The sequence below is a fragment of the Sprattus sprattus genome (genome assembly GCF_963457725.1).
Source record: "Sprattus sprattus genome assembly, chromosome: 1".
Lineage (NCBI taxonomy): Eukaryota > Metazoa > Chordata > Actinopteri > Clupeiformes > Clupeidae > Sprattus > Sprattus sprattus.
Window position 1 is genome coordinate 67264798 of NC_137920.1, and position 62800 is coordinate 67327597.

Here is a 62800-nt window from a genome sequence, read left to right on the forward strand (position 1 = left end):
CACGACAGTGTCCCAGAGCATTTTTTCTCTGCCATATTAGAGGACAAAAGGTAATGGCTGTAAGGTTTATGTTCGCCCTTGGGCACCTGAAACGGTCCAACACAGAGGACCCTGATTTTCACACGGGACAAGGGCAAGCAACTCAGCAGATTTCTCCTTCAAGCGTGGGCCATGAGCATCGACCGAAGAAAGCAATTAGAGCTCAGCTGTTCTGGGGGTGAGGTCTGTCACAGGCCCACAGGACCGCCACCATGGAACAGGCAATATGGGTTAGAAAATTAGCAACAGAAGCCCGCCCTGCAAGATTCATGGTTCTGCTTTTGGAACATGACAGTCTCTTACACAGACAGTTGGAATGTCTTGGTAAAACAAATCTAAACTCCTGCTATGTTCTCATCCTACCATAACAAAACGTTACAATAAGATGACATTTAAATGTTCTGTCAGCATCACTTTGATGAACTAAATGTGGTTGTACCCATGTACATACCTCCCCATACACACACATGTGTATATGTATACATACATAACTACATACTTTGCTGAATACACAACAGGGCTATATGTGCTAACATTCAATACTATAGCCTTTCATCACAGATATCTATGTAACCTAAAAGTTTACACGGAAGTAAAATTGAAAATCAGAGAGGACCAAGTTGGGTAAAATTTCATTCAGCTGTGCTGACATTTCTCTTCGACACAAACGGTCTCTAATTTTATTTAATGGGACCTTCACTGACACAATAATGTACTTAGTGCTAAAATGAGTGCGGAACTCATTATTCCGACAGGAATTTCCCCTGAGTAATGCCTTAACCACTAAGGGTTGAGAGGATTAAGATAAGATAAGTACTGAGGATGGCTCAGGACTGTTTAAAATGCTCAGAGGCTCTCTTAGCAAAGGAAGGGGGTTGGAAGGAGCTGGAAAATGGAGTGGTGAAGATGCACATGGTCAAAAACCATGTTTTTTCTTTTTCTTTTTTGTGGACAGTTGCAGCCAGCAGCTGTTATTATGAGTAGGGCAGAGAGAGACAGAGAGACCAGTTGGCTCAGTGACTAACAAACATAGCTTTATGTCGCCACGCCATCTTTCATTTCCTTTTCTTCTTTGAAGGGGATGGAGTGTTTTTCTGATTTTTAAAAGATCTTTAAAAGGTACGGATAAATCATGTGCAGTACTCCTTGCTTTACTTTAGCCATCTGTCGTGATAACTTAGGGTTAAGACTGTAAAACGTTTGTAAATCAGTTATTTTATATGGAAACTTTGGACAAGTGATATTTCATACTGAATATACATATTCTCTCCAGTGTTGGCTTAGTCAATTTTTTCAGACCTGGTGCTTTGACCATTTGGGTTGGTGGAGAGTTCTGAAAAAGTACTCTCTCAGTAAAGAAATATCTCCTGATTGTTTTGCCGTGATGTTTCTTCAGCTATATATTGTTGCCTCTGTTCTTGTGTTGTTGTCCCTTTTCAGTGTTACAAGTACATAATGTTAATGTATCCCTGCTGAATTGGAAGGGATTGGCAGTGGTGATGCTAAAGTACAATTCAATTTCCAGGAGCACACATATAGTTAAAATCAATACTTTTATAATATATTACATTGTTTTATCGAGCAGATCGATGTTATGTTTAAATATCTTACACGCATGTGCATGAACACGTGTCCATGAACCAACAAACCTATAATCTTGTTTGAATGGAAAGCTAGCCATTTCACTATGAACATCATTAGCCACCCACAAAAAAAATGACATGGCACAAACATAAGCCCAAAAATAGATTATATTTAGAAAGAAAGAACATTTAGAAAAAAGAAATAGTTGTTTTGTGTCTGCTGATTGATGGACCTCTTGAGAAGAGAGAAGACATCACATACAGATGAAACAATGATAGGGAGAGAAGACATGCAGTGGGTGGAGTGTTATGTGAGGTCTAGTCTTAATAGCTACCCACAGGGCAAAACTGGCATATGAGAAGACGTCACAAATTACCAGCCCTGGGGCTCACATATGTATTGACATATGAGGAAACACAAGACAACCATTTGCGGATGAATGTCTTGTCTCATGCAAAGAAAACACAAAAAGCTTGTGCAAGGTTTGGGAATCAAATGGTTGTGACTGTGACTAAGGAAACTTCTTTATGGAGAATTGACACTCTGTGTTATTATGAGCAGAAGTTCTCTTTTGTTATTGTGATTAAGTGAACACTGGTAATAATTTGTTCCTTTTAATGTGTTTCCAACACATCATGATTTGCATGTGAATGCAGCATAAGGCTAAGGGAGTTTTGCCCTCGGGTGACTGGGGCAATAACAAAATAATAGGAACATTTAAAAGCAATTAGGCAAAAGTGAAATATTCACAAAAATTAAAAAAACAAACAATTAAGCCCACAGAGCTCATGTAAATGGTCTAATCCTTAAAAAATGTCTTTACTGAAAATCCTTTTTAACAAAGCAATTACAGGTTTTCTTCTCTCCGTGACATTTCCAAACTTGTTTTGCTCCATTCTTTATCCATCCATTCTCCACATGTGTAGCCTTAGGTAAATGAGAAGAACAATGGTATGCATCATATTACTGAACATGTATCATATAGTTTGAGCTTTGTTAAATTTAGACAGACTGAATGACAAGTCTCCAGAGTAGCATTCTTAAACGAGATTGATGTTTGACCAGACAGGCGTTTGTTTTCCAAAGAAAGTGAATGATATCACATGTCTAGAATTCCTGTGCTGATACAGTTGTTTCCTCGTTCATTTAAACTCTAAAAATGGCAACGCAATTATCACATCTCATGTTGCAGGGGAACAGGCTGGGTTTTTACATTATTTTAATTGTACTTGCAGGTCTATTATTCTTCAGACATTAAAGAAAGTTTTCTGTGTTTTTATGAAGTGTGCGATTTGACACAACTCAACTCACCCTGCTGTGCCAAATACTCCTCATGAATCCTTTGCTAAAAATCAAGTCATGTTACAGAGGCTGTTACAAGCACTGTGGTGCCCTGTTTAGGAAGGCTGGCTTCACACATTTGGGGCAAATTTGAGGGCTTTGAGACGATGGGGCAGTCTCTTCCGGTCACATTACAAGGTAAACAGTAAAAACCTCCTATATCATGACAGAGCCCACTGTAGATATGCTAGGTTGCACCGCATACACAATAACTACTCCATTGCTCCATTGCTAGTCCTCCACTTTGTTCACACCCTTGTCAGAATGTCATTGGCTGGCACTCAGAACTCCTTGGCTTCTCCTGCAGTTGTGAGGGGAGTTGCTTCCAGCCCTGTTACAGAAGGCACTCGAGTTGGCTCCCACTCTCTCCACTTTCCCTTACAGCTGTCGTGTGTGGGAGTGTCTGCCATCTTGTGAATGCCTTGCCAGCGTGGAATTTCCCTCAGTCACATCTTTAACACTGCGCCTTTGCTACATGTCCAAACTCTAAACTCTACACTACTACGTCATATTTTATTTTTTATATACATCGTTCTGCCTGAACGTTGGGTCCCCATGCTGATGAGTCGAGTGTCTGAGTCTACACTGAGCAAACTGTAGTACCTTTTAAACACACACTGTGTTTGAGTTCATCCAAGCCGTCCAAGCGAATCAGGTGTGGAAACAGTGGGTGAGGTTCAGCTCCGCAGGAGGATGAAACGGGTGAGAAGAAGAAGCACAGGTGTGTCGGCAGGCGGAGGTGAAGCAGAGAGATGAGGGGCTCTGGTGGTGAGCGCAGACGTAAGGATGACCTTGGGCCTTTCAAGAGTGATCTGACTTGGCCACATTTCCTCAGGACTGCAGCTCTACCACAGAGTGTTGAACGATGATAATCCCCAGTCCCTGCGTGACCCTTTTGTTTCACAGTCTCTCTCTGTGTGAGTTCATGTTAGGTTGAGACATTGTTCTCTGTCTCTGCACATGGAAGGGCTTCTGTTCAGCATGTGTTTCTATAACCACACCGTGTTGTCAGGGACTGTCATAACTGTCTTTGTAGGCATGTTGTACTCATGCACTGTGTCCAGTCAAGGTACCACCCGCATTCTGTTTTCGAAACATGCCAATATTGAATGAAATATGAGCCACTTACTGTTTGTTGAAGACAGAAAAACAGTCATAAATCCTCCAGTTCATATTCTTCATGTGACAGACCCTAAATCACCACTGACCACAGTATGGTTTCGTGGCAGATTTGAAATGTCATTCTTCTTCATTTAAGAGAGTACTTTCACTTAACATAATGGTTTACCTGAGCCTTATGTGAGGTCATAGCATTACTGTTAGTTTTTTCATAAATTCTGGAGATGAATGTATACTGGAGATTTGAGTTTTGAGGTATTTTGTAATATCTTGTTTTATTAGTGCTTGTCATGATTTATACATTTAAAATTAGTTTTAGTCCTCCATAATGCTAGCAAAATTGTCAAATAACAAAGACACAGATTTAGATCAAGATATATACACATACTGTATATGCATCATTAACAATCAAAACTGAATTAAAATGACAGTATGAACATTTTTTATTTTTTATTTAATAGTTTTGGTTTTATACCCTTTATATACCCCACTAGACAACAAAAGAAGGTAACGCATCACATTGTGCCCCACAGATGGTGTAAGCCTGGGGGCAAAGCACCTTGTTCTTAATTCATTGACATTAGTCAGAATGATTGATGTGCACTGAACTGTGACCCCAAACGCTATTTTCTCCTTATCATTCACCATGCTGATGTATGTGCGTGTGTGTGTGTGTGTGTGTGTGTGTGTGTGTGTGTGTGTGTGTGTGTGTGTGTGTGTGTGTGTGTGTGTGTGTGTGTGTGTGTGTGTGTGTGTGTGTCTGTGTGTGTGTGTGTGTGTGTGTGTGTGTGTGTGTGTGTGTGTGTGTATGTGTGTGTGTGGGTAAGGGTTGGGGGGGGGGGCACTTATTTTTTTACAAACCTCAGTCAACTCAATTACATTTAAGTAATACAACTGTTTTATGGTTTGTTAGGCTTGTTGAAAGGACATATGTTAATTTGCTTGGAAGACTGGAGTCTTCGTCGTGAAGATGATTGTAGACTCGAGACTGCCCCTCCAGGCTTTCGTGTGTAGTCCAGACATGTTTAGGGCTGTCCCAAACTCAGAGCCTGAAAATCAAAGGCTTTTATATGCCCTCAAACACCTCATTTGTTCAAGTCAGCAAGTTGCCTGCTTGAAAGCCAGATAGTACTCTTTCCCTTAGTAAGCCCATTAATAGCGCATAATGTATGGTAAAATTCTGTGGCAAAAAATGTGCTGACTTGCTTACAAGAAAAATTCCAAACTGCATTCCATTAAGTTACAAAAATGGAAATTCCTCTTCCCTTTATCCATCCAATTTTTAGTAGTGCATTTCAGCTTGGGGAAAAAAATGCATTCAAGCAATACCTCCTTCCCAACTGTCTTTCAGAGAGGATGTAAGCACCACTGAGCTGGCTTTGGCAATCTGTGGTCAGCAGTTCCAGACGTACGTGTGCAGCGTCCTAGTCACGTAGCGCTGTGTGCACTCCCAGTTGGAGCTGTGCCAATATGGTCATCACTGAAAGACCTCTGTGGGGTCTAAAAGGGAGGGGATAATTGGCCAGCGGGGGGTCCACTCCGGACCCTCCAGAATGAGTGACAGCTAAGAGAAAGAGTGGCATCTGCTCCATCCTGCTGTCTCGCAAAAAATTGTCTGCAAAGGAAGGGGTGTGACTGTAGCTGCTAATGAGGTGCACTAAGAGAGAGAGAGAAAGAGCGAGAAAGAAGGAGAGAGAGAGAGAGAAAGAGAGAGAGAGAGTGATGTATCCGCATTGTGACTTCTCCAAGCACTGTGATATACAGTAAGGGTGATGCAAAGATGAGCAAGGCTTTCACTTGCTGAGCTTCAGTGATGGATGTTTGGCTGTCTTGGTGCATTGGTAGATAATAAGTACCATTCTTTGGTTTTTCATCTATAAGCCCCGGAACAGACTGCACCCCTCCCCCCAACTCCCTTGGTTTATCCCAATGAGGATAGAAAAACTGAAAGAAACCTAGAAGACACGCTGAAAATAAAAAAACACAAAGGATTTTGTGAGATCAAATCAGTTAATTTATGGTCAATCCGTGATATTCTACCCCTTTGAGGAGAGTTTGAGTTCACCATGTTAGTTACGTAAAATATGACACTTTTACCTCAGCCCATTCCCCTAGCCTGCATGATATAGTGGGGATACAGTGGCCACTGCTAAACTCCATAATGTCCTATTAGCACTCACAGCTAATGTGGTGCTCAATTCCTATGGACATTAAGCTTCTTTGCTGGTACTGAAATTCACAGAAATGGACCCCCACTCATCTCATTTTCAATGAGTTATGACCACAGCCCTTTTACAAGGCTAAATCAATACCTAAATCATCTAAGAGTTACTTACTCAGTTTTTATCTATCTCTGCAAAATGATGAAAAATAATTTCTCATTTCATTTTTTCTCTCTAGATTGCCCTCATTAACTGTTACTTTGCTGAAAGAAAGCTCTTAGGGAAAATGTCAGAATGCTCTCCCTCAAAGAAACGTAGCAGGTACATGGCACATTAATAATTACACCTGAGTTCACTCTGTTAAAGCATTTATGAGATTTATTGATCTCCATATTTTTAGACACTAATGACATTTAAATGTCATTTCAGAGTGTATACAGAAGGTCAATGATGCTCTGCATAGGCACCATTACAAGATCTTCTCCTTGAAGCATGTTATGAAACAAGAATGTCTTTACTGCCTTGGTGCATTACATAACTGTACAAATGATTGTAAAAATCTATGCAATTTGATTGAAAACACTGGAAAGCTATGGCTGAATATCAAATGTAAAAAAAAATAAATAAAATCCCCACTGCATACAGGCTCCATTGGTGAAAATTGAGCCTTTAAACCATGCAACTGGTTAATATGTTGGTTAACCTCCCCACTATCACTTCAGTGAGGCCTGTATTCAGTGCCACACTGGTGAAGCCTCTGAGGTGGTTGGCGGAGTCAACGTGCCCCCTAACATGTCACGGTCTGCCGACTACGCTGGTGGCTAATCAGAGATTGGCAGGATTGACTGTGTCCTGAACGAGAGCAAAACTTACCCAGCTTTCCCCTCAGCTAAAGGGGTCATGCCAGTCCTTACAAAGAGTGAATCTTAGATAGAACAGATTCACAATAAATAATCATCCAAAGAATACATAAAATGTATAACAACATCTCAAATATTATTTCGGTTCAGTTTAGTAAAATAACAGTCTTTTTTTTTAAAGACAGAGGACTGTGAGACTATTTCAACAGAGAGCTTTGTGATTCTCTCATGCAAGCTGTAAGGGACCCTCTGAGGAGCAGCACAAACACCCAGGCCACGCTGGGGGGCCCTGGACTGTTGAGCTGGAGTACGAGCTGAGGATGAGTTGAGAGGAAGTGACCCCTCTCTGACTGCGATGGGCCTCCGTCCCATCCAAGAACACACAGCCTGTCGCCGGCTGTCCGCCAGCCTGTGCCAGGACCACTCCTCCTCCTACCACCCCATCCCCCCCTCCCCCCCCCCCCCCCCCCGCACTGGTGCCGTGTGCCCAGAAGGCTTATGGGTGGTTTAATCTGTTTTGATATCCCACTGAAACGTAACCTTCAGCTAAATGAAGAAATACTGCAGAACGCGCCCACAAGGATCTGGGCACTATCTCTGTGTTAGATCAGCTTGAGCACATCATTTTATTTTTTTGAAGATTTGCAGCATTTCATCCATTTGTGCCCCTTAATAAACAAAATGTTCTGGAGGAAAAATGTTATGGACTCCATTGTCCATTTAAATGGATTCACTTATCCTTTAACATTTTTAACATCATTTTTTAGGTGTCCTGATACACCAGGAAACTAAGACACTTTGGATAAATAATTATGAATAAGAACACCTTTTAAGTGTAAGCCTTAATCCTATGCTCAGTGTTGCCTAAATTGTGTCTGTTTCAACTCAAAGCACCGCATATTGAAGTAAAAGGGGATCCTGTGCATTGCTCAATATCAGTAGAATAAAAACCGCACTCTCAAGATTTTCTCTTTAAAAATAAGACCAGTTTATTTTCGTACAGACGCGTTTCGGCCTTACGCCATCGTCAGTGTGTGACAGTGTGTGACACACTGACGATGGCGTAAGGCCGAAACGCGTCTGTACGAAAATAAACTGGTCTTATTTTTAAAGAGAAAAGCTTGAGAGTGCGGTTTTTATTCTACTAATAGTTAACATTCTTTTACTCGCACCCGAAAACGCATTTATATATATTTTTTGAAGTAGAGCGCGCCTATCCCTACTAATACATTGCTCAATATCCTCACCTTGTCCTTGTCTACCCTAGTAGTCTGAGGATCGATGTCTTCTGAGGACTCTGGAAAGCATCCCAAGGCCATCACTAAAACTAAATTTTACAGTTTGATCTGGAGTGGGGGGCTTGTTGAACTTCCCACCGGAATCTCACTGGGATAGTGTGGGAAAGCATCCCTGACTGATTATATTTAGACAAAAAATATTTTAAAGGTCCTGCAATGCTTTCAGTAATACAAAGAAACCCTGAAGAGGCGGTTTAGTGTACAAAGCCGCCCTGTGATTGTCTTGAAGAATTTTGCATACCTCTTGATTTTGCAGATCCTAGCAAAGACTTCAGCCTCACCTATTGATCAGCCACATATGGGGACATCCACATCGATCGCTCTCACACTCCTCTCTTGAATGAAATTGATTTAGTATTCATAAGATTCGTTATCTTTCAAGATCAGGCAGGTCTATGCTGAAGGTCTATACTGCCTTTACCAAATGAGGCCATTTACTTCTCTCCAACAACATTTATTTCTTGCAATGCTATGGTATTCATCTGTTAAGCAAATAATAGACCTCTGGTAATCATCCTTGCACAAATAGGGGTAAATTGAGGGAATTCAATGTGTACATTTAAATGTTTGATTCAATGAAATGTTAACATAACATAACTAACCTCCACACAAAGAAAAAGCATTCAGTTAAAAAATTGGACACAATTTACATTAGTAAAATAAAGCCTCACATGTGAACCTCTCTTAATCACTCTGCTCCAGCTTTCGCTTAATACTATTAGTATGCATTCATTTCAGCTTCTCCTGATTTTTGGCCCTATCAGGACTTTCACATGCAATGGATGTGTGAGTGGGTAGGCATGTGCAGATAAGACGCTTGTACTGGGGGTTGAGGTTGGTGGGGGAAAGCCCTTGTGCCCGAACTGTGATTCCTCTCGCCAGGCCAGCGTCCTCCAGTTCACTAGGATGGCCCCCACTGCTGGGCCTGTGCCTTTAATGAGACAGATGAAAGAGACAGACACAGGGCTGGGGCTGAAAACTGGTCCCCCTCCTCCTCCTCCTCCTCCTCCTCACTCATCCGACCCCTCACTGTGCCCACCTCGTCCCTTCATCTCTTGCTGCGCCTCTTTTTTAGGTGGAAGCCCTCCAGCACCTCCCTCCAATTGTACAATGTGTAGCCTTGATATGTACAGCAGAATTTAATTTTCTTTTTGCTGTAATGGTGACACACATTGCTCTAGGGTTTCAGTGCAGGGCAGAACATAGTAATCAAATACACTGTACCAACCTACAGTCACATTTTAGACCCTGGCTTCCATAATGTGTTTGAGCCTCACCATGATTTGAGTGAAAAACAATAGCATGTGTAGAGCATTTCAAACACTCAATTTCTGTCCTGCCTTTAATGAAGGAAATCTATGCAAGGAGGGTAATGTATTCCCTGTGCTGTTTCATCCACCAGGAATCCTATGTTAATCGCATTTGACAACATAAAATGTGATCAAAGGGAATTAGTGTGATTCTTTTTGAAGTCTCCGTCATCAGAGGATTTTTCCTTCTGTATAGTATATTTGGGGTGGACATTTACGGCAGTCGGAAACTGCTTCCCTCCTGTGGCAACCACCTCAAACTACATTATTGACTATGTATACACATTTGTATGAGTTGATCTTTACCAGTCCAAAACACAGTTTGCTTTTACGCAACAGTATAGACAGTAGAATTGAGCACTGGTAGTTGCCTCAGAGATGAATCATTATATATATTGGAATCTGACACCACATTTAGTTTACTGCAAAGCATTGGTGTTTGTTACCAGTGTTCGCGCCCCTTAAAACCTAATCTCATGACCTTGGCAGAGCTAGTCCCATGCTCTATCAGTTGAGCCACAGGTGCAGTTGTTGGAGCTGAAAGGACTGGTTGCCTGGCTTGTAACATATTATTACATATGTGGTATTTGTGTCTGAATTTGTGTCCGGATGCCAAAGTGATACAGATTCCTAAATCACAGCCAAGAGAAGTTTTCCCCTCAACACTCTCAAAGGATAAAACTCTTAAGGAATGATGATGAAGTGTAAATCTACCAATGATGTGTATTGTACTGTGCGGTGACAAAGGAAGACAAATCAGCATGATATTATTGTTTTAATATATATATTTTTTTATAGTGTAACATAAGTTCAATAAAAAGCTATAAAACATAACCTATTCTCTATTCACCTATTCTTGCTATTTTCAAACGTAAAAGGTGGGCTATTTCAGTGATTTGACGCTACTTCCCTCTTGTGGTGGTCATCTGAAACTACATTGTTGTCCCTACACATGATCCATAATACATAGTTTGTAATATGAAAGTTGTAATATGAAAAATATTGTTAAGAGTGCAGTTCATTAGAGAGGTAGTTAGTTCCTTGCGTATTCATAAAAATGGTCTCACATTTTGATAAAACACCAGTGCTGTGACACTCTCACCTGTCAATGGTCAGCTCTGCAGACATATGTGTGTTATCTCAACTGAAATTGTATTATTCATCATTCATTTCGGCTTTTATTTTCAACTTAAAACAATGTCAAAACATACTGTGTATGACAGGACAGGATGCAAACCATGATGCAAACCAAGTCGGGGGTGGCAATCGTGTCCAGCGTCCCACAAGACACGTTCATTTCAAAAACCAATGGAAAACTGCCATATCTTCATGTTGCCGGCCTACAGGTGACTGACATGTTTGTACTCTAATAGCAAAACGTACTCGTCAAATAGTACACGAATGAGGAAGCTTAAAAATCTAATGCCCCTCCTCTTTTTCCACTGAATATTGTGACGTGTCAAGTAAGTGCCGGAAGCCCGTGTGTGGTGGGTCCAAAGAAGATGGCTTACCAGACATTCCAGCAGGAATATTTACAGATTCCTGTGGTAACCAGGGCATATACCACTGCCTGTGTACTTACAACAGCTGCCGTGGTAAGAAATATATTTTATGAAAGGAGTTATATTAGGAACTTTTGCAATGTTACCGATAAAGCCCCATGAATGAAGTCGTCATTCCCTGTGTAGAATAGGTGTGCTAGCCTAGCTTGTTTAGGTTGTTATCAAAATGTGTAACAGCTATGATTAGCTATCCAACTAGTTGTCAGATAACTGTTACGTTAGTGTGAGGTTATTTGGAGGGAACTACGTTTGTCTGTTTCAGCAAACTGACTTTACAGGGCACCACATTAGCTAGACAGGAAGCTAACATAACGTAGGTATTGTCGACGCCTTTAGCTGTGATACACAACTTAGGCTAGCTAGCAACCGTTCCGTCTCACTGTAGTCTGTGACCTATGGCTTTGTGTTTGTTCAACTACGCCTTGTTATCTTATCTCTCCCGGCCAATGTAAACAAGAATTCTTATTCTTTAGAGCGACAAAGTATATTTTTATTGTGTGTGGGGTGGTAGCTAGTTAGCATGTTTTAAAATAGTATAGTCAGGATAGATTTCACTGGCTAAGTCCATCGTTGTCTTCTTCAGGATGTGCATTTATGTTCTAAAGGAATCCAATGTTTTGAATTAATGAGTGATTTACTTTTATAATTATGAATGCCTTTATGAGATGTCCTAGTGATAGTGTGAGTTTTGATAGGTCGTTTTCATTGCTCACACAAATTAGTGGAAACTAAACGATGGTATTATGTTTTGGTTTTCAGAATAGGTCAACTGTAATTTTGAGCTGACTGTGCTTGCCTATTTTTTTTTTTCTCTACCAGCAACTAGAACTCATCACACCTTTCCAACTCTATTTCAATCCTGATTTGATTTTAAGGAGTTATCAAGTAAGTGCCCCCGGTGCAATTTCAGGTTAGTGACATTGGAATTAGGGTTTTCATGGACTTCAGTTTTGTTTTCTATTTTGCAGGTATGGCGACTTATAACCAACTTTCTGTTTTTTGGTCCGGTCGGATTCAACTTCTTATTCAACATGATATTCTTGTATCCTTTGTCAGGTGATCCACTTTAACTGCTGGAGCATATGAATGCCATCCTTTTTTCATAAATGTGTCAGTTAGATTGCATGAAATGCCTGATACTGTTTACTTACTGCTATGTTACCTGGCTAAATTGTGCTCCTGCACTTCACCTAATTGTTCAGGGCCTTCGTGATCTCATTATGTTTCATTGCTATGTTTAAGATGTCTTTAACTCAAGAGTTGCAGATACCGGTATTGTCGTATGCTGGAGGAGGGCTCTTTCAGAGGCAGAACATCTGATTTTGTCTTCATGTTCCTCTTTGGCGGCCTTCTTATGACTGTATCCTTTTTTACTGTAAATTATTGGATATCATATTGATTCATGACATTGTTTCTGTATTTTACAATCTTGTTACAAGAGCACAACTCAGGCTGGAGACCATAATTGCAGACTGTGGCATGATGTGGCTTACAGAATAGGTCAGAAGTTTCCATACACCATGGCTAAATACATTCAAACTTAGTTCTTCTCAATTCCAAACATATCATTTCAATATAGGTCCCCTCTGGTAGCTCAGTAAGTCAAACAACATAATTTGATGATGCTAAATTCCAGAGAAATAGTAGGGAGGATTTTGCTTTCAGCTTTTTTCATTTATTTTATAACATTGTCAGAGGGTTACAACTTGACAAAGACTTTGTTAATATTATGTATATTATTGTGTAATTTCAATGTAACGCTTGTGGAAGCCTGTACATTTTCCCCCTAAGGCCTTGGCTGATTTCTTTACATTTTTGCAAAAGGACATCAGGGCCCAATCCCAATGTTCGTGAACCCTTAGGCGCTACGAACTGTGGGTAATTTCCATAGATAAAGTTTGCAGGCATAGAGACTTGCAGAAAGTAAGGGCCCTGAAGGGTATTAAGGGCTCAAACCTTCTGCAAGAGAGCCGTCATGCGATTGATGGTGTGACATTGGGACAGCCCTTAAACTGCACGGATTTAGTGGGAGAACCGCAAAGTTTGTGAGTGTGGGATTGGGCCTGGTTCTGGAGGGAGGCCCCCAATAATGACAGTTCGCCAGTCTGAAGCTTCTAAAGTCATGAAATCAGTGTCCGGAAGCTTCTGGGCTGTTTAAAAAGACATTGAACGTGGTATATGTAAACATTTGACCCACTGTCATTCTGATATTGTAAAGCAAAAGGGAAATAACTGATCAACAGTGGGAAGAATAGTTTTGTTTGGACAAAGTAGGTAGTAGAGGTCTCTGAATATTTTGTATAAGTATATGTATACTTCTGACCTCAACTGTATATGATCGGCTTATTTATTTACAGCTGTTGCAGTTTAATTATAAGTAAAATGATTAAATGAAGGGAGGAGGGATTCTATGATCTGTCAGAGATTTTAAAGCCATGCCACCTACATGCTGAGTAATCTTTATTGTCATTGTTGTAAATTAATTTGTAGAGAAGTTAAGATTTATGGACACGTTTATGTGCGTTGACAGATAGAGGCGTGATTTACCTTTTGTTTGTGGAACTTAATTTCTGGACAGATATTTGGCACCTTTGTGAGTTTGGTGTTTTTAGGCCAAGCCTTCACCATCATGCTGGTGTACGTGTGGAGTAGGCGCAACCCCAACGTGCGCATGAACTTCTTTGGTCTGCTAAACTTTCAGGCCCCTTTCCTACCATGGGTGCTAATGGGCTTCTCTCTGCTGCTTGGCAACTCGATCATTGTGGATCTCTTAGGTAGAAACACACCTGGCACACACACACACACACCTACACTATAATATTACGTGTGCCACGTCATGGTGGATTTTTGTATATGAGCGTATGGTGAAGCTCTGTTCCCTCTACTCATGTAGGTATTGCCGTGGGACATGTCTATTTCTTCCTGGAGGATGTGTTCCCCAATCAACCAGGTGGCAGCAGATGGTTAAAGACTCCTACCCTTCTGTAAGTGGGGCTCCTTGTGCAAACTCAAATGTTTCCATTAGCACGCATAATATGATATCTATCAGTTTAGTCAAGCACCAGCATGTACAACTTATTGAATTTAGTTAATGTGAGAGAGAGGTTAAGTAGCACACTGTATGTAACAGACAGCATGTCTGTTAAGTAACACACATTGTTCAGTTGTTTGTGTATGAGGGTTAATGTTGAAAGGTCAGTTTGAACATATATTTCTCATTTCTCGTATTTTGTTATATAATAGAAGAAGTGGTTAAGCAATAAAAGTGGTTGTTGTGGTTATGGTACTGATGTTCGCCATTCTTTCCCACAGCAAGATGATATTCGACACTCCTGAAGAGGATGCCAACTACAACCCACTTCCAGAGGAGCGTCCAGGAGGTTTTGCCTGGGGCGAGGGCCAGCGTCTGGGAGGCTAAGCCGAGCCCCTTTGCCACTTCTTTTGCCTCTGGACATTGATGCTGAGTGCAGTGAGAGAACAAAAAAAAACGTGTTCCTTTTTTTTTTTTTTTTTTAAACAAACCAACAACAAAAACTTGTTTCTCATGCATTGTATGATGAACAGAAACTTACTGAGGCCAACGGAGACTCGGTTTCTACGAGTGTGCAGCCTTCTTCTCACTGAAACTGTCTGAGCTCGACTGACGCTCAAATCAGGAGAGTGGCCACAGCGACAGGATGTTGCTTCCTAAAGTAACCCAGCGCTGGTCACAGGTTGTATATTTTTTTTTTTTGTGCAACGATAGTCAGTTGACATTCGACTGACAAAAGGAAAAATCTGGAACAGTTCATATCAGAACATTGTCATTTTACTTAAAAAAAAATAATAAATGTATATAAAGTGTGTATTTAGCTTTGCATCCTCTCTTACCTTTTTAAATGTTCTTTTACAAGATCACACTTTTTCACTCATCACTGAGAAAAGGAGAGTGTTCATTTTGGATATACTACCCTTTATTGCTGTTTTGTTTTTGGATATGCTTGCTGTATTTGCAGACATGTGTTGAACCTTTGCCTTTGCAGTTGTTTTGGGGAAGTGTGTTGCTTGAGTTTCTGGTTTGTTTCAACTGTTGCCTTTGTTGAAGTGAACAAGTCGGTATCACAAGTAAAGGGAGTCCGCCAAATGTTTTACTTTATTTTATGTGTTTTCAGCTATTGGCTCTCTTGATAGCATGTTGTTCATCATATCCTTTGACCTTTAATACTTGTAATCCACAGTGCCTTAGGTAGTAAAGTAAGAAAGGTGTCCACATGTTCTGTGTACAAAACAACTAAATATGCATTTACATAATGTGATTCAATCTTTTACAAATCAGTGATAAAATAACTCTTTATTAATATTCAGGCAAGGTACGTAAAAGGCGCAGGCTTGAACATATATTTTTATTTCACCAGAATTTTCCCCTTTCCAGTGACACTCAATTCATCTCTGGCTTTAAAGTATAATAAAAGCACATCAGCTTGATTTGAGTTTGTTGTAGCTGGCAAGCATCATTTGAAATCCCTCATTCCTCTGTCCTCAGCTTTAAGCAGACAGAAATATGATTTCTTGATCGATTTAAAAGCTGTTAGAAATGTAGTCGCTTTGTGCCTCCAACACAAACAATTTATTGGACCTCTATTTCCAACCTGAGAGTTTCAGCAAAACCTAAAACACTGTACTAGAACAAAGAATGCCTCAGCTTATGGCGGTTTTCAGAGGCAAGACCGCTTTCTTTTTGTATAGGGGGTTGGCCTATAATAAACCCCTGTCCTAAATAATACATGTTATATATTTAGGCCTCAATCACATCGCATAACTTAATACTCAATTCCAAATTAGTTTCTCACTAATACATGAATGTTGGCTTGACTGCCAACGTTATTAGCTGTACTGTAAATGCCTTGAAAAGATCTTTAAAAATATGCACACAGCGTCTTGGCATGCATCAACTGCATTTATTTTTCTATGAACTGAAGGGTCCTGCCAAGTTGTGCCTGAGTAGCTACGTTACCCTAATATGAAGTACTTAAGATATTCCACTATCTCTACCAGCTGGCCTCAATGGTGCCCTCTTTGTTTAAGGAAGCTACTGCTGATTTGGAGGGAGCCACATATCTAAAGCGGACAACATCTGACCTCAGTAGAAAATAATGGAATGTGATGCAGTTGAAGGCAGAATTTCACTGTCCAAAACTAAAAAGAATTTTCTTATACATGCCACAGTGGATAATGTCATTGTCTGTATTTTTCAGCACTTTTAGGTTTATGTCAAATTTCTTTTGGCTGGGGTGTTCAAGAAGCAATAACTCAATTGATGTTTGAACTTGCAGAAGGGAGAACCACATTACATGTGAACAGTTAGTAATATTTGCTGAAGAGGCAAAATATAATAAATTGCAAATATAAATAGTTAATAGTATAATAGTGTAATAATAGTTCTATTTTACACAGGAAGAAAGCTTAATTATCTCAGTGATGTGAAAGGTAAAGTATCAACATTTTGACAACAAACGAAGTATCAACAATTGAACATTTTGACAACAAACAAAGTATCAACAATTGAACATCTTGACAACAAATGAAGCGCACTAAGAAGGTCTCTGCTCTGTGCTGGTGGTCTGTGAGTCTGTGTACCGGTAGACTTTTAACCTACATCGTCGTAATCATCGCTATCATATCCTGGAGGTGCCATGACATCATCATATGCCTCAGTGGAGACAGTATCTTGGTCTTGCGCTTCTTTACTTTTGGGTGTGTGTGGTTGCTCATGCGTGGCCTGTGGGCTCTCATCTTCCTCCATTTTCAGGTAGTCTGGAAGGATGTCGACCTGCTCGTATTGGTTTACTGGCAAAACGAAGAGAACAGAGATGTGGGGTTTTTTTTGGGAACCAGTTGTCAAGGAAGTCCTCCCTCAGGGTCACTACACTACGGAACCTTCATACGTAGCTGACGCTGGTTTAACATTTGAAACTGACCTGAATGTAAACACAATGCTCTCTCGTTTGCTTTGTTCTGCTTAAAAAATGTCGCAGAGTTCTTCCCATACACAACCTTACTCTTGCTTCAGATGTCGCAGAATATGACTAAAACATCATTTTATATAGTAGTATACCATATTAAAATAGTAAAGAATAAGCATTTACTATGATGGACAAGTTCGCTTTATGAAACGAACCTCAAAAGGGCCCTAAGCTCAACATCAGAGTTACTGTGTAGTGACTCCTAGACCTTGAGGTTAACGCTTGATCACATTGCATTTCCTCAAAGTTATAAACTTGTTCAGCTTAAACAGGTCTGTGATTTGAAACATGTCAGATTCTGAAGCATTTGAAACATACCAGATTCTGAAGAGTCACACATATCTCTGGGTGGCAAAGGAGGAACGGCTTGCTCAATATCTGGTTGTCTACAATTTGAGAGAGAGAGAAAAGCAGTTGTTTGATTGATATGAAAGAGTGCTGCAAATATGTGACGATGGTATGCTCTGTATACTGTCCAAGCCTAAAACATTGGAACTCTAAACAGAAGAAATAGTGTGTTTAAATAATTAAGGAATTAACTTTTCTGTTTTTTGTTTTATTTGAGAAAACTTACTGTGCAAAGGGATTGTTCGCTTGGTGGCCCAGGTTTGTTTGATATATTCCTTCTGTGCAAAATAAGGGATAAAATATGAACCAATTACAGGGTAATGTGATGATACTATGTCACCCTTAATGACAACACAATATTACAGTATACTTATTGGTCAACACACCTTAGCCATGTTGGCTTCTTATGCGTTATGATAACATACACTGTTTACTGAGACAGTTCAGAGTGAGGAGAGAAATGTAAATGGTTAGATGAGACAGTAACTCTGTAACTGTAAATGTAACAAACAAAAAAAGGTATTTGAGTTTTACCAAGGCTAAATTGATTCCACTATGTGTGGGAATAAATACCTTTCCGTCTTATGCACTTGTTAATAAGGATGAATACAAGTGCTATAACTAAGGAGGACAAGACCATTCCGACCACAATCAACAACCAGTAGAGTTCTCGCAGAAACGCCATCTGTTTTGTGTCACCAAAAAAAGACAAAATGAAAAATGCAAAGAGAATGTTGTGTCATCACTGTGGTCAAGGCTACAAAAAAGGTGTCAAAAATACAATTCTATTAATTGAACCAAAAGATGTTGCACTTCCTCTTCCAAGAAAAACCTCCAACTCAGTACGATTTTTATACTGAGAGCTTTATACGAGCCATTTCAATGAGGAAAGTGACTTTTTTGTCTGTAAGTTTTTTTTGTTTGTTTACCAAAAAAATTACACAAATTAAATTAACGTATGCTATGACATACATTTGTAACAAAAGACCAGTTACTGAGTTACCTTAAAAGTCCTACCACGATTCTGCCTTCCTTTTGCATTTCAATTAACTAAGTATTAAATGAGATCATTAAAACATCACAGGGGTATTAAGACATTCTCAAACTTTAAACATCTAGATGCAAGACAATGTGCATGTTAACTCTCTCTGCAACAACAATCTACATACATCTGCAGTCACAGTTAATACAACTTTTTCCAATGGTGTCTCAGTTTATCAGTGAGCAGACACATCCTCTTGTCTTCAGAGGGTTTTTTTAAGACTGAGATGTATACTTCCTCTTGCACTTTTCCTCTGAAGTGCATGACCATTCTGACTACTTTGCCAGTCATCTATCTGTCATGGCTGTTATCTGGCATTTCCCATAATCACTTAGGTTTCAAAACGGGATTAACAATCTTCACATAATTGATTATGTTTCATATTACTTTGAAAGACATTTTAGTCCATGTCTATGAAACATGACTTCTAACCATCCAATAACCGTGATCAAGACATTTGGTATCCTTTCAGTTTGTGTGATTTTCAAACTTTTAAACTGTTAAAACTGATAAATAAACTGTCAAGTTGCTACATGAAAAATATTTAAATTAAAATATCATCTTACTTTTCATTGTGTTCGGAAAAGCTCCAAACATTGATATCCTACTTGAAGCCTTCAAGTTCACGTCCTTGATACAGATAGATAGTAAGGATATTCCATGTATCTCTAGGTTCCTAAGACATCTAGCCTCTTGAGATTGTGATCAACATGCTGACAATAATAGCCTGTTACTAACCTCAGCAAGTGTGACTCTACAAGCAACGCTGGACAACGTGAAGGGAAGTTTTGTCTTATAAGCTATGATGTGTGGGTGGGTCTCTCTTTCTCTCTCTCTTACACACACACACACACACACACACACACACACACACACACACACACTCACAGACTGACACACACACACACACACACATACACACACACACACAGGGAGGGAGGGAGGGAGGGAAGGAGGGACAGAGATAGAGAGAGAAAAAGTAATACATTTAATTGATTTATAATCCCTAGACAGGCATTTCTTTAAGGTTTTATTCTGCACTCAGAACATTTCTTTTCTGCCCTGTTAATGTGTTGTATTTTTTAAATTAATGGCCCTGTAATTTATCAGGAGATAATCTTACATAAAAGCACAAACATGCCAATCAAGATGCACAGAAAAGCCTAATTGTCAACAAGAAACACATTAATTGTACGTGTTGAAGTATTTAACTTTTGTACCTAAACTGACACGCAGTTTATGCGAGTGACTCTTATGTAAAATACATCATTTTTGTCACATGCACAGGATTATAACACCAAATAATACATTCTGAAAAATTGCAATGAAGTAAAGACATTTTTCGACTCCGCCCTTTTGTTGTTCACACATGCGTGATGAGTATTGTTGCTTCAATGACGTTGTCCAGTCGGTAGTAGTCTGTGCACTGGGGCACTCCTAGCTGTCTACGCTCAAGCCCGGTAATTGCAATCAGCTCCGGGAAACCATGGCCGAACAGGCCCCGGGATCGTCCGGGTCGTCTCAGGAGGACGGTAAGAATGTTTAATAAAAAAAAACATCCTTGCCAGTTACCTAGATGTATGGTTTAAAGGCCAGCGGCCTAGACATCCACGGGCTCGCCCACTATCAACACCGGGTAACATTACCGTGCTGCTAATCCTTACCCATCACGTCCACTGTTTTCAAAGTATATTGACATTCATATGTTTAAGAGCTGCCTGGTGGGAGACATATGTATATTTTGTATAAATACTTTTTGCCAACGCATGTTATACGCAACTATTGATGGACGAGTGATAATTTGACTTTTTACACGTGATTATCCACCCATCATCCATCGTTAGTTAGCTGGGTAGCTTGTTATAGCTCTTTTTGCTAGCTAACTCTACTGAGCGATAAGTAACACAACTAGAAAATGTATAGCTGTCCTTGTGCTTTGTACATTGACAACAACAAAAATATCATGCAATCCACTCAGGTCTCCGGTTGTGCATTTGATTTAACATTAGAAATGAAGACACAATATCTTATTTATTGAAATGACAACTGCGTGTGCGGTTGCAATTATGGCTGCATCCACAGCTGCGTTGGTTAGCTAACATTAGCTGGTTAACAGTCTAAAAACTGTCTTACCATGCTAAAGGTAAACATGACACTATGACTAACGTTATAGTATAACCTAGCTAATGTGCACGCGTTATGGCACGCGATTACGGCGCATAAATTCCAAACCATATCATATAATGCTATTTTCTCCTGGCTATTTAGCGATCAAAGGTGAGTTGCCCTGGAATTGTTCTGGTTTTCATGCAAGTGGTCCACGAAGCGTGCCTAGACAACAAGCTGTATAAAACAACATTGAGTTTTAGTAAGAGTTTTACGTGGCCAATTTTATTTACGATATTATGTGTCCAGGATGCATCTCTGTGGCTGTACTCCAGATCAACCTAGTTTTTTCCCTCTCAGTCGTGTTAGACAGTTATTACAATAGGATCAGATTAATACGGTATTTATTTTTTATATCAAGTGTAAGAGAAAACTGGGGCCAATATTACCTCACTAGGTGGGTATGACCAACTTTGGTCCGACATATGTGCACCTAAATAATTGGCACAGTAAAAGTTTAAAGCTGAACACGTAAAGGAAGACTACAGGTACATGCTTGCTAAAGGTTTAAAGGTAAAGTGCTGTTGCAAACATCTCGGATACAGGCAGGTTTTATTTATTGATTAGCTCTTCTTGAAATCAGATGCCAATAAATGGTTGGCACCGTTTTTAGGCAACTTCCTTGAGATGAACCCAAATGTATGGTTAAACTCAATGGTTAAACAGACTTACTTTTTGTTGTGAATGTTTGTTGAGGACATTATTTTTATTTTATTATTTATTGTTGGAAGTATTGATGCCACTTCCTGGCCTTTATTGTTTGCCCTGTATCACCTCAGGTCATCAATTATTCAGACTTTCTGTTCCTTGTCAGCTAGCAATCTAGTTGCTTACTGGGCTACAACTAGTCTATCTCATAGGCTTTGTGCAGTGAAGTACTTTCATTTGGTGACTTTCTTCTCATTATTCAAGACACTGCACCTGGTCATTCTAAGTATTCAGGTGTTCAGTTTCTTACTCAGGAACATCTGAACTTGAAACCACTGAACTATTGGATGTTGAACAATCTCCCTGTACTGAGACTAGACCTCCTGGGCCACTGATAAACCAATTAGTATTTACTCTGCTCTTTCTTTGTGTTTGTAATGCTGTTGTGTGTCCTCACAGGGGTTCTTCAGCAGCGAGTGGCTGATCTGGAGCAAGAGCGGGCTGGCATCCTCAAGCTTAAGCAGCAGCTAGAGATGGAGTTCAACCAGAAGCGGGCCAAGTTTAAGGAGCTCTATCTGTCCAAAGAAGGTAAAGGCCCACACCTGGCTGCTTGGACAGCCAAGAGCACTGTTACTTCCGTGGCTCATAAATCTGTTGTACTCTCCCAGCATATTTTGATTGCGACTCTACACAGTTCATGGTTTGTCATTGTTGTGTTTCCACTGAGCTACTTTATTGTGGCCATCTTTGCAGCCTCCTCTGCGAAGGCAAGAATAAAGCTGATGCGTCCATGTGTGCATCTTCCGCTGGTCTTTTGTGTTTCACTTGTGTCTGCTCCACTCCACAGAGGAGCTCAAGAGGCAGGCGTCCTGTCTGGAGGCAGCCCAGGCAGATCTGCTGCAGGTCCAGGCCCAGCTGACCGTGGCGCAGGCAGATATGGAGAACATCAAGGAGGTGGCCACGGTCTCCGAGAGCACCAAGCAGGAGGCCATCGACCAAGTGAAGCAGCAGTGGCAGGAGGAGGTGATATCGCTGCAGGCCATTATGAAAGGTAACATTTAGAAATGGTGACATACGCTGCACTGTGTTCATGCTTTTGATGTTTACACCTTGATCAACTGTTTGCTTGAGTTGTACCTCACTTGGAAGTTACTAAAAGCATCTGTGGAATGACTAAATGCAAGGGTAGTGCCCACACCCACTTAGACGGTCTGGAGGAAAAAACAATGTGAAGTGCGGACAATGTGATGTGTCCAGTAATTAACCTTGTGTGTGTGTTGCGTTCACCCTTGTAGATACGGTGCGGGAGTATGAGGTGCAGTTCCACCAGCGCCTGGAGCAGGAGCGTGCTCAGTGGGCGCAGTACCGCGAGACGGCGGAGCGGGAGATGGCCGAGCTGCGCCGGCGGCTCTCCGAGGGCCAGGAGGAGGAGAACCTGGAGAACGACATGAAGAAGGTAGATAGAGGCGCTCGTCATGTTCATTCTGCTGTCTTGTGAGCCGCAGCTCTGAGTGACTCGTGCTAGCTGTATCAATCTGTCAGCTAAGGTGTTAGTAAGAGCTGTGTGTGGGATTTTTTAAATGTTCCTGTTTTCTTGTTTGCATCGCCTAGATACTTTGATAAAGGGAACTGGAAAATGCCCTGTTGAGTGTTTCAGCACCCAGTTGTCCAATTAAGCGCTTCTTTTTTGTCACTTTTTTTTATCACTGTTGCTTTTAATATTGCCATGTTATTTTTAGGTTGCTGGCACTGACGCCGGTCATTGTGTATTTTGACAATATTTCGTAGTATAACATGGTGTTGACATGTTATGCCAAGTTGACGTACTTGCACGATGCCTGATAGAAGCAGGTTAATGGTTTCAAAATTGAAGATGATGTCATATTGACGCTGGAGTTGGATGTATACCATGCGCTGTGCATTTCTGTCAGTCTTCTGGTTTCATGTTTAGAAATGTGTGGTAATGACTGTGGGTTCTCTCTAATCACACTTTCAGTGTTTGGTGTAACTTCACCACATGCCTGTCAATTTGTTGTGTTTTTAAAAAAAAAAATGGGTAAATTCAAGGTGTTTCATGGTTTAATGTGGGCCCAGCATTATCATCATGGAATAATCCCAGCTTGACCTGTTTGAGAGCATTAACCTTTTCTTTAGGAGTAGTTTAGATGTTCGAACATAGGGAATCTTTAGTTTTGCCCCAAAATGCTAGAGTGCTTGGACTGCCCTTTAGTGTTCTCTCGGTTTTGGGCCTGTCGTTCTGATTGGCTAAATGGTTTGGCTAAATTGGCTAAACGCATTGTCTACATACTCTTCCTCCCTCTCAATATTCACCCGTGATATTCTATAACCAGACAAGACAAGAGGCATGCAACTGAGCCTACTTCTCCACAATTTCACCTTTTGTCATAACAGACTTATTCAAACGGCTTTTTGAAACATTTCTCTGTGGGCTTTATGACTAACCTGCTGCTACAGGCCCCTGTGATTAGTGCTTGCTGCAGCTGTATGTTTCCATGTACGTAAGCAGACTGAGTGAGTGTGTGCTGGTGATGGCAGTGTGCAGTGAATGGAGCAGTACTGACTGTGACCGTCCTGTATGTCCCCCCCCCCCCCCCCCCCCCGAAGGCCCAGGAGGATGCTGAGAAGCTGCGTTCTGTCGTCATGCCAATGGAGCATGAAATCGGTGCTTTGAAGGCCAAGCTGACGACCTCAGAGGACCGCGTGAAGGAACTGGAGGCCTCCAAGGTACACGCCAACGAGTTGTTCAAAGGCGGCTGGAAAAATTCACCTCAGGTTTTTACAGCAGGTTTCACACGCATCATAAGTGACACACTCTGGATGTGCGTACGCCCAGGCATCCTGTTCTGTCAGCACCTCTGCCACGCAGTTGAAAGGGGATTGTCAGTTACCATCTGTTTGTGTCTGTCATTTTAGGTGAAGGAACTGAATCATGTTCTGGAGGCAGAAAAGTCTTGCCGCACTGACTTGGAGATGTACGTGGCAGTCCTCAACACTCAGAAGACAGTCCTCCAAGAGGACGCAGAGAAAATGCGGAAAGAACTCCATGAAGGTATCAACTCATCGACACATGGCTGTATCAAGAAACAAATGACAAACAGATTAGTTTCATAGTTTCACAGACATCACAAATTATTCGGGGGAACAATGGGGACAATGGGATACCCTGGTGAACAAGCACTGGAACAGTCTCTTATAATGAATTGTGAAGTGTGACGGCTGTTGTAGTGCATCGCTCATAGTTTGGCAATTGAGCAAGTGACAGTTGCCCGCTGTGAACCTGATGAGTAGCGAGTTTCTCACTGCTGGCGTCTGCTCCCAGTGTGTCACCTGCTGGAGATGGAGAGACAGCAACACAATCAGCTGAAGCACACCTGGCAGCGGGCCAACGACCAGTTCCTGGAGTCCCAGCGGATGGTGATGCGGGACATGCAGAGGATCGAGAGCGTGCTGACCTCCGAGCAGCTCCGGCAGGTGGAGGAGGTGAAGAGGAGGGATCAGGTACTGACTTCAGATCAGAGGTTTTCCCAAATCCCTAAAGTTTGCATGCATTCAAATAAGCAGGAATGTCTCCAGAAAATGTTATAGCCATACATTTTAATATTTTGCTAACTCCTGTATATCCCAATCAGCATGGAACTATTTAAATTTGCATGAGCTTTCGGTCCCACCCTGTCTTCTCCTTGATATCACCATAGATGGTTAAAATGTTAAGTATTCATGATCCTATAGATGGACATCTATGGACATCTTCTTGATGCACTTGATTGTAGGAACATGTACTCTAAATGTGGCAGACAATGTTACAAACTGAGCTAGCTCTTCACAGAGCTAGAATTAAATTTAAATAAAAATGTTTTTATCTCTAGCCATAAAAGGCAATAATAGAACAGTGTAAAAGGCTAGGCATGGTAATGATTTAATCAGTAATCAGGGTATAGTGAAGATGGGCAATTTTCAGGCAAACTAATAATCTAGTCCTTCTAATTAACTCCTAATTATTATAATTAAACCTATTTTGATTAATTTAGTAATGTTTCAAAAAAGCCTATATGCACTCCAGGCTACAATTTTAATTATTTATTGATTACTATCGATGGCCTGTCCAGGGGCCACAGAGAGAGTGCATCTCTGGCTTTCTGAGTGCCTTTTGCCTGCAGTGTTTCAGCACTAACACAAAGCAGAGACTATCTTAATAGCATCTGTCATGCTGAGACAACAGCCTCACTAAAAGAGCTTGCTAGAGTAAAGAAAGCCTTTCCACAGTGTGCAAGCGTCTCTATGCATGCTTTATAATGTATGACTGTATGTCTTCTTAAGGGGAGATTGTTTTTAATGGGATGTGGCATGCCCACATGTATGGTATCTGTGTGTACTTAACACAGTGGTAGTAGTCAATAAACAATTCTGACCGTAGGCTTGAGTGTGTGTATACAATATTTTTATAAACTTGACCAAATTAGGCATGGTTAGTCTGGCATGACAACTAGATGGCATATTTGCCAGAGGCCTCAGAACTGTAGAAAACCACTGACTGTGTGTGCTTGTGATGTTTATGTTTGATATTTGTTATTTAGGAAGAAGATGAGCAGGAAGCACTGAGCCAGGCGAATGAAGTGAATGAGGACGAGGGAGCAGAGCATGCAGAGGCTGCAGAAGATTCCCTCATGGGCCTGTCTATAGATGAGGTGTGGTGGGGACTAGAATAATGCCAAATGGTTCATCATTACATACAATGTTTGGACTTCATGATGATGATGATGATGGTGGTGGTGGTGGTGACCATTAAATAATTGTTTTGCATTGACGTTTTGCTGTCTCTGCCTCAGGGACACACGAACAACAGCATTCACAGCTCTTTGCACTCCTTGGACACGGACACCGCCGGGCGCCCAGACGGCACGGACCCGTACAAGGACGGCCTGCGGCGGGTGCAGTCCACCGACAGCCTGGGCTCCTCGGGCGGGCCGCTGCACTCGCACGGCCTCGGCGGCCACAACCACAAGGCCAAGTCGGCCAGCCAGCTGGACGAGTCAGACTTCGGGCCGCTGGTGGGCGCCGACTCCGGGGGCTTCGAGGCCTTCGAGACGGCGTCGGTCTGCTCGCTCCAGCCGTCCGCCGGCCACTTCCTCCTCACCAAGGACCAGGAGAAGGCCATCAAAGCCATGACGCCAGAGCAGGAGGAGACCGCCTCAATCCTCTCCAGCATCTCCCACGCCCCCGAGAACGCCTACCTGCCACCGTCCGGCTACAGGCTGGTCAGTGAGAGCGAGTGGAACCTTCTGCACCAGGAGGTAGAGCTTCTTTTGAGGACATTTTATGTTCTTAATGTTAGGTCTAAAAAACGAAATTACTTCGAAAGAAACAAGTGTAGTTAGAAAAGAGCAGCTTATATCTGCACAATAAACATTTAAAATGACAGTCATGAAAGAAGTCACTAATAATTTGCAGATTTTAACTACTTTTGTATAATGGATGACTTTACTTGTCTCAACATATGGCAGTATGGCTTTATTTCAGCTTTGAATAATTTGACACTTGTGGTGTCTTTGGGTCCAATGCCAATAGGGAACAATAGAAGTTGTGTCATGTAGGAATGCACCACATTCTGGGTGGTCTTGGGAATGTGATTCTGATTTTCCCAGAACTGTTAAGCATCAGCAGAGACTCAGATTTGCTCCGAAGCGCCAGTAGTGTTCTCTAAAACTGCCTGTTGCTTTTTGACTGGCAGCTTAAAAATGCCGGGAGGAAGTTGGGTCGTCGGTGTGACATGTGCTCCAACTACGAGAAACAGCTGCAGGTCATCCAGGGTCAAGAGGCTGAAACTCGCGATCAGGTCTGTGCAGTCACCTCACCACGCAGCACCTATTTAAGACTCACCCCGAATTACCTTACATGATGGTGGTGGCCATTGTTTGTAGTTGATTGTGTGCTGTATCTCATTGGATTGATGTTACTGTCTGGTGCCTGCAGGTGAAAAAGCTGCAGAGTATGCTCCGGCAGGCCAACGACCACCTGGAGAGGACTATCAATGAGAAACAGGAACTGGTGGACTCGATGAAGCAGGGCAACGAGGAAACGGCTGCCAAGGTGTGTCACCGTTTCGGAGGCTTTTCTAGAGGGTTGACTGTGCTCTGTCACCGTGACGGATGTAGTAGCACGCTCATAAAAAATGCAAAATCCTGTAGTATAGTTGAGACGATGCCCGTCGCCTGATCTCCAGATGGCACTAAACCCTGCACCTTTAGCTGCCTAAGTAAACACTAAGTCTTAACTTCTCCCCTGCTGCTCTCTCTCTCTCTCTCTCTCTCTCTCTCTCTCTCTCTCTCTCTCAGATAGCTGCTCTGAATCAGCAGGTGCAGGAGACTGAGGTGCTGCTGAGCACCCTGCAGCAGGCCTTCAGTCAAGCCAAGAGGAACACCCAGGACCAGATGGTGAGTCCCTAGACTGTGACCCCCCTCTATCGGTGTTTGGCTTCCGTCTGTGGGTGGCCCAGGTGTTGGTTCAGAGATTAGTTTTCTACAACGTTCAAACTGCAGCGTCACAGTGTGGTCACATTTTGCATGTGCCTGTGAGTCTTGTGGTGTATCCTCAAGTGACAAGTGTAGACGACATCTGTCACAGAGTGAAAGCTGATTTCATAGTACACCGGATGAGAGGCCTGCCAGCCTTGTTTAAAAAAAATAATATATATAAATATATTTTAATTCCAAATGACATATAACTCTTGGCTCAGTACAATGTCAGGCTTGTCAGTCTGCTACGGCTTACCATGCCTCAGTGACACCGATCATGTCAAATTTCTAAATTTAAGATGGGTCCTAGATGATTTTTCCTTCCCAGAAAAAAAAGGCATGCTCTTTTTTTGCCTTTTTCCTTGTTGGCTTAAGTCGATGTCAGTAAAAGGTGCTCTGGGCTTTGATTTCAGTGTGAGTGTGAGTGTGAGTGTGAGTGTGAGTGTGAGTGTGAGTGTGAGTGTGAGTGTGAGTGTGAGTGTGAGTGTGAGTGTGAGTGTGTGTGTGTGTGTGTGAGAGAGAGAGAGATGAGCCTCTAACGCTGGTCTGGCTCTGCAGGCGGTACTGATGCAGTCCAGGTCGCAGGTCGCGGACGAGCTGAGCCGACTGCAGAGGGACAACGACAGCCTGCAGGGCAAACATCGGCTGCACCTGGCCCTGCAGCAGCAGGAGGCATTCCAGCTGCCCACCACCACTGAGGTCTGAGCCCACCACCTACGCCTGCTGGATTTGTTTACATTTTTGTTTTCATGATAAATGTTTATGATAAATGTTTGCATACATTTGTTGTATTATACTTTCAGTAGAGTAGTGAAATTGATCCAGTACATCTATCTTAAAATGGCAAGAATGAAAGAAAGATCAGATGAGATTGTAGTCTTTTGAGAAATCAGATTTGGTTTTCAGTGCTGCAGGTTAGGTGAGTCACTGAATCAGCAGTCCAAGTGGCAGTGAGTCAGTGAGTGTGGAACAGAACAGTACAGAATCATGCCATCCCATAAGGTTTTGATGTAATTTTCTTTGTGTTGTTCCACTGATGATGAATGATGCCACCTACCCAACAACCTAGTTTTGTCACTTGTGTGGGGATTTTGGAGTTCTCTTGAAAAAGGAACTGGAAATGAGAATTTTTTTAAACTTTGAACCAAGGTTGAGCAAGAATAGCACTGAATTGAATATTCAAAGATGTCTCTGAGGCATGAGAAGAAAGAGAAACGGCTGTGTGAGGGGCCGAGGCGTTCACCCCTCGTTTTTGGGATGTGGGTGACTGGACTTGGTGGTGAAGATGTTGTGATCTGTGGTTTAGGGTCAGTATTGTGTGGTGTCCCTTACACTCTGTGTCCCTGTTTGTGCCCTCCCCCCCAGGAGCTCCAGGCACTAGTGCTGCAGTACCGGGAGCACATCATTTCTGTGCGCACGTCGGCGGAGCACCTGGAGGAGAAGCTGAAGGCGGAGATACTCTTCCTGAAGGAGCAGATCCAGGCAGAGCAGTGCCTCAAGGAGAACCTGGAGGACACCCTGCAGCTAGAGATCGAGGGCTGCAAAGAGGAGATCGGTGAGGCTTCCTACAGGGCGTCCTCTGGCTCTCTGTTTGATTAGAGCCCAAGGCTTCTCCACATACACTCAACAGCAGCTGAGCAATGGCCAGAGTTGAATTAATTGGGTGGCCATACATACTTTAAGCATTCTTAAGTATCTCTTTGATAATGGGGGGAGGTTTCTCTTTCTATACGTGCCTGCACTAAGCTTTCAGCATATATGGGTGGGGTGTGCAATTTATACACACAGGACATCCTTTAATGTGGTAGCATAGCTGTGTAAACTGGAAAGATCAATAAGAGTAGTGTGCGGAGTGTGGGCTCTTTGTTTTCTGAGGGTGGAGAAAGCCTTCATCGCTTAGCGCTGCTGGATCAGCTGGGGGAGTTTGCCAGGTGCATGGGGAAAATCTGAATACAATCCTGAGTGATTCCGCGACTCTGCCAGCTCAAAGCCTTTTTCTGTTGCATCCTCTCAAAAACCTTTCTTTTTTTCCTTTCCTTTCCTCCCCTTCTCTTCTTTTTTTTCCGCTGTTGGTGACTTGTGTTCAGACATCTTGGAAGGTATGAAACATCCTGACGAATTTAGGATGTGTTTTTGTGTGTGTGTGTGTGTGTCTGTCTGTCTGCAGAGTAGCCCAAGCTCATGCTCTTGCTAGTCACTGTTTTGGCTACACGTTGGATACCACATCATTTATGAACACCAGCAGTCTGCTCGTGTGGCCATTCGTCTTCATTATGCCATCCCAATGGAAGCATTGTGAAACATGGCATTTTTGTCATAGCTCTTGACTTGCCATGTTGCATCAGCTACTGGCAAATTAGAGATCGTATCGATGTCTTTGTCTCTCCCTCACATTTGCAATGTTGCCTTTGTGTTTGCCACATGTTCCACTTGAGTCACACTAATGGTTTGTATCACTCCAGTGCTGCGAGTAGTAACCTCTTATTAATTACTCATTCGCTTCACATTAGTGGTTGCTACGCATCAGAACACTAACTTTGACGATGACTCACACGGGTAGTCATACTACTAAATGCAGACCTCTGTCTGGATGAATAGAGTATGAGCTTCCTTATAACCAAAATGACTGCCGAGGATGAATTATTGACCAACGTGTGGCAGATGATGCTATTTTTTCTGCTCCATATTACAGCTGAATATGACAATGAATGGCATGGCAACAACCATGTGTTTGTGCTTTCCTTCCTAGCGTCATTCTCCAGTCTGAAAACGGAGCTGGAGCGTGTGAAGACTGAGAAGGAACAGGTACAGTTGGCAGACTCTTCTGAAGTGCATTGTAGAGGGGGATTTTGTGTGCTTTGCAAGCAGCATTTTAAAATACCTTAAGATGTCTGAACGAATTAGGTAACGTAGCTTATTGGTGGTGAGATAATCTGCAGTGAACGTAATGCTTTGCATTGAAGTGGCTGTTTTTCCATAGTGGTGCTTAATGCTAATCTGTGTGAAAATATTAATGCAAATGTCTGTTCATGATGTTTTCACTGATTTGGATTCAGCTTTGAATGAAAGGGCTGTGCTCAGGTGTGCTCACAGCAGTGTCTTATTAAGCTGATCTGAGATCTGTTCTGTACAGCTGGAGAGAAGCCTCGCGGAGAGAACGCAGGTGCTGGAGAGTGTGCAGGGCCTAAAGAGAGGTCTGGCGGAGCAGCTCAGGGAGGCCCTAACTAGCAAGGTCAGCTGGGATCCCATGACCGGAGTCAATAACCTCATTTTACACGCTTTCAGAAATATCTTAGCGGACTTTGGAGTCTCTCAGCATGCCTGTAGATGTAAAAATGCAACCCCATCACATGATGTTTTCCCTCTCACAATGCTTCATCCTGAGTGTTTTTTGTTGTGTGTGCGTTCTTGTGTGTGCCTGTGCGTGTGCCTGTGCGTAGACTGCGCTTGAGAGCCAGGTGCTGGACGAGCGAGATAAGGCCCAGCGGCTGCAGACGGAGCTGGATGTCAGTGAGCAGGTGCAGAGGGACTTTGTGAAGCTGTCACAAACTTTGCAGGTAGATGGGCTGGGCAAAATTACCATTTTTTTTGTTTACAATATAACACAATTAAACAAAACAAGGCAATTTTTTGTTGTCGTCATTGATAATGATATCGACAATATAAAGGCTACTGTTATTTAATCTGACGGAAATAAGTCTACTAAAGTTTAACTGCTCTTTCCCAGGTGCAGTTAGAGCGTATCCGTCAGGCCGACTCTTTGGACCGCATCAATGTCATCCTCAACGACACCAACCTGACAGACATCCGCCACCTACCGGACACATGATGCCCCTCCCCAGTCCTTCCTGCTGTGTCTCCCCACCCTGCTCCCACCCCCCTCTCTGACAGGCCTCTGTACCCCCATCTGCACCAGAAGGCCTCTCTGGCAGGGGGCATGAGGTTGCCCCTCACCCTTTCTTTTTTTAAACAAAATAATAGTAAAAAAAAAGATGAAAAAAAGTCACTACCCTCTGTGAACAACCTATTGGGAGAGAAATGAAAGGACAACAATACAAGAAGACAAAGCCTTCAGGGGAATGGGACAAAAAAAAAAGGAGAACATGAGATGTCGGATGAAGGAGGAGAAGAACTCCTGTTGAACACTACTGTTGGACGGTGGATGTAAATAGACCGTCATGAGAGGGGTGGACCTGGCCCTGGTCTTGCCGCTGTGGGACATGAGGGTTGTGGTTCTGTTGTTTTTGTTTTTTAAATCATTGCACTTCTGAATGATGGAGACTTCTCATTCAGCTAATAGTAACACATGGGGCCATAACATTCCCCCCACTTTGTTGCACCTCCTGAAAGCAAGCAAGCAAATGAAACCTGTTCGATAAATTCGCTCCCTCTGTCTGTTCCCCCTCACCCTGTTTTTCTTTTGCTTCTATCGGCACTCACATTGTGGGCTTAGGCCCGGTTTGCTCAAGCTCGCTCCACTCGCCAGGCAGAGTGTTGGCCTGCATGAAGGAGATACTGGAGTGTTTGTACATACAGTGTATACAGAATATATATTGCATCAATTAAGTTAATGAAAGAATGAGTGAATGAATGTGAATTGCTGAAATATGTGGTTCTCTGCGCGCCGTCCTTGGAGTCCTATGATGGATCAGTCTATCGAGTCACCGACCGTCACGCTGCCCTGTAGCAGTAGCCTCGCCTGCTCTTTGGCTTTCAGCCCACATGGCCTCAATAGACCGTCACATTTTCTTAACAGTGCCACTTCAGGCTATTCATAAACCACGCAACCACAGAGGAAGTGAGCTAACATGTTATGTTTTCTTTTCTTAAAACCTGTTTACAGTATTTCTTATGTTGGGTTGCTAAAACCTTGAGGTTGCAGATGAGTTCTCCCTAGGATGTCTTAGATTTATTTTGCAGTTTCCCTTTCGGTGAAAGTATATTTTATTCTTAAATTTAAATCCGGCAAGGCAGTTGCCTGGACTATACCACTAATGGCAAAGCATGTCACTTGCCATGAACAGTCCTTTGACGTTAAACAGGCAGGTATCAAAGGCCTACTGACGTACAGCATGTGAAAAATCAAAAGTACACTATCTTCTGAGTTTGCTTCCTGTAGATAATGTCAGCGCCCCCCCGTATCAGGTTAAAAAGCACTAAAAGGAACGTGTGTTAGTGTAAATATGTATATGCCCCTACGCATATGTATTTACATTTGATTGTTTTGTATGTGTGCGTTTGGAATTGATTCCTTGTGCTCCTCCATGCAGTGCTCAGTTTGAGTGTTTTGTGGAAGTTAAACCACAGACAGCATACAGTTTTGGCACAGGATCTGGCGTCTGAAACACAATGAGTGTCTGTATGGTGTTCAAAATACATAGGCTCATATTTAGAGTGTGACCGTATTGGATTTTTAAAGGGCTAGGTAAAAATGCTTCATAAGATTTTGATATAGCTGCTGATCTTGACAGACACTACTTTAAGCCTGAGCACAGTGTGTGTGTGTGTGTGTGTGTGTGTGTGTGTGCGTGTGTGTGTGTAGGAAAGGTCTCGCTACTCAACTCTGCAGGAGGGTGTTGAGATTTCAATGTTTGCCTCAGTGTGAGTTTGGAGAACTGCTCTTGAGATGTCTGATTGGGGTGTCTACTGTTTTTTTTCCCCTCGTTTCCCGTAGAGGAAACTTGTCAGATGTGACTGCGTGATTCATGTTTTTTTTTCCAAGACTATTTGGGAAATCAGTTTATTGTTGTGCTGCTTATTCTCACCCAAATATACAGCCACACACTTTACATTTTGGTTCATATTAATATAAAAGATTTAATGAATTCCCCTTTGTATCATTCAGAACAGGAAGTTGTATTGTGGCCCAGGGTATAACAACTGTTGCCACAGTTTCTGTTTCTCATTTTAACATGGAAAGTACCCAGTTTGACATGTGACCATGGTTTACAGTGATTTTACTAATTTCAGGTGTCAACATTGACCTGAATCAACTGCTTGGTAGCCCTTTAATTGGTCTGTGAAATCAAGTAATCCAGATGTAAATTGAAATTAACCGTAAAGGAGAGAACATGTTGGAGCTGTAAAACAAAGCTCTCTTTTGAAGGTGAAAAAAGTGACCGCTGCTGCTGAAATTGGGCAAAAAGATCGCTTTTATCGCTTGCGCTCGGGCAAAACGTCTCCGTGCTGTGAAACATGTTGTGATGTCTCTCAGGTCGTGTTCGTCTTTATTTTGGCTTCTGCGGACTGCTCGCTGCCTCTGTGCATACAGTTCGGGTTTCCTCAAAGGTCTTTGTGCTTGCCTTTGGTTTTGGTTGTGCTGCCTATTTCTTAGAAATGATGCCCATTCTTGTCTTAGTCTTCATTTCATCCTACATTTCTATGAATATTAGACCTCCACACACAAAGCCTTGTACAAGAACCCTCTGCTAAGGACTTTAAGACGAGTTCCCCGTGGCTAGATTGCTGGGTGTAGGTTTCAAAAGAAAATCCATAATTGGAAATTGGATACCAAGATGTCAGTTCTCACTTGGGGCAAACAAGCTTTTTTTGTACCCATCAGCAGTGTTAACCAGTAACCCGCTGACATTTCACTGTAGTGTGTGATATATCCAGCATAGTCATATAAAGTGTTAGCTTTACAACCTGACAAAATAACATGTTTCTATTCGCATGCTTAATTGAAACTGCTGGATCCCTTGCAGATTTATATACTGTACTGTGTACATATGTCTGTATATATCTAATAAACCAAATTGTACTTAAAAGCACAGTACATTGTGATTTGTGATGGTAGATATGGTCTGTCATAATCTTTCATAGATTTAGGTGAAATAAAACATTGAGAATATGACCTAAGTCTGACCTTTGCAGGAACAGAAGTCTTTGAAATCAAAAAGGGACACAATTCCGAATAAAGAGGCTTAAAAAGAGGATGTGGGCTTAAGACTTCCCTTCTGCAAAAGCCTTAAAAAAACAGTCTGACAACTGACCATCACACGCAAGAGGAGGATGCGGAGGAACTGCGATGTATGAATGTCTGGGATCTGCTGACTACCAGTGCTGCACTCATTAACTGATATGACTTACTTCACAGACTATCCTGTGAAATCCTATCAAGGGAAGCAAAGCTGCTTCGTCCAACAGAATACCAATGCAACGTGACCGTGAACATGCTTCATTATGAAAACATAATACTAATGATCTAAGTACTGTCTCCAAAGTATAGATAACAAATGGTTAACATTTACTCTCACAGGTACCTTGCCTATCAGGTTCTGAATATTAAATGCTTTCAACTGGCTTTTTTCCACACATTGAAAATGGCCGTAAGAGACATAATAATGACACAACTCATCACACATTAACATGAAACGTATGTATTCATACTTCATGTAACTGAAAGACAAATAACAGTTTGAAAAAGTTGAATGACGGAGAGACTATTGTTTAGAACACTCTCTCTCGTGCTTACCACAGGGATTGCTCAATGTACCACACATATCCTGATGCTGAAGTAGGTCTATAGGCACTGTTTGCCTACAAAGCCTACCCACTACACCTTTAAGTGACAGACAAGACATTGAGCCCTGTCTCAATCTGATTAGGCTTAAGGGATTCTATTACGTCAAATACTGTGCCAGCCAGGAAGAGACATATGAGACTACACCCCAGTTGGGCAGTGCCATCTTCCACTGTGAACGTTGTGAACATTAATAGTTTTCAGCAGGCAGGGCAGGAATGAATGATGGGAATTTTAAACGGCCAAAATTGTTAACAGACCTTGGACTGAAAACATTTGACGACAGAGAAGGACGTTTGTCTCTTCAGGGCATCGGATCTGAAGCACATTGTGAGAGTGAAAAACATATTCCTTACTGACTCTGACCAGACTAAAACATCTGCAAGGCTTCCAAGAAATGGATTGCAAACTATTCATTGTAAACTGCCCATTGTTGTCTTTCAAGTAATCTTATCCTGAGCAATTTTGCAAAGAGATATGCAAAAGTAATAGATGCAAAGTGGCTGTTCGAAAGATTATTGACTCAAGGATTCATGACGTCTAAGCCAGGCTGTGGTCCTTTCAATGCACTCCTTATGCCATTCAAGCGAGGCGAGATTACTGGAGAGGCCATTTCCAGTCATTTAGAAACTGAAATTGTTCTTGAGATCCTTTGTGTGCTTCGTCATATCTGTGATTTGCCCTCCCCTGGTGGAAAAAAGCTTCTTCCGGTATTTCATTTTCCATTGAACCGAAAAGGGTAGACAACTGTGTTTTAAAGCACCACACCTTTGTTGAATTATACTTTAAGGACAATATGGCGGAGTTTACAACTTCAACAATTACAAATACAGTCTCTTGTTCAGGGTCAGCTTGTACAGAAGTTGTGTATTTTCAGTTTTCAGAGTTCACTTATTAAAAGCAACCTACGGGGGCAAATCAACACAAGTCTGCTGATACCTCTGGAAAACCCTGGTTACCTCTGTGATGCCGTTGCTAAGGTGATGAAGCTGGTTGTTGACATTCTACAACTCCATCATCTTGTCCCTCTCACTGTTGGACAGCACAGGGAGCTGACTGTCCAAGATGCACTTCACTCTGGAGAAAACAAGTGATGTCGGAGTCATATAAGTATGTCTGTGTGATGCGTTTGTGACTTGTGAACTAGAAATGAATCCTTTACATGATCTTGCCAGTGGAACCCCCATCCCCCCCAAAAAACATCAAGGCTGCATTTAAAAGATTCCCATTCACTATATGCCCTAAAACCAAAGGCATTAATTCCATAGGAGGGATCTAACTGGAAATCACTTTACAAATGATATGCATGAAATGGGGCGCTTTGCCTTATGACAGACCTGTTCACAAGGACCTCTTGTCAGTACATGGCATCTTCATATTTTTTAGCCAGTCGCTCTGCAGTCTCCCGAAGGCTTCTCCTATAATAAGCATGATGAGGGGTCAATATGCTGATTTGTTTGACATTGTTTCACTTGTGCAGAAAACTTCCCTAATGGATGTATACGCTACATGACCCTTAATGAACGTGACGAGCATTTACAGCACCGTGCAAACATCGCATCAGATCATTAAGGGGTTGTCTTATGCACAGCTTATTTTTAGTAGCAGTTAGATTTAATCACTTTTAATATATGACCACATTCGATTAACAGATTCGAGCCACCCAGGAGAATGGCCTCTACTGACACACATTGCTGATCAGGGCGTGGAAGCAGTTAGGTGCAGTCAGGAGCTTATTCCCAAGAACCACACAAGAAATTACACATCACAATAAAAAACCCACAGGCAAAGTGAGCAAGAACTACAAATAAAGTTGATGTGGAAAAACCTGACCACTAAGGGAGATCATAAAAATATATACTTTATATGATTACATTTTTAATTAACATTATTACATTTAAAATAAATGTGAAAGCACCTAAGGTCATTCACAATTGGTGTAAATGGATGTTTTTTTGGTGACCTCCTCTATTCACTCAACCAAATAAAAACATAACACAAAGATAAACTGACATTAGAAACCGCTCTGATGGAGAATTTGCAACTGTTTGAGTATGAGTGTGGTTATCTGTGAAGTGAGTGAACGTGCTCAGATGCTGTACCTTCTCTGCATCTCCTCTCAAGCCATGTCCTGCTTGAGGATGTACTCCTCCTGAACCACCTAAGAGGCACTGCTCAGAAGCTGCAGGAAGTCCTAGCATGACACACCCCAAAGAACGGACATAGTACTCATGCATCACAAAGAACAGATCTTGTGCCAAATTGGAAGAATGATGGAGATATTTTGGTTATCATATTTTACCTCTTGGGAATATTATTCACTTTAAAGGGCTGTCCACATTGCCAACAATAACTCCAACGTTATGAGCGTTCAATTGCTCTGAAAGTAATGCCAGATTATATCTTTCTTCATGTCGTTGTCGTTATAGCACGCAGTGTGGATGTTGTTACAGGTACTGATAGTTATCATTATAGTTAACTTTGGCAGTATGAATGCGCCCTTAGCCATTTTTCAGTGTTTTATTGCTTTAGATCAGTGGTTCTCAACCGGGGGTCCGCGTACCCCTGGGGGTACGTGAAGGCAGTCCAGGGGGTACGTGAGATTTTTAAAAGATATATTTAAAATTAGCCTCCATTCAAAAATAATTTATAAACAGTTATTATACGGCTCTTCAGAATGTTCCAAAATGAACGTTGATTTGTATGGGCCATATGTGGGTTAAATGTCTGCGTTCGCAGGTTTGTAATTCCTTGATATTCACTGCTGCGGAAAGTTTATCACCGCTGTCATTGGCAACGGGTTTTTTGCTTTTAATTCACATCTTTCATATCATTCCGCAAGTATTTCGGTTAGTTAACGTAACGGAAGGTCATTGAAACTTGAAGTCAGAAGGTGGATTGCTAAGCATTGGCGTGCAGAACTATTTTTTTCTTAGCGGAAATCACAAAATGGCAACAAACTCATTTAAAAGAGGTATTCTGGAGGAATGTCTTCTATCGTTTTGGCAAGTAACTGTATAATAAGCGTGATTTTTTTTTCGCGAAAACATGAGAGCTGAACACACACAACTGCTGCTGCACACAGAAGTGCGTTGGCTCTCTCGAGGGAGAATACTCAAACGGCTGTTGGAATTACGATCTGAAGTACAGACCCTTCTGTTTGAGCACAGATCCCCCAATGCCACACAGACTGGCTTGCAAATATGTGCTATCTGGCAGATATTCAGCAAACTGAACAAACTGAATATGTCTGCAGGGAAAGGACACCAGCATTTTAAACCTGCATGACAAGGTGGTAGGCTTCCCGAAGAAAGCAGTGCTGTGGAGAAGAGCCTCTGCACAGGGGGATTTCACCTGATTTCCTCAGATGGATGATTTTCTCTCTAGTGAGGATGTGGACAGAGCTCCAGTCCAGTTGGTCATCGTGGGACATTAGACCAATTTGATTCAACATTTCAATTTTCAATTTCCTACTTTCCTGACATGGAGGAGAAATCTACACAGCTGGATTGGGTGAAAAACCCATTTCTCTTGTCCGAAGCATGTGGAAGCTCTGTCACTAATCAGGAAACACTCATGGAAGTGTCATCTGACCGTGGGCTCCAGATGAAGTTTGCCTCATCCACACTCACACAGTTTTGGATTTGTGTGAAGCAGGAGCACCCTGACCTGGGAGAGAAAGCTTTGGAGCAGCTACTACCCTATGCCTCCACATATTTATGTGAGGCCTCCTTCTCTGCAATGACTGTAATCAAAACAAAGCAGAGAAACAGACTGTGCCTGGAGAAGAGCTTGATCACAGCAGTTGCCTACTTGCCACCAAGACTGACAAAGATTTTCAGTGAAGCACAAGTTTCTTACTAAAATGTAATTGCAAACGCACTCAGTTCAATGCAACAATGTTCAATGTTCAATCTTCAGTGCTGACAGTTTAATAAATCAGACAATGATGGCATAGCGCTGTGTATAACATATTTTTTTCAATCAAAAATGCTTTGCGCTGGTTAGGGGGTACTTGGCTGAAAAAATATTTCACAGGGGGTACAATACTGAAAAAAGGTTGAGAACCACTGCTTTAGATCATGATATTTAGAGTCATGGTTCAAACCGAAGCTCTTTCACAAGTCCATGCCATGGGAAATACTACATGTTCTAACCTGAGAGCAAGTGGATTGGCTGCTCTCTGCGCCAAGATGCTGCTCAAATTAATCATCGGCCAATCCGTGCGGAGGAGAGCCCCAGGGCCTGCTCTCTGAGCCTGAGCACAGTAGGGCAGGAGAGGCCGGCCAAATGGCACTCCTGAGACAAAAAACACAAACAAACAAACAAACAAACAACTGTGAAAGGCCTGACATGACCCAGAACCCCCTTACTGGTGCAGGCAGGCTGGGCCACACACAGGGCAAACCCAATGTCTAGAAACAAAGGACAATTCATCACCGAGTCACAGTCATTGTTTTGGTATATACTGGATAGGAGAGTGTTCCTCTACTTGCCACTGGACTGATCTCAGCTGGTTCAACCGTAAATCCTAAGAGCTTCAGGGCACTTACCTGCTGCTGAGGGGGCTGGTGCACAGGATGTGCTCCACAATGCCTCTCTAGCTCGGCAGCCAGCTCTTAAATAATAATAATAATTCATTTTATTTTTAACGCACTTTTCATTCCAAAGAATCTCAGAGTGCCTACATATTATAAACTAACTATAATAATACAATAAAATTAAAATTAAAAAATTAAAATTGTTAACATAAGCATAACAGAAAAGATTTAACACAAGGCCATAAATGCCTTCCTGAATAAAAAAGTTTAACTTTAAAGGAGTCCAGCGTCTGCGTTGCCCTTAGGTGGTCAGGGAGGCTGTTCCATAAGTGTGGCGCTGCCGAGCAAAAGGCCCGGTCGCCCATGGTGCGGAGCTTGGTTTTGGGGACGTGGAGGAGCGAGCTGAAGGCTGTCCTTATCCTTATCCCCTTCACAGAGAATACAGGAGCAACGGCGGATTTCATGCAGAAGGGGAAAAAAAGGATCAGGCACTTGCACTGACTAGTACCTTCAGATGGTCCCCTTTAAGACGTTGGTGAGGATTTCATTTCTGACACTGCAATTTTCCATTCCTGCGCTTTAGGCGAGCACACCTCTAAATGACTCCGATCTGCACAAAAGACACCTGAGCTTAAGGGCTGACACATTATACTCACCAGGCTCAAGGAACTTGTGCAGTTTGTTTATCCACGTGAGGCCCACGCTGTGTACGCCGGCCTCATGTGTACAGTGCTATCCGTGCTGGCAAAGAGGGTCTGCATGAAACAGCAGGGGCAATGTGTTCCAATGACAGGGCTGATTGAACACCTCCACAAACGTTACACTAGTGTCCAAGTGCATACACAGCGTGTGCATCATTGGTTCTGTATTTTAAGTCAGAGAGAGAGAAAAAAACTATCCATCCATCCATCCATCTCACCTCTGTGTTATTTGATGGGTCAAGCGAAGTGTGACTCCACACGCTCCTCATCCTCCCCTGTGGGAGCACCAGGTTGAGCTCCAGCTCTATGCACGCAAACACACAGAGTGACAGCACAGTCTCCGCTCCCCTCTACTACTTTGCTACAACCTGGAGCCGGTCATATTAAGTCACGTTAAAAGCAGCACACTCCTCTTTACCAGCATCACAGCCTCTTCTGGTATTTCATGAATATTCAGTGAGGGGTTCTGTTGTAATATTCTTAGGTTTCGGGGCAGTCACTTAGCCTCTATCTTCCTCATGCTCTGCTTCCAGGACAACGCATTGGTAGAGAATGCCTGTTTCCGTGGCGATGACAAGAATGCTGGGAGAGCAGGGTAGGCAGAGCAATGCACATGCGTCATACCCATAGTTATCTTCAGCTGCAGGATACATGGGCCGTAGAGCCTTCAAAGATTACCTCCACTAAAAAAGGAGAAAAAATGGCAACCCCTTAACATCACTTCTAATTATTACAGGGCAAATAGAAGGTGGATAATATGGTTGGTTGCGGATATTTTTAGTCAAAGAAATAGAAAAGGCAGATATTCCTGATCTCGCAATACAAATATGGAGGGACTACAGAGAAGGGGGTGGGCAATAGGTAACATAAAGTACACCGAATTTTGTGAATGTATGAATGGGTTAAAATATATCATTGGGATGCTTTTACATGTGACTACAATGGGGAGCCTGGAGTAGATATTATACCTGTAGGTTAAATGTTAAAGACATGTAGTTCAGATAGGTCTCTCCATTCTCATATAGAATGTACAAAGGATAGACGATCGCCTCACTTCTGAGATGCTGGCTGGATAGTTAAGTGCTGTCTGTCAGCGGCCCAAAGTCAAACACCACAGCAATCTCACCCAGCGTGGCTGCATATAACCAGTTGAGGGGGAAAACAGGTCATCTAACAGGGTTTAAATGGGATAGTAAGAGTGTGAATGCCAATGTATATTGAGTGCTGGAAAAAAGAAATATGTAACTACTGATTAACGCCTGACTTGACCATCTGATAAAACAATGTAAACAAGGTACAAGTACTGAGTTGGAGCTTCAACTGAACCTCATGTGTGTGTCCAGATGTAATCTTCTGTCTGACATACGGAGAGAACTTTAGCTGCGCTCTCAGGCTCTTTAAGACTTATATCTGTGGCAAAAAGACAGTCATCAGCCAACAATCAGTCAAAAATGTGCATCTTTCTCCAACCTTAGGTTTATGTGTTCTCCATGTAAGTTTATCTTGGAGTGAAGCAAAATGCTTAAATATCTGATACATGCATATGTATCAGAAGAGACACGGCACTGCATTTTCGTCCAAACAGTGAAAGGCACACAAATTCCAATTTAAAAACTATTTCTGCTACTTTTCACAATAACAGTGGATGAGGTTATCGACATTCAATCCCCTCGCCTGTAGACTGGTATTCACCTGATTGTGTTGTCTGAAGCTAGGAACACCAAGTGGGGCTCCTCTGGTTCACCCAGCCTGGCTGAGAGTAGTTGGAGCTTGCAAACCACGGGGACGGAGCTAACAGACAGAAAACAGAAGTTACAAACCTTTAACTGAGAGTCCTGGGTTCAGTTTCTGATCACTTTAAATACATGTTTACTAGCATACTGGGGGGGGGGGGGGGGGGGGGCAAACCTGATAGAATTGCCAATAAAAAAAACACAGCTTTCTTGCAGTGAATCTGAAGAAGTCCTCCTTCAAAACTTCAAAACGAGTTATTGCACCAATGCTGGTAGAGTTCAAGTAGGCTACAGTAGCGCCCCGCTGACCAATGAGGGCGACATACGACAGAGAAGCAACCGGTAGACTTCAAAAAGTTGAGGACTGATGAACATCAAAGTTTGAGTAGGCTAATGAAGATGAATGTTGCTAAAAGTTTTTTTTTTTTAAACTGTTAAACGCAGGTACATCCACTTTACAATATGTCAGTAAAAGGGACAACCGTGACATTCCAGAAATATAAATACATTCAACAGGGAGCAAGGTAGGCCTACTACTGTCGTTACAATAACATTTAGATTACATTTAGCAACATCAAAGAACCAAGTAGCAAACCGACAGTGCATTCATTAAAACTATTTGTAGCTTTGTAGTGAGACATAGTAACTTGCCTTAAAAGCGACGTGCAGTATCGCTCATGTCTTCAGATAGTGAGTAAAAACGCTAAAAACTTTGAACTATTGGGTAACCTGGTATTTTGCACTGTTCAGTGCCTCTTCAATTAAGTTCTGAAGTTTGTTGTAGAAGACACTGTCTACATCATTCCAAATTAAGACATTTATATCTAGACAGCACTTGAGATCTTTTGGAAAATCTATTTGAAGTTGCTTGGTACTTTAAATTAACTTTTTTTTCGTGTTTTATTGAAGTTATGGTGGTCTGGGAGCGCACGTTTCCACAGCACACCAGAGTTTACCGCCATGTTTGACATGATTATCCTACAATGATGACGGATAAAATCCAGGGCCTATCAGATTTTGTAAATATGTTAAGAGCTGTTAATGTTCTTCAAGTTGTAATGTTACTGTAATTCACTGCAGAGATAACATGAGTAAAACCAAGGCAGTTAAAAAAAGTTCGAGAGCTCACACTGGAAAAAAACCTCCCAATATGTGAGAAAAAAATTATCAATACAAACCCAGAGTAGTAAACGAAACTGGTATTTTAAATGACTGGGGTGTTTGGAGTCTACACGCCACTTAATTTAGAGGCTGGCTGGAATGTTTTGAATGCCAACTGCATCACGCTGTCTACCGTAGTGAGCGCCTTGCCACCGTGTGGTTACAAAAGGCATTGCAAGCAAATATACACGTATGTCACAGCCTCTTGCATTGTCTCCGCCAACAGCGGTGTGGCTTCCCACCAACGCGGTCTGCTTCAATACAGCAATCGCGTGTGAGCGGTAGCCTTACTCAACATAGAAGACGACGAAATGGAACTAAACTGGCGTTGGTACGGGGTAGTTTGAACAGTGCTTCGTTGAGGACCACAATGTCCCAAAATAGGGATACGAACTCTTGCCCAGATGGGTATTACAGGGTTCTAAACACCTCTGAACTGAGCGAGCTTCTTCAAGATGAGGGAAAAATGGATCAGATCGTTCGACTCAATGAAAAGGTAGACTTCGCCATAAACGCCTTGATCTTCTTACACATCATGTTTTCTCAGAGCATTATTTTATATACTTTACTAAGGTCGCCACTGGGTAAAGATTGTAATGTGGAGTGATATGCGCTTTCGGACATCTTTGCGGAGTGCATGTGTATGCTGCCTGTCGGTTGCTTCTCCATACATACGCTATACACTATAGCATGACTGAATGCATGAGTCAGTGTGAAACGGGAGAGTCGAAATGGCTGTGTTAATCCTTCGTTAAGACTCGTTTCTTTTGACAATGTGTTTTCTTGTGTCTTTTATGTGTAATATGACCTATGCAGATAAGTTTACAACATTCCACTCCAGTGCTGTTTGGTTACAAAAGCCTTCGCTACAGAGTGTATGTCCACAGTTGAATTATTTAGAAGCCTCTTGTCTGCTACGTAATTACAATAAAATATATTCTGCCCACATAACCATACATTTTACTTTTTCTCGTTGCTAGTAAATTATCCAGCAACACATTGTTTAGTGTAAACAAACTGGTGGCACCTCATTTAATCATTGGGTCAGCGCAGTAGTCTATATTCAAGTTACTGCACAATAAATAATGTAGGAGTGTAAAAAGACCAAAATGAATATCTTTGAAAGTTAAACGCAATAAACGTTCACGCACTTTCCTTCTTAAGCTATTACTACCATGAATGTTGTGTTGTGCTGAGCAGATTCTCTGCAGTTGAGGATCAAATTCTGTAGCTCTCGCTTTTATGTTTGCACAGAAGCAATTAGCCCCCAAATCTTTGAAACATTGTTGTGCAAAACAGAGGTTGGTGACCAAACTCATGACATACTCAGTTCATTCTTTAGCATCAAGACATTCGTTACACATTTGGGAACCCTGTTGTGAACCGTCAAATTTGAGTTGTGACACTAGATTGTAATTTTACCGGGAATGAATGAGGAGCATCTGCCAGATGATTGGCAGTGTTAGAACCTTCACCATTCCATCCTCTGGAATTGTCTAAATTACTATGAGGCTTTTTGGAATCTCTCTGATGGCCATGGGGGTCGAAGCTGCAAGAAGCCACATCTTAATTCATAAGTAGGCTATAAATATGACATCGCTTAAAAGTTGTAGTTAATCATCAGGCACTGATACAAGAACTTTTTGTGTCCGGTCACTGTAAGATAAACAGGTCCCTTACGTATTCACTAGGCATAATACGACTGCATAATTTATTATTGTGTGTTTGCCACTCCTTTTCTCCTTTGCATGCCAATGGCATTTTGTCCATCATTGCTGTTTGGTCGTCATATGATCCTGTTGTGGATGATGTCATCATGAATAAGCTCTGAAAGGCATGGCTGCATGGAAGCCAGTGCAGTGCATCAATTCATTAACACACTAAGGTCTCTGAGGTTAGCCCCACTGAAAGGGTCATTGTGGCCCAGTAGGATACACGCAAACACGACCCTCCCACCCTACCCCCCAAGTGAGAGGCATTTGCGCCTAAAGCCCCGGTTCCAGGAAGTGTGATCTACAAAGTCTTCTCACCACAAATACAATGTAAGCATCCATTTGATGCCGTCTTTGATGTACAAAATACTCGGTTTAATAGCAGATGCTTGCCAGAGAGGATGTACGTCCTGTCCTGATTGCACAACTTGGTTTGTTTGTGATGGGTAAACCCACTGAACTGGCTTCAGAAGACTCAAAGATACGGGGATAAGTAGGGCAACATTTGTATAATGTTAAACAGTTAATCAGGTGTCTTCTTCACAAGCAGGTTCTGTCTTTGAGGTGTCTCTGTGCCAAAGGTCACCAGCAAACAAAGCCCATGTAATGTGATCGCATCCTTTTCTGTGTGCTCAGTAATTTGTTAGCATTAAATCTCTGAAACAGCATGGGTGTAAAAATGGATGTCTAACCACAAGAGCATTGTTCTTTTCTAAGTGGGGTTTGTTAGCGCCTGTAAACAGTGTCAGCTATGGTTTAGAGCCAGTGTGTCATCACAAATGCACTGTATAGACCCCCGGGATTTAGAACTGTAGAATGTATAAACACAGGCCCAAGCAGCTGCAGCAGGAAATGAATTGTGTATGTGGATTCCTGTTTGGGGAAACCAGTTCCAGTTAGCTGTTGTGGGTGGCTTTATGTGCTGGGGATTTGAGGTACTGTAGAGCCCAATCACAGTGCTTCTTTTGACTGCTGGCCAAATGTTCAAGATTCCAAAGAATGCTCTCTGCTGATTGGCTTGAGAAGGTTAAATATCTCACCACGGGTGTGAGATAATTTCACTGGTCAATGGGATACCTCAGCAGACACACACTAGATCTCAGAGAAAGGATTAGAGCATCTGGTTGTAAGATAGCCCATTCTTGCGTGAGCACGCTGGGAGTGGTGTGATGCGTTTCAACCACACAGACGTGAGATATTTGACTTCCTGACACTACTGAGCGTCTGGATAGAAAAATGAGTCTCAGCCTTGCAAAAATGGTATTGGGCATTGGCTATGCAAGACTTTTCTTGGAAAACTAGAACCTGAATATAATGGCACTGGATGGCTGCAATGTTATGCAGTCAGTGGCTTAGATTATTTGCTGTTCTAAAATGCAGCAAGGAAGAAAACATTACTGGAAGCATGCAAGTCTAGAGCAACCAGAAAGGAATTACCCCTTGAACAAAGCAAACTGACTGCTGAGGACGGATGTGAACAAAAGTTCCAACCTTGCACTGGCAACGCTGTGGGAAACCTTTCCTACTAAGATGTGAACATTTAAACCACAGGAGTATGTCCGAGTAGCAGGAGCAAGGCCAGGGAGCTGTCTGAGACCAGATCATATATGCAGCTGTGATGTTGAGAGACACAGACACAGACAATGTTCCCCCTGGATCATGAAGAACATCAGCGGAAAACATAATTCATTCATCACATTATCCATTCATCATCTGGTTTCCTATGTCCCAGAAACGTTTTTTTTTTCTTCTTCTTCTCCTCCTTTCATGAGGATCAGTCCTAACCAAAAGTCCCCTTCCCTTTTTTGCGCACACAACTGTGCACTAAATGGCCTGAAACATCTGTATCATTTTAAAGTGGATTGAGAATTTAAGAATGGTTCCCAGGATGAAAACAGACTGGGCTTTCAGACAGGCCATGAACCACTGGATTCACACAAACATTCCCTTGTTCAGGACCGGCTCGGAATTGTCTGGGTTGTCCCCGCCCTCTTACAGGGCGGTGACCTTAGAGAGCTGCTCCACAGATATTCATCACCCATCTTTTGCAACTTGTAAGAAGCTGTCACCACTTGATGTTTGAAGTTAAGAAGTGTAGATAATGGGAGATTATCAGCAATCAATCCCTGCTTGTTAACGTCTGATATTAGCTAAACACATCCAGCGTACATGAAGGTGCTTAATACATCTAAACCCATCAAGGAAGGGAAGTCAATTGAGAAACGCTTACTATGTTTAAGGCAGAGTCAGCGATTCTGGCAAAAGGTTGTCGATATTAGAGCTCAACAACCAATCAAAATACACCCCTCCATTCCATGCCACTATGCACTATGTGTCCCATGTACAGCACCAGTACTGTGTACAAACACTGGAGTATTTTTGAGCCCACACACTGTATTGACAGCTAGATAACCGTGAAGAGCAGTTAGATGAATTTGACAAAAACATTTATTGGGTTAGATTTTTTGCCGACTGTACCTTTTGATAAACGCTGGAGAATGGAGAGCATCTGGCTTTTGGTAGCAAACTAGTATGTATGCATGTTGATGTACGGGCAAAATGTTACTTGAAGTCTGTGATGAAGCCTAAAAATCACACAGCCTAAATTTCATACAAGACTGGGACATTTTAAAATGAACTCACAAAAGCAAGACTGAATGGTATCCAAATGATTTAAAATGAACTCACAAAAGCAAGACTTAATGGTATCCCAATGATTTGTTATTAATAGGATCAGGTGAGAAAACAGGATATAGGCAAACTTTATAGGCTTATCCTTCCAAATATAATACGGCTAATGATATATATTTATAGAATGTTTCAAAAATATGGTGGGCACAGTATAACATTGAAACAAATTAGTACATTATTACGACAGAGGCAACTGTGCAGGATTGTACATATTCATGATATTATTAGAACATTTCGACTGTTTGCTTTCCTATGAGAACCCATATTGAAAACATATCTCTGCTCTCGAACACAGTGTCTTGAACTTAAGGATGGCTATTCTCAAATTACTAGGAGACAGATTAATTCTAAAAGTGCCCATGTGGGAACATGGTACCTGCCATGCAATGTTTTGTCTATAAGTGGAATAGTGCAAGAGCCCTATTCTCATATTTGCAAAGCAAATAAATCACTAAGCCTCTTATACGCCTTGCTAAGTCCCGTCAGGTTTTCTAATATGCCCAAGCACTGGAACAGCCAAAGGAAACCTCCAGAATTTATCTTAATATTCATGCAGAAATGGGGGGGGAAAAGTGACTTTCAATTAGATCCGAGCCTACTCTGGCTTCAGACGATTACAGAGAGAAAAGGGGTCTGTGGTTTGAAGCGATGTCCTAGCACTGCAAATGCTTTCCATGAGGCCATGGTTTTGGACCTCTCCCTATTCCCTGAGGCGGGTGATCTCCAGTGGTCCAAGGAAGTGTCGTAAGGAGAGTGTCTTGGTGGTATTCATTGCCAATGGAACAGTTTAGCAGTGCATGCCTGCCACGATCTACATATGCCTAAAAAAAGTGTCCAATGCAACCAGTGAGGTAAGCTTACTTGACAGTGTAATAGACACCCTTATTGCCATCACTATCTTACTCATCATGCAATCTATTTTTAGAAAATAAATGTACCCTAACTACTTCATCTGGAAGTCATTTATAAATGGGTCATCTTAATCTTTCCAGAGATTTGAATTGTTTTCACTATCATTTCCCCATCTGAACACTTTCTTCTATCTTTTCACCAATCAACAATGCTCATATTTGTGAAAATATTATGGTTTAATTTCATTTTTACTGTTTTTGACATAACACATGTCATAACACATTAGATTGCAGTCCATATCAATTCTGATTACTTTTTTTTGGTAACTTAGCACAGACCCTGAGATCACCAGGTCAAAAATGTAGTTGTCGCAGCTTTTTTGGTGCTTTCACATTCATTGGCATGGTTTTCATGGCATGATACATAATTGGTATTTTTTTAACACCTTTCTTTTAAGATGTCTCAAATAACCATTGAAACCTATTCACATAACAATATTTAGTGACCTTCTCAAAGAAAGTTTATTTTGTGGATGGAGTTTTTGGCTGTTTGAAACACAACTGTTATTTACTGCTGATCTGTTGTTTTTAATGCTCTGGGCTTAGTCATGAGTTTGGGGTTTTTGGTAGGGCTGTATGAATAAAGCCAAACTCAGCTGAATGCCTGTAGCGGGGATGTTTCAGCCTTGAGGCTGCCAACAAGCATGGCTGAAGTCTTTAACAGCCCACACCGACTGGCCACTGAAACTCGAAGCGAGCCCTTGACCCAGAATTTCTGTATGTAGGTTACACCACCCCTCCAGTGTGGTGGAGAGTTATGGTGATTTGAAAACAAAAAAAGTTTCACATCTTTACCATTTATCTTTCTTCCTCTTATTGTTTTTATTATTGTTGTTCTGGTTGTTTTTTATTATTGGTGCTACACAGACGGTCCGTGCAGACTGTGCTGAGCATGAAATTTGCATCCAGATCATGTGCAGACTGTGACTGCAGAGCTATACTCTCCCCTTTATTCTTACTCAGCCTGTTGGTCATGTTGTGCTAATGTTACTGAATTCAGCATGCTTTGCAAGTCGTTTAATAAGGTCTGAGGTTCGCTCTGTTGCTCACATCTTGTGCTGGGCTTGTGTGCTCAGGCTCTCTCCTATTCTCTCTCTCTCAGTCTGTGGTTTGACCTGAACAAGTCTGAAGTTGTAATCACCTTTTCAGTCAAGACAGTCTTTGTGAACACATGTCAGACGCTCTACATTGCTCTGGAACCTCTTTAGACTGTGAAACATTCCTGTGATCATTTGATTATGTATTCCATTGACCCTGCCTCTTCAGTCCAGCATTTTCATTTGATTAAGTGTTTGTGTCGATCGGAATTTGCCCAGGAATTCTTTCCCCCTTCTTCCGTCCGGATCTAACTGCATCTTTTATGTGAAGTTTCAGGAGCTGCAGGTGGACAGAGAGGTTCTGCTGACGTCCAACCGCAGCTTGGCAGAGGAAAGCCTGTCACGTAGGCCTCAGCTCGAGAATGGCAAACTCCAGTTGGCTTCTAAGTATGAGGAGCTGGCGAGATTGACTTCTGCCTGCAGGGAAAAACAAAGCCGACTTGGTGAGTTAAAGGTTGCATTAATATTTCATGCACAGTGTATGAATGTGTATGCAGCGCAAGGAGAAAATACATTTATTTTTTTTTGCACATAGGTTGGTATTAAAATGGAACTTGAGTTTGTATCACGTATCTTGCCTTTACTTTTTATTAGCTTCACACAGAAGATTGAGCATTTACTGTTCAAGTGCATTGAACACTAAAATAAACTAGATCAACCACCAGGATTTCGGTGTAATTGTACTGTTTATGTACACTATGACATTCCTATGTTTTCAGTCTCAATCAGCAAATCTTCTCATGTTACGCACAAGAAGGACAGCCCCTGGGATCTAGCATGCCTCATCAAATTGACACGACCGTCGGTAACAGCAGCCCCACATTTCTGTCTGGTCTACGGTGGCATTCACTTGGTAGATTGCCATCCCCCACAAATAGGTGCAATAAAATGATCATCTCTCAGAGGGCCTGACCGGGCAAATACGGCTCCACCTATCCCCCACCAACTCCCTTTCAACACCTCCCAGGAATAACCAGCCTGAAACGGACCACACTTACTCATGTTGATCATGTTTCAGGCCCCAGGCAGAGCCCCTGTTTAATAGGAACACTTTTATTTTTTCACTGATCTTTTTTTATAGTTTGGCCAGGATCAAAAATATTATTCATTCTTTTTTCTGTCTCTTTTGGCAATATCTGAGGCTGACTGGTTCTCATGCTTTCAATGGATAATTTATCATAGAGTTGACTGACTAAAGGAAGCAAATTATATCTTGATCCTCAATACTTTCTTGAGAATGGTTTATTTATTAGTTTGAGTAATTCTATCAAATGATATATTCCCCCTGCTGCATTAATTAAATTGGTGAAGCCCAACCATAAGCAAGTGAGGAAGGACCACAGAATATGCGAAAAAGTGAAGACGAGGGACACAAACCATGCAGGCTTTTAGTAATTGGGGCAAACTGTGAGTGCTAACATCACTGCCTGGCCCTGTTGTTTCTCTGAGAATGAAAGAGCTGTGTTTGTACTAGTCCTACTGGGCCTGCCTGGAGCAGTCCTTAGGTCTAGTGCGTCTCTCTATCCTCCCCACCCCTCTCCTTCAGGTTAGCTGAGAGTCTTCATGCCTGCGGCTTATTGCTACGAGCATCGAAGGTTTCAAGTGGAGGTCGTTGTGCACAAGGTCTCAGATGAACTCCTCGTCTCGTAGCTTTGTTAATTCATGGAGGGGGAGGAGACGAGGAACCGCAGTATAGGCCACCTCCCCCCCCCCCACTCATAGCCCCCTTCCCTGTAGCATTCCTACGTTCAGACAAACCCAATGCATATGAGTCCTTTATTGATCTTTTTCCTCCCCTTTCGCCTGTCCTCGCCATTGTACAGCCTGACTGGTGTTGCAGATCCATTTGAAAGACCCTTTGTCTTCTCACTCCACCTCCACTGTGTTGAAAGAAAAGGGCAAGATTCACATGATTGTCAAAAGTCTCTGAAGCAGGCCCACCCCCCTCTCCCGGCCTTTTGACTAGGGCCGCATGTGAAGGCGCGCATGGTTATGGGAAAAGTTGGGTTGACTCAAAAGCCAGCAGGAAATTGACCCGTTGTCAGGGGCAAAGGAACCGGCAGGAGGAGGGCTGGGCTTTGGCGGGTGGGTGGGTGGGTTTCCTATTGGTCTGCCTTAACACTGAAATATACGGATGAAGGATATCTGCTGGTCTGCTTACACGCTCTGACGAAAGCGCAGTCTCTGTGTCGGAAGTCTCCATCACATAAGCCGCGTGGGTGATCCTCTTCCCCCCTCCTGTCCCCCCTTCTCTCCGCTCAGAAACGCTGTTTCACTGAGCCCCCGTGCAGCTGTCCCTATGACGGAGGAAGGGTGGAATGTTCACCTTCCTGTCACCATACTCCTCACATGTACCAGGCCTCCAGCTGCAGCGTCAGGCAGGATGGGTGGGAGATCCTTCCTCCTCCAAACATCTGATTCTCATTTCCACGAGGGGAGAGGGTGGGGCGGGGGGGGAGAGAGAAAAGAGCGCGAGAGAGGGAAGTAATGCGGTACAATTCCTCTGGCTGCAAGAGTAGAAAGTTGGGGAGAATCCTCCTGCCTCTGTGTACGGAGCTATTGCGTAACCAAGTTCACACAGTCATGAGTTCTTTTGAGTGTGGACTTCAGCCAGAAAACAGGTCTCACTGGTCCCCAAAGGTGAAGCCCAGCCCTGGCCTGTTAGGATGTTCTCAGAGTTGATTGTTGCTCTGTTTGATCTGTAGTCATAATAGTCTGCATTGTTTTGACTGGCTCTATGTATAGAGTAGCTGTTGGAGTGTTTTGTCTCTGCACTATAACTGGACTCACAGCGTGTGTCGGGGAAAAAATGATTGTGCAAAGTTTTTTTTGCTGCACCTTTATCCCCATCATGTGGAGTCACATTCCTGGCCTCTCTCAGTGTGCCTAGCCTGCTGAAGTGGGACACAGAATCGCATATGTGCGGACTTGCCATAGCCCAGTTTTGTCAGAAGAATGGCCTGAAGCGCCGGGCAATTATATCAAGTCCATTAGACCGTGGCCTGCAGATGCCACACAGAAACCTGGGGTGAGCATTCGCTACACTGGCTGATCTTTCACCGCCCTGGCGAAGGCGTGACACTTCCCACTGATACGCTAAAACTGGCCCTCCAGCTCAATGTGTACCTATAGGCTGCTGAGAGGGAGAGGGAGGGAGGGAGGGGGTGAGGCCATCCAACAGTGTGACCGTGAAAAGGGCACCTCAATCGGAGGGCTCCTCCACTTAATCACACAGCTGAGATGGTTGTTTGCCGGCTCCCTGTCGGGTCAGCACAGAGGCCACATATTTGAGTGAGACTGTGTTGGTTTGTGCTCGTGGGAGAATGTGTAATTAGCAAAGAGTGGGTTGCCCCTTCGCTGTTTAAGGTTGGTGCAGGGGAATGCTCCAGAGTTGGATTAGGGCTATTGAACCAGGCTTAGCAACACAGTCGGAGAGTGAGGCCCTTTTACAGGCTTCTGTAATCTATCCCCCTGAGAGTCCGATTTCGCAGCTATTGTATGGAAGACATTGCAATAATGTGTATATCAAGTCAAACGTGAAATTATGCAATTTTATGCATGTATGCAATGTATAGTGCTGCGTGCTACGGATTGTACAGTACGCTTTCACGAGTGCATGAGCCAGAGATGATCTCATCATGTCCAAGAACAACGCTCCTCAAACACAGAGATGTTTGTCGATGACTTCATCCCACAGAGCCCAGTGGCAGCACAAAAGAAGACGTTTATTAGGCGAGCCCTTCAAGAGACATTATTCAGGCTGATGTGTCCTTACAGTAGCTCCCTTGTGTAGTGAGGACAGCAATGAAGGCGTTTGCGTATCCTGAGGCCTATGACGTCAGCCATGCCTTTACGTTGAGGATCCTTGGAGACTAGAACACATACACCATGTACTGTAAGTCCTACAGCGCGAGGGTGTGTGTGGTCCTTCCTGTGTAATTTCACTGAGGACTTCATGAGGATGTTCAGACAGGATCTGTCAGAGGTTGCTCAGCAGACGTTGACACACTGTGCTCATATGAGAAAGCAGTGAGCGTGAAAAGCATTGACTGACAAACGGGTCCAGAGAACCTTTTGTGTGCTGCGCAAAAGTTAATCAAGTTCAGTTTTGCCATTCGAATTCAGTGTGGACCGATGACGGGAAAACAGTTGGTGGTATTTATCTTTTGAGACCACCAGAGAGCACCCGCTGTTTTGACAGGAAGTGCGAGACAGGGAGTGTTCCTATGATGTGGTAGGCTGGTGTGGGTCGAGGTGTTTTTTGCATGATGTTTTGTATTTTATATTAGTTGTAGTTTTGTAGTCGCAGCCAGTTTTAGAAACCCCAGTCAACACGAATAAAACCCGCCAGATTTACTGTGGTGCCAAACACAAGGTTCTTTGAAGAGTCTGGGCTTTTCATGTGCCATAAAGCCTTCAGTGAAATGACTCGCGGGCAGGTGACATCTACTGTGAGAGGATTTAACACAATAACGCGGTGAATACGTTACACAAAGCGTCCTTTGTCAATCCTCAGCTATGAACTTGCATTATGGCAATTCTAAGCCATACCTGTAATTTTGGAGGCTAATTTTTGAAAGCAGTTTTAGTCCTTAGGCAAACTCCCACAGTGCAAAAACAGGTCAGCACACGTGGCTGTGTGTTTGTGTGCCATGGAAAAAGTGGTGCACATGGTCTGTGAGGAATTTCAAGCACATGTGAGCCCAAATAGGCCCTCTCACTGATAAAAACACCCCTTCATGCTATTTGTTCTCAATGCAGAGAGATACAAAAAAATTGAATGGCCACAGTTAATGAGCAAGACCCTAGGTTAAGACATAAATAACAGAAACTATGTTCCAGAGATACCAGAGAAGAGCATGCAAATGACATCCAGTATCCCTGAGCACAGAAGGCAGCAACGGTCTTTATTGTATTCCATATTTCTTTCAGAAGAACTGTTGAGATAATTGTAGTTGCCCATATATATTATATGTTTAAACTGTTGTTGATGGTTCATTTGACATGAATTGGCTCATACAGAATAATGACAGTATTCCTCTTTCACATTTCTTAGTTGTTTTCATCGCTAATGGGCCGTGGGTGTGATATTTAACTGCATGCCCTGTTTCCTAGGCCTCTCTTTATCTGTTATGCTGTTTTCTTACATGATGAAAGGATCAGAATGCTTGAATAAAAATGTGACTAGACAGCACCTCCACCATAAAAAAGTGCCCCCATATTAGATTTTAAGGGCACCTTGTAGTTTGTGTTATGAGCTTACACCCCTTTCTAGCCCTAGTGTTTATGATCTTTGAAATCTTAGTTATACATCAGCATATTACTATTTAGACTCTTTCAATCTTTTAATTTTTTTTTAGTATGGCATCTGGTGGGAGTCTTAGTTAGTCAGTGTAAGTTATTATCAGTTAGGCAGTGTAAGTTATTATCAGCTAGTCAGTGCAAGTTATTATCAGTTAGTCTTTGAGTTTTGACAGAGAAAGATGCCACCTGTCTCCTGAAGGCGGGGCACTGAACAAAGGGAAGATATCCTGGTTGTTTTGGCTTGCTGGCCTTTTGTTTTCACATGTCTAGTCAGTTAAGCGAAATGAGCCCTTCATGTTTAGTTTTTGTGTGCGTGTGACAGCTCTGCTGGGAGAGCATCTCTTTCACCCCCCGTGCTGTAGAAACACCCTATCCATGAAAGCTCCAAGGTTGAACTCCTCACCCAACACAGATCGCCCAGGAGGCTTCTAGTCGCCAGGCTTTTGTCTTTAGGCAGACTGAATTATTTCTCTCTGAAATATAGGTCACCCACAGCTGCTCACAAAGTGCTTGTTTGGCTGTCTGTCGCCTTCCATTAGGACGCCAACATCTGGGTGGAGGGTTCATGCACGTGGCACGGTCCCCATGCATTCTCATGCAAGTTTGACGCTGTGAAAGATTTTGGAAGATCTCCTGCATGGAAAAGCAGTTGGCAGAGGCAGACCTTAAGTGGGTTTAGATTATTGATGTTCAGGCAGCAGCACTGTGAAGGGGCGGTGTGAATAGGGGCTTGTTGTAATCGTTATTTGTGGCCCCACTGCCAAGAATGCGAAGAGAGCACTGGCTAAGGTCCAGATAAATGACATGACCGATTAGAAGACACAGTTTCTATACAAATGTTTGAATTCCACAAATGGACCAGTACTAATACAATGTGGAGCAAATTGGCGTTAGCATTCTCGAGCAGTAATTAATAAAAAGACAATATAGAATGGTAAACAACACCATCCCTGCCTTTCCACCATTCTCAGGTTTGTTTGTTTTTTCCAAACGCAGTAGAACACATCATTTCACCATCATGACCTTTCTCTGCCCTGTAAGGTCATTAGATGAGTTTCTGCTAGCCTGCCCAGTGCCCTGCAGTGGGAAGCCCAAGAGTGCATTAGCATAATGACTCGTTGCCATGGTGACCACACAACACCCCTCCAGGGGGATGAAGCCCCCCACCACCACCACCACCTCCGTCAGCTGAGTTGAGCTAACAGAATGTGATCGCTTCCTCCCCTGCCCCAGGGACGCCCAATGACACTGCAAACATCTCCCTCTGTGGCTTTTGCCCTGTAGTTGACACAAAGCCCAGCAGACGTACGCTAGGGACCCAGGCTGTTCTTACCCCCAGTATGTCCAGGCTCTCTGCCTGTTAGTGTAAAATCGAAGTCTCTTCTCTGACCACCAAGTTGCATTCTAAAATCTCATGTCATGTCTCCCTTAAGAAGAGCGATGAAGAGATTTTGGCCTGATTAACATTCAACATTCCTGATAGATTGGTGTTACTAATGTGATTGTTTTTTTTTGTTTGTTTGTTTTTTTGCACAGAGGCCCACACAGAGAAGCATAGTCCCATGACGGCTCAGAATCTTCTGCTGGAGGAAGTTGGACGCGCTGAGGAAGAATCAGAGGTAATCCAATGACGTTGTAGATGTAGTGTTTGTTGTAGATGTAGTGTTTGTTGTAGATGTAGTGTTTGTTGTAGATGTAGTATTTGTTGTAGGTGTAGTGTTTGTTGTAGGTGTAGTGTTTGTTGTAGGTGTAGTGTTTGTTGTAGGTGTAGTGTTTGTTGTAGGTGTAGTGTTTGTTGTAGGTGTAGTGTTTGTTGTAGATGTAGTGTTTGTTGTTGGATGTACTGTTTGTTGTGGCGTCTCAGCGCTCTCCACCAGTTACCATTTGATGTTTGAATTTTTTCTGCAGTTGTCTAGACTACATAAAAACCAACTCTTCAGGCTCTCTTTTTTTTCTCCTTTGGCGCTTTCTAGTAAATGTTTGAGACATTATGCTGCTGGAATAGCATGAGAATATCACACTGTGGCATTCAAACCCATGTAGCTTGCAGTACCCATCACGCACTAGTAAATGCTTAGAGGGGAAATTGAATCTGAAAGCGCATGAAAAAGGCATTTGCCTCCCTGCGCTTGTTCCATTCTGCACAGCCGTGAGTGTCTGGGTTTTTTAGCTTCTTTTTCTTTTTTTTAAAGTCAGTTCCTTTATTATGCATACGTGTTAACGTCTTATCGACGATCAAGACCGCGGAGGGCGCAAGCCACTCCATTTTTCACCAGGACTGGGCCGTCGTTGCATCGTTGATTAAATCAATTTGCAGCCTGTGCATAACAATGAGCAGTGAGGCCTGAGGTCTGGTGCTGCGATATAATCTAATGCAGTGGAGATGGTCCCTGACGTGGAACACCTACATTCACCTACTTTTAATTACCACCGCAGTCTCCACTGATGCAGATGCACCCCCTCTGCACTGAGATACAGCCACACTGCTATCTGCTCTGCACTGTCTATAGCAATACATTAAATGGAATGCTCTCTCAAATTGAGACAGTGTACATTGAAACACTCACTTCTGTTTCAAGTGTATAGAGTGCTGTGATAAAGGAGTGTATAGATAGATAGTGCAGTATTTATTGCAGTGTATAGATAGAAAGTGCAGTATGTCACTTTAAATGGCTCTTCTTCTGAATAACATCCATTGGAATTGTGGCTGTAGGTGGAGCCAATATATATGGTGTGGAGCAGGAATGTAGTAAAAAAAAATGAAACCCCATTCTAACAGTGTGAAAGAACATCATTGTGTGTATTCTAAGGAATGCATCGCATCAGTCAAGCGGACATTAGAACATCTTGTTAACCTTAATAAGCTAATCCTTTTAAAGTGAGAGTGTGTTGAACACCAAGCGGAACGCCGTTCTGTACAGCACACTCTTATTAGGAAGATGACTTGTGTTCCCAGAAGCCCCTGCCCCCCCACTCACCCCCTCTCGCTCCCCCGCCTCCTTGGCCTTTCTTTCAGCCATTGGAGCCACCCAAGGCCATCCGCCCTCTCCACCTCTCCCAGCGCCAATCAATGGCTCCGCGACTAGAAGTCATTAGATTGCTAGGGGTTGATGGATGGTGCGACCCATTCATAACTACACTGTGCTGAGTGCTGGCTTTCAAGGGGAGCTGGAAAGCAGAGCCACCCAGGAAAATTGATGGCCTTGTGACCCATTTGTTTATCGGGTGAATCAATCCCATCGTTTCCCTGGAGGAACGATAAGCTGCAGCTCTCAGCTCCCAGCCATTCATTTTTAACCCCATGTGTAAACTTCCAGAGCGAGGAAAAAAACACCTAAATGATAGTATAAAGCAAAACAGCTGGTAGCCTGAATAAGATCACATTTCGGGCCCTGGATTCAGCTCTTACATATGGTAGTCGTCCCTTAAGTGCAGGTAGCCCGCGTGCGCTTGACTTGCTCGCTGTGCTCCTTCCATTAGCTGTGCCCTGGTAAGAGCTTGCATTGTTGTTTTCAGGGCGGTGTCCAGAGGAACAGGGTCCTTTGCAGACGAGACGTCATCAATAATTCAGCGCCCCATACTGGGAGAGACCGGGTCTGCCACCTGCTCCCCTATGACTACTTACACATGTACTCTCATTAGGCTCATGTGCTGTTTAGCTACTTAGCCACGCTGTGCTCTATGCAGATAAGAGACCGGCTACCTGTTTGCTCAGCCGTGGTGTTTCCATGCAGAGCTTTCAGATTCACATCTATAAAGCATCAAAAGGCCGTGGTTCAAACAGTTCCTCCGGGGTTGTTTGTTTGCATTGTTTATGTGGTTCGTGTTCGCATCTGTGTCAAATGCCTCCCACATGTTCAAACATATGTATCAGATTTGAGTAGATGGGAGTATCTTTGCCTCTAACCCACCCTTGTTTTCTCTGCAGGATTTGCTGGAGAGGTTTATGGAGGGCAGAGTGCCTCTTGAGGGATTCTTAGAGTCTTTCCAAAGCTCCAGGAAGGTTTACCACATCCGGCGGGCTCAGGCCGAGAAAATCCAGGAGTTCAACCGACCCGAACCGAAGCCCAAGCAGGCGGACGAGGAGCCGAAGAAAGGGAAGCATCAGGAGCCGCAGCCCAACGGCGTAACTGCCCAGGGCCCGCCCCGCATCTTCCAGCTGCGCTACGGCCTCCTCGTGCCACACTTCCCCCACCCGGGCTCGTCGGGCCCCACCCATGCCATCAGCCTACCTCCTGTGGACCCGCGGCCGGGACAGGCCCAGGCCTCGGGGCCCACTGCTCCACAAGCCTGCCCCGGGAAGGCTATGGGCTTGAGGTTAATAGGACAGATCCCCGGCTGGCCGGCACCAAACCGGCCCGTTCGGCTGCAGCAGCTCTACAGGCCCAGCCCCCACCCCCACCAGCCAGAGCCTCCATATCGGTAACGGTGACCGCTGTGCCACGCCAGGACTGGAACAAACAAAGGGCCATCAGCCATATTCATGATTTCACTCAAAGACTTTGCTTTGAGATGTGGTTGGGTCAATGTTCAATAGAGCTGATCACCACTGTTTCTTGGGATTTTGTCGTCGTTGTTCAAAGATATTCAGAAAAAGGGATTTGTTTTTTTTCGAAAGCCATGAGATCAGCTAATTTTTGCGGGTGTGCAAGACATCATGAAATATGTGGACATTTTCTAATGTTTTTACTTTATGTTCTGTGATGGGCTTTTCTCAGGACATAATGGACTGTGAAGTGAGAGTTTTTGACTTGCGTCGTCGTACTTACAGGAGAGTCCCATTTCCCCAGACGCGTCTGAGAGTGGCCATGCTTGTGATGTGATGTGGAGCTTGATATGGTGGTCAACAATAAAGTCCAGTTTAATGTGTTTATAATAAACCTCAGAATTGCTGTTTGGTGATTTTATTTTGCTTTAGTGTACAATGTGAATATTTTATGAGGGCATTGTGGAGTTCTCTTATTTTCTCAAGCCTGGTGCATTTGTCTTTATGCTCTGAGCAAACAATATACGCACATATTTTTTGTTTGAAATGCACTTACCATGCAGATGGTTCCATGTTTATTATTTATACAGCTGGTAGATAATATACTGGCAATGCCACTGTTGAGCCAGGACTTTTATTATTAATAATGGAGTAAAGACCGTGTTCGCACTGTTGTCTCTGGACCCCTTTCAAAAACAGGGTTTGTTGTTTCGAAGGTCAGCTAGTTCCGTCTGCCAAGGTGGATTAGAATCACAAATAAAGGAAGATCAGTGTACATGGATCAGGATGAAAAACTTAGTGTTTGTGTATGCAACCAGCTCCTTTGAAAGTCACATCAGGAAAATCCCACTTGAAATTCACCACACTATGTGGACTTCAAACAGTGTTTATTTGCTGTGACAAATGAGAATGTCCTTTTTTCCAGATTAAACCTGTTCTTCTTCGGCATCGTTTGTAATAAGGACGGCATGCTGTTATTTATTGAATGTGTAGGAATATTTTCTTCTTTGAGCATTCTGCTTATCGCTTCAATGGGAAGTTTATGGGGGGAGGATTATGCTATGTTGAAAATCTCTAGTGGCCACAGAAATCAAGTAATTAAGCCAGGCCACTAGTTCTTCCATAGTGTAAGCCTATACAGACTTTGGTTCTTCCCTAAATGGTTTGTGGCCTCTTCCAAAAACATGTTAACTCTGAGGTAAAAGTGTGAACCCTTTAGCAAAACAAACCCTATCAATAACCCCCCCCCCCCCCCCCCCCCCCCCAAAAAAAAGAACAAATAAAGAATAAACACAACGTAAGAATAATGATAGAAATGTATGATTTGGACCAACCTCAAGTCCTAGTTTTTATTCTGAGGAACACTATTCTCCTGTGTAGACTTCCCTTCCTGCTGCCCACTTTATCAACCTTCCCCGTCAGCCTGTGCAAGTTCTCTCAGTGCTTATCTGGCCAGGCATTTTTCTTTTTTGCAATCTGAAAATAATTGTATTCCTGAACAGAACATTCCAATGAGTTGTCCAGAGGGAGAAAGAAAGGGCAAAGAAAATGAGTTGTGAGACAAGATAATGGCCTGAAAGCACAACATGAGAACCACTCAGCCGTTTCACCAACCTTGCCCGACCAAACCTAACACCTCATTTACTTCAGTTGTGATACCAGCAGGCTCCAGCCTCGTATGGGAGAGAGTCGAGTGAACCGACAAGCCTTCAGCACAGCTGGCGCGAAGGTGACCGTGAACTTGATAACTCAGATCCTGTTCCCTCCCCTTGAGCCCTTGGCCTGAGAGCGTGACATTGTGTGAGTGTGTGTGTGTGTGTTTGGGTGTTGGAAAGGGGACTAAAATACTGTGAAAGGCAAGAGTTTGAGTTTCCATTTTTTTGTCTCCCCTGCTGAGCTCAAGTTTGGCTTTGACTCTCAACATATTTCTTAGCCCAAGGGAATGCGCGAGGAATACCTCCAAAGCCCAGATTTCGTCTGGTGCTGTAAGCCCATCTTTGTGCAGAGCAGCAAGAGAGCTCTACTTCCTGTCTTCACACATTATGCCTTTTCCCACACATTAGTGTTTTGATTGTGGATGGATGTTCCCTCTTTCGCCACTGGCTTGCATGGGCAGCTACAGCAAGGTAAACATCAGTCGTGATGGTGTTTAGTGTCCATTATGTGAACGTAAACTAATCTGATTGACTCAAACCGACTTGTCAGTAGTAGAAAACTACTAGTGTTGGATGCCTCAGGGAAATGTCAATCTCTATGGTTGCCTTGGTGGTGAACTGCAAATGACCTGATTCCATTAAAAATGGATTTGCGTTTGGGGGGGAATGAGAGGACAGTGCACATGCACCACCTGGGGCACTCCCTGTGTATTTCAATCTAAGTGTCAGCATTGCTAACCTAAGAAGGGCATTGACATTTAGTGTGTTCAATCTATTACATTTAGTGTGTTCAATCTATTACATTTAGTGTGTTCATCTATTACATTTTCTTTGTATGCAATTGGTATGTGACAGATTTGGAGTCCAAAGTTGGAGACGACTTAACACTTTTTCGGTTTGGCATGTCACTCTACCTGATTTGAATTGTGGCTGACAAATAACACGAATGCTGAACTTCCAGTGGGTGCTCCCTTAGTCCACAGCAGAAGCCGTGGATGATTCTTGTAGCCACTGGTCTGGTAGCTCTAGTAATGTTAAAATCAAGTCTATTTTCATTATCTGGCTCCAATTTCACAAGACTTAAAGATCTCAGTCCTGAACACTTGTTGTGGATTGATAGCAATACAAATTCTGACAGCAAAGCTCTACACCATATTGGAAATATTGACTACTTGTTCTGTATCATGGCCAAGAGACAGCTCCTCAGTCTGACACGTATTGACTACAGAAGCTTGTGTGTTAGCTCCATAAATAATGTAATGTCAGACAGTA

The 62800-nt window shown here is 42.7% G+C and overlaps 4 protein-coding genes across 6 annotated transcripts; 3 read left to right on the forward strand and 1 right to left on the reverse strand.

Annotated features, from left to right (window-relative positions):
- The first annotated feature begins 11203 nt into the window (after nucleotides 1–11203).
- On the forward strand, nucleotides 11204–15410 carry derl2 (derlin 2). The gene is made up of 7 exons (XM_080836925.1): nucleotides 11204–11308; nucleotides 12095–12160; nucleotides 12244–12317; nucleotides 12542–12635; nucleotides 13854–14049; nucleotides 14169–14259; nucleotides 14588–15410. Exons 1-7 carry the CDS (start codon nucleotides 11216–11218, stop codon nucleotides 14691–14693), a joined length of 720 nt encoding a protein of 239 aa, XP_080693051.1. The 5' UTR covers nucleotides 11204–11215; the 3' UTR covers nucleotides 14694–15410.
- A 4664-nt stretch (nucleotides 15411–20074) lies between these two features.
- rabep1 (rabaptin, RAB GTPase binding effector protein 1) lies at nucleotides 20075–34710 on the forward strand. Of its 2 annotated transcripts, none has more exons than XM_080856393.1 (18): nucleotides 20075–20199; nucleotides 21941–22069; nucleotides 22329–22532; nucleotides 22777–22937; nucleotides 24107–24274; nucleotides 24416–24551; nucleotides 24822–25000; nucleotides 26077–26187; nucleotides 26329–26793; nucleotides 27231–27335; nucleotides 27473–27589; nucleotides 27835–27933; nucleotides 28573–28713; nucleotides 29380–29569; nucleotides 30764–30819; nucleotides 31148–31246; nucleotides 31455–31571; nucleotides 31742–34710. In XM_080856393.1, the coding sequence occupies exons 1-18, from the start codon at nucleotides 20154–20156 to the stop codon at nucleotides 31841–31843; spliced, it is 2625 nt and encodes an 874-aa protein (XP_080712519.1). In that variant the 5' UTR covers nucleotides 20075–20153; the 3' UTR covers nucleotides 31844–34710. The 2 variants fall into 2 exon arrangements, with proteins under 2 accessions (XP_080712519.1, XP_080712520.1); XM_080856394.1 differs by having other exon boundaries at nucleotides 24107–24226.
- A 1830-nt stretch (nucleotides 34711–36540) lies between these two features.
- Nucleotides 36541–42835, reverse strand: nup88 (nucleoporin 88; the record flags this gene model as incomplete). Its single annotated transcript, XM_080846012.1, is given in 13 exon segments — nucleotides 36541–36613; nucleotides 36874–36893; nucleotides 36897–36954; nucleotides 39890–39922; nucleotides 40090–40136; nucleotides 40671–40687; nucleotides 40734–40809; nucleotides 40813–40872; nucleotides 40997–41082; nucleotides 41284–41443; nucleotides 41747–41846; nucleotides 42471–42569; nucleotides 42804–42835. Coding segments are annotated over 13 exon segments (861 nt in total).
- A 1083-nt stretch (nucleotides 42836–43918) lies between these two features.
- On the forward strand, nucleotides 43919–60262 carry vps37d (VPS37D subunit of ESCRT-I). Of its 2 annotated transcripts, none has more exons than XM_080854513.1 (4): nucleotides 43919–44168; nucleotides 50355–50526; nucleotides 56924–57006; nucleotides 59316–60262. In XM_080854513.1, exons 1-4 carry the CDS (start codon nucleotides 44043–44045, stop codon nucleotides 59811–59813), a joined length of 879 nt encoding a protein of 292 aa, XP_080710639.1. In that variant the 5' UTR covers nucleotides 43919–44042; the 3' UTR covers nucleotides 59814–60262. The 2 variants fall into 2 exon arrangements, with proteins under 2 accessions (XP_080710639.1, XP_080710640.1); XM_080854514.1 differs by having other exon boundaries at nucleotides 50361–50526.
- The last annotated feature ends 2538 nt before the right edge of the window (nucleotides 60263–62800 follow it).

What these genes read in the sequence shown, in the direction of transcription:
- vps37d (XM_080854513.1), top strand. Translation starts at nt 44,043, where the DNA reads ATGTCCCAAAATAGGGATACGAACTCTTGCCCAGATGGGTATTACAGG. An exon ending in TCGTTCGACTCAATGAAAAG is followed by an intron (nt 44,169 to 50,354) that starts GTAGACTTCGCC and finishes TTTTATGTGAAG; the next exon opens with TTTCAGGAGCTGCAGGTGGA. An exon ending in GGAAAAACAAAGCCGACTTG is followed by an intron (nt 50,527 to 56,923) that starts GTGAGTTAAAGG and finishes TTTTTTGCACAG; the next exon opens with AGGCCCACACAGAGAAGCAT.
- rabep1 (XM_080856393.1), top strand. Translation starts at nt 20,154, where the DNA reads ATGGCCGAACAGGCCCCGGGATCGTCCGGGTCGTCTCAGGAGGACG. An exon ending in GCGGAAAGAACTCCATGAAG is followed by an intron (nt 24,552 to 24,821) that starts GTATCAACTCAT and finishes GTCTGCTCCCAG; the next exon opens with TGTGTCACCTGCTGGAGATG. An exon ending in AGCTGCCCACCACCACTGAG is followed by an intron (nt 28,714 to 29,379) that starts GTCTGAGCCCAC and finishes CCTCCCCCCCAG; the next exon opens with GAGCTCCAGGCACTAGTGCT.
- derl2 (XM_080836925.1), top strand. Translation starts at nt 11,216, where the DNA reads ATGGCTTACCAGACATTCCAGCAGGAATATTTACAGATTCCTGTGGTA. An exon ending in TTATTCAACATGATATTCTT is followed by an intron (nt 12,318 to 12,541) that starts GTATCCTTTGTC and finishes CAAGAGTTGCAG; the next exon opens with ATACCGGTATTGTCGTATGC. An exon ending in TTGGCGGCCTTCTTATGACT is followed by an intron (nt 12,636 to 13,853) that starts GTATCCTTTTTT and finishes ATTTCTGGACAG; the next exon opens with ATATTTGGCACCTTTGTGAG.